At 40.5% G+C, this 62,149-nt stretch overlaps 3 protein-coding genes across 3 annotated transcripts; 2 read left to right on the forward strand and 1 right to left on the reverse strand.

Moving 5' to 3' along the window:
• The first annotated feature begins 770 nt into the window (after positions 1-770).
• On the forward strand, positions 771-50,247 carry LOC126563996 (protein naked cuticle homolog). The gene is made up of 6 exons (XM_050220889.1): positions 771-894; positions 41,764-42,179; positions 47,325-47,429; positions 47,516-48,663; positions 48,762-49,169; positions 49,246-50,247. Exons 1-6 carry the CDS (start codon positions 831-833, stop codon positions 50,117-50,119), a joined length of 3,015 nt encoding a protein of 1,004 aa, XP_050076846.1. The 5' UTR covers positions 771-830; the 3' UTR covers positions 50,120-50,247.
• A 4,049-nt stretch (positions 50,248-54,296) lies between these two features.
• Positions 54,297-55,525, forward strand: LOC126560625 (acyl-coenzyme A diphosphatase NUDT19-like). The gene is made up of 3 exons (XM_050216581.1): positions 54,297-54,408; positions 54,464-55,021; positions 55,103-55,525. Exons 1-3 carry the CDS (start codon positions 54,310-54,312, stop codon positions 55,523-55,525), a joined length of 1,080 nt encoding a protein of 359 aa, XP_050072538.1. The 5' UTR covers positions 54,297-54,309.
• A 512-nt stretch (positions 55,526-56,037) lies between these two features.
• On the reverse strand, positions 56,038-57,238 carry LOC126564929 (acyl-coenzyme A diphosphatase NUDT19-like). The gene is made up of 3 exons (XM_050222055.1): positions 57,135-57,238; positions 56,529-57,077; positions 56,038-56,465 (listed from the first exon to the last, which is right to left on the reverse strand). Exons 1-3 carry the CDS (start codon positions 57,231-57,233, stop codon positions 56,040-56,042), a joined length of 1,074 nt encoding a protein of 357 aa, XP_050078012.1. The 5' UTR covers positions 57,234-57,238; the 3' UTR covers positions 56,038-56,039.
• Between the last annotated feature and the right edge of the window lie 4,911 nt (positions 57,239-62,149).

The raw sequence follows: 62,149 nt of genomic DNA on the forward strand, positions 1-62,149 counted from the left end.
TTTCAATTCCCGCTCAATTTCAAAGAAAAGATCTTTAATGTTGTGTTTCGTTGATGGATTTTTGGAGCAAAACTAGAATACATATGCCTAATGCGCAACTGGATTGGTGGACAAAATAATTTTACTTTTAAACTGTTTTAACTGTTTTCATAAATCTTTCTTCACTTAAAAACGATCATTAGTCCGCAAACAACAAACATGGAACTTGCAACTGCAAAGTTTCCTACCGATCTACTATGAAACAATTTCCGAATGGTGGAGTAAAACATCGGTTTTTAATTTTCTTCCAGCAAACGCAACAGCGCATAGTCTACCACCTGTCAAACAAATAAGTGATAGATCAAATAGGTGATCGTAGTGATCGTACGATCCAAAGTAGTGGCCGCGTTTGGTTTGAAAGTAAATGTTGCCGTTGGTCTACTGAAAAGTGACGGCGACAATCCAAGTGTGCGTGGTATAATGGTGCACACGTAAATGGTACGAAAGTGCAATCCAAGTAAACGCCCAAATGTTACTTGCGCCGCCAAGTGAGGGTTGTGTAGTGTGCGGAATCTAGTGAAAAATGGGAAAATAATTAAACGCGGTGCGTTTACGCAAAAGTTTTGTGTGTGGTGTCGGTGTGCATTGGCCGGTCGTGGAGGTGAAGGCATCGGTTGAAGTTAGAGCATGTTATGGGGCGTGGAAAACCGTTTAAAAACCCCACCTTTAGTGTAGTGTAAGCATAAGTGAAGTCGAAGCAGTTGATTTGCCAACTTGCAGTGTTCGTAAATTCTAAACAGAAAAGCAAAACGCTTCGTTCTTGAACGTGGCATCTCGCGACATCCGGCGTAATGGCAGGAAATATTGTTAAATGGTGGAAACACAAAATACTCGGCGGCTACAAACAGTTTACAGGTATGTTGTATTACCGATTTGATCTGATTCATATTGTCTTTTACTATAAATCTCAACACCATAATCCCTTCCAAGAATGGTACTTAATCTATTGCACTGCCAGGAAATGGGGCCGATGTTGAAAATGTGTCCCAGATGGTGGTGGTGCTCAATTTCACCCGCTGACGGCCATTATCATGTTCCCAAATGTCAAGCCTAGCTCAAAGATCACCGAACGATGGTGGTGACCCTTCGAAGAACACACCCTCTGCCAAGCGTCCATTAACGCTGCGAGATTATTCAGGACACTCTTCAAAAGAGGAAGGGAACGAAAATGTAGCTGCAGATGTCTTGGGAAATAAGCTTTCGACACATACTGGGTAATTTATTCTTCATCACAAAATGTTGCTATTTCCAGTTTTGCCGTCATCTCACAGTTTGGTTTTGGGAAAAGTTTTTTCGGAAATAATCCTCCCAGCTTAGGGCAGGCAAGCCCTTTAACCTCCTCGTTCGTCTGCCATGAAATGGCTTAAACGATTCCGAAGGGCCCGTACCCGTAGAGTGGTAGGAGGGATGACGTGTCAAACCGTTGAGGCAAAGAATTTGCCACATAAAATGAATAAAGGCGAAAGAGAGCGCGGCAAGAAGAGAGTACCCTCAGTCACGCTAAAACTGTGCTTATGTTGAACAATACGAAAAGTAATTTTTTTTTACTTACCATTTTCAAATGCAGACATTTTCCATCGCGAAGAAGTATCTTTTGGCACAGTTAGTTAAAAGCGCCACGAATCTAATTAGGAGTTTCTGCAGAAAAAAAAAAACAAAAACAAGTTAACCGTGGGACTAAAATAAGATCGAAAGAGGAAAAACGCTTTGTACCTTGGTGTCAATTGGGAGATACACACGTACGCACGCAAGCTACTTTCCGGCCCATTCTGGTATCGGTTGTTTGAAAAAGAAAAGTAAAAAACAACCCCATTCATCAAAGATGGCGCGTGTGTACGTACGTACGGTTGCGTAGCAGCAGCAGCAGCAGCAGTAGCGGCGGCAACAGCAGTACCATCTGGCTCTTACTGTTCTGTAGCTCTGCGGCTAATTTTCACACCTCACACACTCGCAGCGTCGTTCACGGAGGAGCCATTCTTGTACTGCAGGCCATTTTCTCCGTTACGTGCCTGGCTCCCTGATGTTTTGGCAGATGGTTTTGACCTAGTTATATGTTGGATTGGAAAAAAGGGGTTGGGGGTTAAAGGGCGGTAGTTCAGTGTTCGACTCCTAAAACAATTCTCTTAGTTCAAGTTGAAACCAGGATTACCATATTTTGATCAGCATTCTAAAGAAAGATATAAAAAAAATGCAAGTAATGCGCTAGATTTTTGCAACGGAATGCATTACACCTTACAATGGAAGGTTTTACACCATCCAAGTAAATACTCTTGGTAGTCTTTTAATCTGAAACGCTCAAGCCAGACGACGAATTAAGCCTGTAAAATTAAGTAATTTTGTCTAAATCTTTGGAAACTTGGAAACATTGGAATTCACGGATATCTGCTTATATTTTTAATGTTTCTTTGCGGATCGCTCGACACTTTCGGATTACATAGTTTAACTTAACATACAATTAAAATCTTTAAACTCATCTTTCACGGGATCCCAATAAGATAGAGAACTATAGGAATAGGTGTTCGATCTGGCTGTATGAATTCCAAAGGTGCTGGAGAAAATACAATATTTTTTACGATACCTTCCCAGCATCCGATGTGTAAGCAACAAGGGCGCATGGACTGTAATGATACATTAAATTTGCATATGGGTTTAACTTGTTAAAAAGTTTACCAGCAATTGAGTTTTACTGTTATAACAGAATTCAATTGCTGTCGCAAAATATCTCATCGTTTTTATGTTTTGATTGACCTGATTGTGAGACGCAAACGTCTTCTCAAACGTCACATAATTGTCACTTTGGTATTATGAATTTCCGTTTGGCTATATCAGACGTTTAAAAGTCGATGACAGATCTTTCTCAAACGGAACGTAAAAAATTTGCATTGCCTAAGTCAAACGGAAACACGCGTTAGACCAAAAGTTTTCCGTCAGTCAAGTGCAACGGAAAGCTTAGTTTGCAATCATAAAAACCATTTTTAAGCGTAAATCTATAGAAAAGTGTATATATTTCACGTGGATATGTTATGACAATCATTTTGAAGTCGTTTTAGTGATTTTATTTGGTGGTTTGCAGGAATAACTCTGAAGCAAGAACCACGAAAATCCGCCACGAAAAAATGTCCACCAAAAAGTATATTATTAAACCAAACTAATTCATTAGTTACTGATTCTAGTGAAAATTACCAATTAAAGATAGGTATGAACTGAGCAACCTGTGCCTGTATGAATGTATGCAAAAAGTCGACGAAACATTCGTCGACTCTAACGGGAGACCATAATACAAATTTGCTTTCCGTTTGGTTAGAGTCTTTCCAATCAGGCCTATTGATGACACACGGTCTCTGAAGAGATGTGACAATTTTGAAAACAAAAAAATAATCATTTTACTAGATTAACCACCAACCAACTAACCTAGCCTAGATGGGTATAGAAGCGGTGTGATATCATTTTCAGCCCTTTCGGTAAACCTTTTTCAAGGGAAAGAACCGATTGTGGTAAAGTGAAGCAAATCACGCTTGAACCGAGCCGTCATCCAACAAGTTGATTGCCAACGGAAACAAGGGCACGGAAAGCAGCGGCCAGTGGGAAGGTTGTTGCAGTTACCGCACCGTGCGTGCGACGAGCGAGCACGTATGTGTATGTGTGTGATGATCCTCAGCGTCATTATCATGCGTGTGCTGTTCATCCATCCACCCACCGTCGGTCGGTCGACGTCTCTCACGCATGGGGTTTCTTCTGTCTTGTGGTGCGTTGATCATGCTCTCGCAGTAGTTGAACGATCGTGCTTTTTCTCTTGCTCACACAAACACAACCCCCCCCGTAGAAAGACCACCACTTGCTACCACTAAGGGAAGTTATTTGCCTTTTCTAACTTTGTCTCTTTCACGCTTTCGGCGGGTGTTCGAATAGGCCGGTGCGCCGGGTTTCGATGCTTTTATATGATCTCTGTCGGCTTTTCTTTTTCTGTGAGTACGTACGTATCTATGTGTGTGTGCGTGGGTTTTTTTTCTTTCAAATTTCGATTTCTCTTTCTTTCTCGATCGTTTGGTCGTTTTATGAGTCGCGAGAGTGCGTGCATGCCTGTGGCTTCAGCATCCATCCCTGCCGCCGCTCATCCCTTTCGCCGGCAGTACAGTATATGGAACCAAACAACCCCGATACGTACCACCCATCCCCTGCATGCCGCTACCAGACCAGGCTCTTCTGCCATGTACGCGCGGCTTGAACCTGCGAGCGGTTTCGATTCTTTTTGACCGCCGCTCCGCTTTTCGTTCCGCTCGCTCACTTTGCCGCCGCCGACGCCGCGTCAACCATCATCCCAACCTTACCGACTGTTTCACTCGCCGTTTCCATGTTCACACACATGCTCGTTGCCGTTGACCAAACGACCGTCGTGCCATTCGGTGGCATTCCTATTTCGGTCGCGTTTTCGGAATTGTTCCACTCGGCCTCACCGCTACCCCAGTCCCACAGCCTATGGAGCATCCTTCCGCCTTCTCTTTTGTCTCCCGCTTGCCATCCCCTCATCCTTAATAGATAGTGCGCAGCCGCGCGGGATCCCTTTTCGGTTTCTTTCTACTTCCACCGTGCCCGTGCGTGTATGCGCGCGCGTGTGTGTGAAACTGATGTTGTGTTCTTTTTTTTTGCTTCTCTTCCATTGCCTTTATGCTTCGAATCGGTCTCGGCGGGTCGAGGCGGTGGTTCTTCTTTGCGTTCCCTTTTTTTTTCTTCACTTTTCTTTCCATCTTTTTTTCTTCGCCTCTTGTGTGCCTTTACCTTCTGATGTTTTTCGGTGCGCGCTTTGTGTTGTTTTCTTGTTCTTTTCGTCATTTGTGTCGAGTTTTTACACCTTCCTGCACGTCCCGTTGTCCGTTGTGCGTTTCACCCTCAAACTCATCATTCGTTGGCGTCCGAATATTAGGCCTCGCGTAGAAACCGAAGAGGAAATTGTTGGGACGGGAAAGATGGTGAAATGAAAAGTGGATGAAAGCAAGCATGCATGATAAAGAAGGCCCCCGGAGGCCGAGACACGGTAAAGATACGTGCGTTCTCGGGATTTTTTGTTGTTATGAATTCGTTCTTACCGCATCTTTGCCGCTAGGCGGGGAGGGATCGCTTTTATACCCTTCCGAAGGGCAGAGCAAAACGGCGTGCTTATTTTTCTGATCATTCTCCCTTCCTCTCTTACTAGTACATTTGATTTTCTAGTTTTTTTTTCTTCCAAAAGGATGATTCCTTTATGCTCTCTCTGCAGGTTGTGTTTCTATGTCATATTCATCGGTCATCGATAGCTTGCCATAGGTCGCTAGATGTGTGTGTGTGTGTGTGTGCTTTGATGCTTTGTGTTGTAAAATAGGACGGCAACCGACAAAAGCCGTTTCTTTCCCTATTTCCTAGCATATTCCGGACCCGATCTTGTTTGATGGTTAAGTTCCTTAACTTTTTTTTTCTCGTCTCGCTACACCTTTTACGTTTACGCATTCGTTTACGCATTTGAACACGCATGCGGACATGTTACGGGTACGAGTAAGGGAAGTGGAGGAAACAAAGTGATCAGGACGTCTTTTGAGGCGATCTTCGCACACTTTGAAAATATAGTTTTGAGAAAAGGTTTTCTGCCAACCCAGGCAGCGGGGGGACCGATGAAGAAAAAAGGTTGCCCGAATAGAATTATGATCGTTAAAATAGAAGGGAATGTGTACGGCAACGATACAAAAATGAGGACGTGAGCGTGGCATTCTTTCCAGCCTTCGTTTGAAACCATCTGTTCCGTAGGAACATCATTTTTAGGGGGCATTTTTTTCGATCATGATCGATCGGTGGCTGGAACTTTGCCATAGTGGGGTATAAAGGCAGGAGTGTTAAAATTGCAAGCTAAAACTCGACCATACATTCGATTAAAAAGTAAACAGATACATACTAATGTAACATATTTCAGCAACTGATCATTAGGTTTCATATTTTTATATGTTATTACTTAGACTTCTTATCTAGCAAATTTAATGCACACAACAATTTGAGTACAATTTTAATCCCCGAGCCGAGGCCGAGTTCGCAGATATGGATTTTCCTGCTTCGGAAGGTAGTGTCCTAATCATAGGACACTACTAGGCTCATTTCTAGGCTCATTAAACTAGGCTCATTTCTTCCTCGGTTGTGTTGGAATTGAATTGCTTATCAGATATGTTGATGGATTGTTGGATTCCTCGAAATGCTCTTCGACGCCCCCATTTACGGTTTATTAATTTTTTTTAATTATACAATTAGAGTAAAAGTATCGTAAAGATAATTCCGTCCTTCTCAAACTTGTGTTGGGGTCAGAGGTAGGACTTGTCATCATTTTTCATTTAAAAAAACTGCTGAAACACACATTTTTTTCCAATTTCCAATTCTAAACAATTACCAAACGTACGTATACTTTCACACCGAATATAATTACGATCAGAATGCATGGTTTTCTTTAAAAATGTGAGCCAGAAATAAAATATTTGCAATACCTGTTCAAAATTTTAACTTTCGACAGAAAATGACAGAAGATGTTTCTGTTTACAATCACTGAATCGAGTTCTTGTAGCTGTTGTCATGGATATTTTTACCGCTTTCAAACGTGTACAAAGTACAAACTATATTAATGTTATTATTGAATGCATGTTATGTATGTAAATTACAAAAAATGTGTATTTCAACGGTTACTTTTGAAATATTTGCCAAGCGTTTCCGAAACGCTTGCAACCGTGTCACCAAACATTTCAAATATGACTGTACAATTCTTTTTGACGTTTGTCCACTTCAACCTAGCGGTTGTCTAGTTCCTATTGTCTAATTCCTAGTCAACCCTGAATTTTTGCCGTGTTTCTCCATAAATGAAGTCCGAATGTCCATTAACCTTCTAAAAAATATGAAGGCTCCCGGGTTCGATGGGATCTTCAACATATTGATCAATCATCTACAGGCCAAAGCTCTGCCTATCAACAATTCTATTTAAAGGATGTCTTGATTTAGGCTGCTTTTCCAGCTCATGGAAATGTGCCAGGGTTGTGCCTGTCCTTAAACCCGGGAAAGATCCTACGCTCCTGATAAGCTATCGCCCTATTAGCTTGCTCCCCTCTCTGGGAAAACTCTTTGAGAAATTTAATCTAATTCTGGGAAGAAATTAATACAAAACTGGGTGACAGAACTCAATATCCTACGACTTGAACAGTTCGGCTTCCGTTCTGGCCTTGGAATGTTCACCAACTTTTCTAAGACTTAGAAGCTGTTTCGAGCCAAACAAGATGGAATCAAAGTCCACTGCAATTGTTTTGCTAGATGTTGAGAAGACTTTCGACACTGTTTGGCACGATGCCCTCCTATATTATCCATAGCCTTATCCATAGGCACAATGGCTAACAATAGGGCTAGTTTAATGGACTAGGAAAAGTAACTAGTAAGTAGCATTAGTAGTAGTTTAGAATTATGAAGAAAAAAAGAATCTGCTGGAACGCATCATCAAAGTCCATGAGACCTCATATTAACGTCAATAAGGCCGCACTACTGAGGAGGCCCGGTGGTGCATGCGATAACGGCGCCTGGCTTTGAACACCTTCCACCATGTGAATATGAATGAATTCATTCCAAAGTTGCTGCACAAATTTAAATCATTATTCTTGGATGTCTTGAAACATCTTCTCAGGCTCAGGTTTGTGTTCAACAAGGACACTCTGTCCGTATTGTTACCTGTTGTGAATATCGTACTTGACAAGATTGACACAATATGCACCGTGCCCCATAGTTTTGTATGAGTTGACTGTAGATGCTGTATCCCTGCTTGTGGACCACTTGTTTTCTCTAGGGTATGTGACTGCATAAAATGAAGAGAAGAAAACAAAAAAAGGTGTGTGTTGCTTCAGTTCCATCCGCTCCAGTTGTACGAGCGAACATTGGCTCTACCTTGGTTTGCATTGGATGCAGTGTGCAGCGGGCAGAAAATTAGTGCAACTGTGGGGAAAATTAAGATAATGATAATGATGCCTGGTTACACCGGTGGAAAAGCAACCATTCCACCACCGGGCTCTGCTCTGCACCCCTTTTTCTCCAGTTTTTTTTCTGTGTGTGTGTGTTACATGCTCCCCAAAGGGAAGAGGAGAAATCTTTATCGCCTTTTTTTCAACCCAGTGATGAAACGTGGAAACGTTGCAAATTGTAGCCTTTTGTTGGGCTTTTGTGTTTTGTGCTGTGTGGTTTCGGTGTTTCAGTTTCAGGTGCATTTCGATTTGCACATACAGCACCACCACAACTGACGCGAACGATGTGTGTCGTGATGTTGTTGAAGGGGCTTTGGTGAAAAACAACAACCATCAACGCTTTTGTTGAATCCTGGGCTTGCTGGGAAGGTGGCTAATTTTTCCGAAACTCCAACGCAAAGGTAAAACCTCGCATATAAATTGGGTGAAGTAGCATAATTTCAGAATTGCGATCGTTGAGTTTGAAGTGGGCTCGTTTTTTTCATACTCTTGGCTTGTTTGAATTATATTCTTTATTGCATTTTGAGCATGCATATAGGCCTGATTATCTCTTACAAACGGAAAAGTCTCAAGACAAGTTTGTCAATACAAACGGAAAATAAACTTGCATTATGAAACCATTCTTGTGACAGACATGTTTCGTTAAGCAATTTTTTTCGTTAAGCAATTTTTTTCGTTAAATCATCAAGATCAACCTGTCAAAGTGATGAAACCAACACAAACAAAACCAAAAGTGTAAACAAGGCGTTCTTGTTGAGAAGATATTTTGCGTTGTAGTTGATATTTAGGATATCAAAATGTCTTTTATTCAAATCATGTGAGCGATGATAGCAGTAATGATGATGAAAGAACGGAAGATCTTACCAAACAACATCGGCTGCTTCGTAATATGTTCGATCCTTTTGGACTTCCTAATCAAGCGTGAGTTTAACCTGTGAATCTTTTGTGTAAAACCGAGAACCTAACAAAAAGGTTCTCGAGGTTGTTCTTTTCAGATTTAAGAAAAACTTTCGAGTATCGAAAGAAATTTTCTTCGATATTCTTAATAAGATTGAGCCAAAGTTTCCGCCTGTTAGGGCAAAAGAACTCACGCCAAAAGAAATGTTGGCTGCTACGCTGCGGTTTCTTGCGGAGGGGAGTTACCAAATCAAGCAGGGAAAGATTTCTAATATAGCAATTGCTTAGCCAACTTTCTCCGTAGCATTTACCAAGTGTTTGAATATTTTGGAAGAAACGTTTTCGCCCAAATACATTTCATTAGAAATGGAACCAAAAGACCAGCAAGATGCCCGACATTTCTTCGAAAATATCCTTTCTGAAGTAAAATACTCAAATTTGACAAATATGAGTCTCCGTTTGTGTTAGAGAATACAAATTCTTGACAGTGTACTTGTAAGATTGTCTTTCGTTAAGTTTTTTTTATTCCAAAAGACAACACAAACGGCTGTCATAATTCGAATTTCGTTCTTGACAACTTGTCTTGACAATTTGTATGAGATAATCAGGCCTTATGACACGGGCTTACTTGAGAGTGATTAAAAAATCGCAAGGAGTTTTATTTCCGGTTGCAATAGTGTTTAAAATATTCGTACCAAAAGGGAAGTCCGTCCTTCTTCTTGCGAAAATATTCTTCTTTACTTTTATTGTTTCATTTTGAATGAATTTTTGCCACACGATTATGCAACATTGTAGGTTCATAATCATTACGAACATTGTAGACAAAAAGTAAAACTTTGAATCCCTTGTAAAATTGCACTAATACAGCTGTCCAGGTGCAGTGCTTCGTTTGGCAAAACGTTCAACTGTTAGCAGGAGTGTAAGGTAGGCGCAACGATTTGTTCGTATGCAACAACAGCACCCCTACAATTAACCACGCAAAGCCGCACGCTGTTGGGGCGAAAGATTGTTTTTCTATAGGCCATCCTTTTACGTCCAGCGAGAAGGGAGCTACACAGTTGCATTCGAAGGAGAGAAGCTGCATTCATATTTAGGTGCACTGTAAAAGTTGTACTTCAGAACCGCCGCAGGAAATGATTAAAATTTTCCGTTTACCCCATGTTGAGGGTTGTGAAGAAAAAATGCACGAAGCAAAAAACGGAGACAGAGAAAGAGAGAAAAAACAGCACAATCCAATGGACCGGATGTGTTGAAAATGCTTGGTAAGGTAATCATTACGTGTGTGGGGTGTGACGGCAAGTATCAATGAAGAAATACAAAGAAAAAAGCTACCACCACAGTTGATTGAAGGTTCGTGGTGTCTTCAATGCGCCCGGAATCGGTTTCCGTTTGTGCTTTTGTCACTCAAGATATTGCTACGTCAAGGTGCATGCTCAACCGTTAATATGCATCACCATCGACACATCGACATTTCACGGACTCGGGATGGAAGCAGCGATCGTACATTTCCGCACACTCCCATATGGTTTGCTCCGTACGTTAACGCAGCGCTTTAGTTTTTCGCCGGAAAAATTTCGGCTCCATCTGCTATTTTGGAATTTGTGGTGGTTTTTTTCTTATTGGTCTTGTTGTGTACCTGCACACGTTTTTGCCGATGTATATTGCAACGCAATGCTTCGTCTCTCCAATTCCTTTTTTAGACGGATGATGCTGGATTCGATGTGGCGGCCGTTTCTGTTCGCTTTGTGTCTTCTGTATTGTTGTGGCAGTTGCGCGTGTAGTTTTACGACCCACTGCTGGATTCTGTGTATTTTTTCCCCCTGTATTGGAGTTGCAACGAACCGCAAAGCAATGGGGGTACGGTTGTTAAATTTGGTTTGCTTTGGCAGACGTTAACAAGATAACCTTCAAGTCATTTCTAAGGTAGATGAGATATCTTTCGATTAGCATTTTTATTTGAATACTCACCGTTATTTTATCGCGATATTTGCTTCTTTAATGCACTGTCGATTTTCCTTTGCATCGTCTCAAACGCTCAAACGCGGGGAAGTATTTCAAATTTTTGTTTTCAAAAAAGCTATTATTTCGCACATATTCGACTGGATTATCCTCAAACATGTGGTTTGGATTGATCGCTGCCATCCCTTCTGTCGCTTTTACAGGGAAATGCAAATTGATAGCGTGCGGCGGGTCAACTTTAGCGAATATCGCAAGCGCTTTTGAAATCCTCGACCACTGATATGTAGAATCCCCCAATACTTTAGCGAATCAGCAAAAATAGACACAAAATCCTCCAAAATAGTTACGGAAGTCGGTGCGATTGATATAGAAAATGTATACTAGCCGGTTGAAGAGTTGAAAATGTAAACACATTTTTTACATTACTATTTTATGAAATTACCTAGTTTCTGCGCGCGAAAATCAAATGAAAATTGTATTTTAATAGTGGTTAAACATACAGGGCTTGGTTTTTACCTTCAAATGACAAAAATAACAAACCGTATCCCAAAAACATATTAAAATTTGATTTCAAGATTTGAACCTGTACGTATATACAAATGCGTTCAAACATCGTTCTGTCATGCTAGGTAAAATCCGTTAAGATACAAAAAATATTTTATGTTGGTCTAGCAAGCGAAGTGTCTACAATTTATTTTTGTCATTTGAAGGTAAAAACCAAGCACTTTTCATTTGGTTTTCGCGCGCAAAAACTAAGTAATTTCATAAAATAGGAATGTAAAAAAGTTTGTTTTCATTTTCAACTCTTCAACCTAGCCGGTATACATTTTCCATATCAATCGCACCGACCGACTTCCGTATCTATTTGGTAAGATTTTGTGTCTATGTTTGCTGAATCGCTAAAGTATTGGGGATATTTATATCAGTGGTCGAGGATTTCATAAACGCTTGCGAAATTCGCCAAAGTTGACCCGCCTTTGGTATAAAATAGAAACAGATTTAATGTTTAACTTTAACAGAAGCATAGAACGTCCTGTTTCTTCATAAACGTAAGAACTTTATGAATAAGCTTACATATGTGAAAATATTTCGTGTATTACGTCTTCGAGTAAATCCCTTAAGCAGATAGATTATCTTGCTTTTTTGAAGTACCTGTCAACAACCGAACAAAGGACAAGTGCTCCGTGTACTTGAATTTCTATTACACCTTAGACGCGGATATTTTATGCGCTGTCCTTTAACTATGCGACTTAAATTCCAATTCAGTGGGTTACATTTTTGATATTGTAACCGCCCCACTTACCACTATCAAAAGCCAGTCTCTTTTTCATAAAATTCATTCCCTGCTTCGTTAAAAGCAAATAAATGTCCATGATGCAGCAACATAATACTTCCACCCGCAAAGTATAAAACAAATGAGCCGGGCTTGCGTGTAGGTCGCGTTGCTGCACTCGGTGCCTTTGAAGTGCTTTTACAAAGCATGGAATAGAGATATTGCTACAGTCGCGGAAGTATGTTTACTTTGCATAGGCAGCATCTTTGTGTATGTAATCGCTGGTTTTAGTGTTCATGGTACCTTTTTATTTTGCAGAATAAAGTACCATGAATCGTATAGCTTTTGAAATACTGTATTTAGTTCCTGAAAATTATCCAACAGGACTACAAACAGGTTAAAAAGGTAAAGTTATGTTTTTCTTGATATACTTCTACCATCACACTTTTCATTGAAGAATTGAAAGAAAAATACAATAATTTACGTTATATATTTCCACGCTTATTAAGAGCTTATGCTGAATAATAAAGCACTGGTTACTTTTTCACATAATTATGTGAACGCTATATTACGAGAGCATCAAACAAAATTGAAATAATATATGTAAACAATTTTCAAAGGTAGTAGATTACGTTGGTATAATGAGCCAGTATAAATAGAATACTCACATGGTTTATAAGCCAAAGTATATGAATCGAGAACTCGAACTGAAAACGAACTTAAATTTTTTTAAAACTTAAACATATGTTAAGGAGGTCGCAGTTCATCCTCCCGTGTTGTTTTAATATGATCATAAGTCATAGAGTTTTCAGTTGAAAGGGAGGCGGAAGAGAGAAACCACGTATGAATTATATTTACAGGTTTTTACAGGGTTTCTGAGTAGAACTAGACAAGTGCGAGTCATTTCTAGCCAACGCGAAAGATGAACTAGACTGCGGGTAGGATGAACTGGAGAAGGGCGACGCCCTTTCTCGACAGTGGCCACGTTGTACTGAACAAACACTAGGTTGAAGTGGACAAACGTCAAGTAGAACTGGACAGTCACATTTGAAATGGTTGATGAAACGGTTTGAAGCGTTTCGTAAACGCTTGACAAATTTTAAAATTAAAAAAATAACTGCTGAAACACGCATTTTTTCTAATATCCAATTCTCAATAATTCCCAAACGTGCGTATACTTTCACACCGAATACAACCAGATGGCATGGTTTTCTTTAAAAATGTGAGGTAGAAATAAAATATTTGCAATACCTGTTCAAAATTTTATCTTTTGACAGAAGTTCACTTCAAGGAATCACTGGAGTTCAAGGAATCACTGAGTTGAGTTCTTGCAGCTGTTGTCATGGATATTTTACAGAATCAAAAATATTAAATCAAACGTACAAAAAATCATAAAAATTTGCTTTACCGCTTTAAACCTAGTGTTTGCCCAATTCAACTTGACCACTGTCGAGAAAGGGCGACGTTTGTCCAGTTCAACCTACCCTCTGTCCAGTGCATCTTGAGCGTTGTCTAAGATATGCCTTGCACTTGTCTAGTTCTACTCAAAAACCCTGTGTTGAAATTAAAGTTTTTGAAAATGTAGTTTAGCTTATCGGATTGATGGTAGTATAATGCAGATTCCCTTAGTGTTTCTCTTGATGTCATGATCTCGATATAATGATGTAGAATGACTTTTTTTTTAATTGTTGGAGTTTTCTTTTGTTTTTCCGTCCAAAATTTCCAAATATGCACGACGACAATCTGTGCCATGAGCTGTATTTGGACTTGGACTTTGATGCGTGTTTGTTTACTTTTTCGGTAGGGAAACATGAAGCTCCAGACAGTAATACTGGTGATGACTTATTCAAATGGATTGTGTTTTCCAACATTGCACCACACTTCTCTCTACGTGTTTGAAGCTGTGGGCTACAATGGTGCCTACCAAACGTTCTCGCAAACAGTCGGGGTTTTCTTTCTTCGAAAAATGGTTAATGTTTGCTTTTCTCGGATCATCTTGCATTCGTTCAGTTACCAACTTATACTCGATAGTTGAGAAAAATTAAGAATTCTCCAGGACTCAAAAACAGGTGTATTCGATTCACGACATACGATTTAACGGGTTTTAAATGAAATCCTCGTATGTTACTCAACGCTTTTAGGTACATGTTGATATGTAAATTCTTCGTATGTGAATTAGCTAACTTTAAGGCTTCTCTGAGGTATGCAATTCATTCATTGCCTCAAAATTGTAGCTCATGTAACTGATACGATGTAAAAATAGCTAGCCACTAAAATAGCTTTTTTTTTTGTAACATTCTGTAAATCTAGTCAATCGATCTTAATCGGACCGTAACTGACGCCAACTCTCGCTGGACCAGGCGCCCTCCGACAGTCAACCAGGTCGTTGTTACAATATTAATTAAAAACAATTTCATACCGCGTCTAATAGCGTGGCTACTTCGGCTGCCCATAGCCAACCGCTTCGATGTTGGGTTGGGAACCCACCACCGGGTTGGTGGTCATTAAACTTGCCGCGAGAAACGAGCGGTAAAGCCAAAGTGTCGGCACGGAAAATGTAGACGCGCACGCGAGAGCTCTCTGTTTCGCTCGAGAGGTGCCTCCACATCAAAGACCTTTTGCGCCGACAGACAGACGCACAGACAACGGATGCAGCAGGGGAACCAGTGGCGGCGGCGCCAAGTTTGCAATCGCAATTCCGCCGTGTTGGCGCGATAATGCGCGCAATTTATAGTTATTGTTGTTTCAGGCGGCGAAATAGTGCCATTAGACGGTGGTTTAATTGATCGATTTTGTTTTTTTTCTCTTGCCCGGATTCGCTCTGCCGTTGGTTGCATCTCGCGGCATAACGGAGTTACTTTACCTGTGAGGTAGACAGTTCATACGCCGAACGAATTGGCACATTCTGGTGCATATGTGGACGGCCTAAAAAGACTTTCTGAGCTGAGGCGTCCGATGCCATGTGTATAACATGGTCAGCCCATCGGAGCCTGGTGAGGTCGTCATACAGTTCGTATAGCCCGTCGTTGTAGCGGCTTCTCCATTGTACTTCCACACACACGGGGGCAACGATCCTTCTGAGCATCTTCCTCTCGAACGCGACTAAGAAGGCTTCGTCTGTTTTGGACAGGGTCCATGTCTCAGAGGCGTATGTGAGTACTGCGACTATAAAGGTACGATACAGTCCCAGCTTCGACCGTCGCGTCAGGCTTTTTGAGGTGAGATGTTTCCTCAGGCTGTAGAATGACCGGAAATTCCGTCTCTATACTGTTTTTGGTGCCGACTTTTGACCCGAGATATGTGAAGTTTTGGACGACTTCAAATTTGCGGTCACCTATCCGTACATTACTCCCACGTAGTTCCGGATTTCTTAGTAGGATCGCTGATGTTGCTACCAAGAATTTGGTCTTTGCTTCGTTAAACTGCAATCCGAGGTTTTCTGCCGCAGGCTCGATCTTTTGGTAGGCCTCTGCTAACTGGGAGAGCCGCAGACCAATGATGTCCATATCATCAGCGTATGCCAGGATCTGGGTTGACTTATAGAAGATGGTTCCCGAAGTCTCCACATCCGAGTCACGGATGGCCCTCTCTAGCGCCAATCTCCCTGACGCAGGTCTTTGGTGGTGGCAAAGTACCCTGAGCGGAAAAATCAATTACTGGAATGATATTTACATGACAATATTTTGCATTGATCAAAAAATCTGAGGAACTTCTCAAAAGCATTTAGTTTCATCAACTCCTCGACAACTTACATATTTTTTCCATTTATCCAAATAGTTAGCAACATTGCATTGGCAGGTGCGAGAGCATAAGGCTGCTTTTTTTTCATTTCATTGTGGTTCAATGCCCGATTTGTATGGACGACGCAACGAACTCAGCTAACAGCTATGACACAGCGGTCATAAATACGGCGTAGGATGGATTAAAGCGACTTGATGGAGGGGGAGGGGGGGGAGTGGTGGGTCGAAACACATTAACGACCCCATTTACTGTATGTAAAAAAAAATGTAACCCGTCCCTGGGCACTCTAAGGCGCGCCGTGGTTCGAATTCATCAAAGCGGGAAGAATTCGAGATTAGTTGCGTTGCTTTCTGGCCGTTTCTTGCGGCACCTTGAACAAAAAAGGTTCGTACGATTGTGGCGGCATTCGCTGTGCTGCGATATATAAGTTAATGACGATTATTGTCGTTTAATGGACGCACAACTGTAGCTGTGCCGGACGTCTTCGTCTTTGGCGTCCGGCATTGGATAGTGATGCGGAGATGCTGGTGCCGTGAAGGCAGAAGAACTTGAGCCTCTCATCTGCAGCACCGTGTCCCATGCTTTGTCGATGGGGTGGCCATGGATGGTCGACGGCGGATGACTGTTTTATTATTATTATCTTGAATCGGGTTTTTGTTTCCCCTTTTTCTTCATTCCACCATTCTTCTGCTCACATTTTGATTCGTTTTGAAAGTTGCCAGGGAAGAAGGTTGGGACGAGATTCCATTTGTGGATATCAAAAACCTTGCACCGGCGCGTCAATCGATTCCATAGCCAAGTCCCGTGAAGTGATCGCGGGAAATTGAAGGGAATTTTAATTGATTACCGTTAATTAAAATCTCGTATACCCTAACCCGTCTTCCGTTCTAGGGACAGCAGTGTGTGGATGTAGCGATACAGTGGATGCATCCTTGCGATGCATACAACGTTTACGTCCTGAGGGGTCTCGATTACTACCGAGATGAGCACAGAATCGAATTATTCGGTTTGATTCTTGCCGCCCTCATATATGCCCCGTACACCTTGTATGTATAGCATATCTGTTGTGGGTCGTAAAAATGGTGAAGTTTATCTTTTTTTGAAGGCTTTAGTTGTCGGTTCTGGCTAGCCCCCACATCAAAGGTGAGGGCAACGTCGTTTGGTCGTTTACGGGGCTTCGTATGTTGTCTTTCCTAGGGATGTTCTATCATTCTGATATGAAATATCTAAAGAAAATAATTCTGTAGGAAATAGATGTGCAACAACGTTTTTTTTTTAATGGACAGCTCATAATCCAATGATACTTGGTTGCCGTATTAGCACCGGAGGTCCAATACGTCTTTCCAATGTTGTGTTAATTGTTTGATTTTTTTTTATATTATCAAGCGAATGAGACTTTCTCTAGCGGATTAACACTTACATATATTTAACTATTTTTGTAAAACTAGTTCGATTTACATTAACACATCTGAATCCAAAGACCATTTGCTAACCACAGTACTTGCTAACCACATCTTGCCTTCGTTCAATTTAACGGTCAATCGGTCAATCTCCTTGATCATCCAAAGCTTCTTTGGGTAGTCCGACATAGAAAACGAAGGGCTTACGGGTTGTAACAAGTGGAAAAAATGAATAAAATGAATCTCATGTTCGGCCTGTTGGTATGTAAACCGATTAATTTAAAGTTTTTTTTTTACACGTTACGTACTATAAACATTCAGAATCAGACCAAATCGGGATGACACCTTATGCCTTGACCGCATTTTGCGTGAAAATGTCCCAGAACATTCAAGGCGGTACACCAAAAAGAAAATTAAAGGCCGGTTTGTTTCGCAAAAGGTGATCTCTGTTAAAAAGTTTTCCATTTCCTTGTCAGAAAAACCCAGCCGAATACACTGAAACTCTCGTTTCAGAAAAATCAATGGAGGGTGCAACGCTATCGCACAGCGCCAACGGGATGAAACGTTGAATTCCTTTGCGGTGGTGTTCCGCTGTTTAACAATCCCCCCTTTTTCAGTGTCTAACTTCTTTGACGGTTTAGCCTTCCCATTCTCGTTTCCTTCCCATATTCTCCCTTGCGCCTATCGAACCGGTAAGATCTTATGCCTATCGTCGCTTGATCAATGCCATCATCTGCTCGGCAGCAGTACGTAGCAGTATAGCGGCAATAGAGCATCATCCACCACCATTGCCATCCCGTCAGATTCCCGCGTTTGAACTCTTTTCATGGCTGGCCCATTTCCCCCGAAGCGTTCCATGTTCCAGCCATTCGAAGCTTCAAAAGATTTGTGAGTGTGGGCCAGTGCCCGCATGAAAGCTAAGGGAGCGAAGGGGAGCTCCACGTCGATTACCGCTCGTTTCTGCTTTTTTTTTTTTTTCGAGGGCTCAAATAAACGTGCCTTTCTCGTTCACCCATTTAGCAAAAAATATGTTTCATCTCAGTTGTTTGAACTCTCGATCGCATCGATCCTCGCGGCTTATTGCTGCGATCCATGTGCGCGCTGTTGCGCTCGTAAGCCGAACTGTGCTCTTTAATGTCTTTTTGTGGCCGTGCCGCGTGAGGTCTGTGGTTTGGCGGTGCGGCTTTTAACTCGCGCAGTTGCGGTGGCCCCACGAACACATTCACACACACTTAATGAGAGAAAAACAAGGTATATTTTGCATGTTTACTCGATCGCTCGTTTGCGTATTTTGAGAATCAATTATACGTTCTCCGGCTAGAAAAACAATGTTTTTAGTATCTACGCATGAAGTTCAATTGTTATTTATAAGCATTTGAATATTTCTCTTCTGCGAATGTATCTGATTCGGAATTCAGTGTGTGTTTGGGGTATAGAAATTGTTCTCCAACTGTTTGTGTTTTATTTAATTATTAGCAAAATATTTCTAGAATGTTGTTCTGTCATTACGTGTATGCCAATTGCATACCTCCTATTACTAATCAAACGATGTCTTAGACAGTTCATTCGGTGTGCATGCATTTGTTAACGCGCAAAATTTCGCGACTGCCATATACATCTCTCCGTCACTCCCATCGCGTCATCGCAATTTTTGAATATCTTGTTTCTTCTCTCACAGACGATCGTATCTGAAAACAAGCTGTGGCTGTACTGCGGTCAGTTCGGTTTTGGCTCTTTTATCTTGAAGTATTTGACCGCCACTTCCACACCGCCGTTTTTTTATTTGTTGCTATCTACTGAAACGATATTTTTTTTTTTTGTGTCGGTTCCTTTTTCTTCCATGCGCGTGTTGTGGTCCCGTTCCGAAGCGCTTCGATCGACCAAAAGAGGCTTTTAATGTTTTCCGCCATTATGAGCCAACTGCACCCTTTGCGTGCGCTCTCCCCTGTTTTCATCATCCGATGGAGATTGTTCGTGTTTCACCGGTGGTGTGGTGCGCGCCGCAATATCTTCCGTTGCCGACATGCTGTGTGTGCCGCTGCTACACTTCAACCACTGTAATCCTTGGGTCGATTCACTCGGTGCTTCTACTACTGACATTCGGGTGTGTTGTGGTTGTGTTTAGTTTCTCGATACGTATTTTTGCACCTTTAAGATGGTGCAGAGATGGAAAAGTGCAGCTACAACTCTACACATTTTTGAAAGATGTGTAAAGAGCATGAAGCATGTGATCTCCTTGAGATGACAAGTCACCATGATCAACAGTGAATGCAAGTCTCATTTTTAATTTTTATTATTTTAAACTTTCTTATGCGAATAGGTAACAAACAATCATTTGCGAACGTGAGAAACATACTCTTTTCTAAATTTCTAATTATCTTTCAATGTCGGGAAAAAGCAGCTTCGCTTTCGGTTTGATCTTCGTCCGGATTGAGAAACGAATGATTAGCCACAGATGTTATTCTTGGTCAAGCGGAACAATTGAACGGCCGTGTCGTTAATTTCATCTCGACAGTGAAGCGAACCTTCTATTTTCCTTTGCCAGTGTAACGGACGTGTTGATGGAGTATATTCAAGGCGATAATGAAAAAAAAAAACTCTGTTGATTGGTTTTGGTTTGATATTAGTTTCGGATTCGGTTCTGGGCTTTGTTGGATGATTTTGATTGGATGAGAATCTAGCAAGTGTATAGCAAGGTGAACTGAAAAAAGCTTATGTTATTGGAACTGTGTTTTTTTTTTCATAATAAATTTGAAATCCTTTATAGCCTATTTAATCTAGTGGTGGTTGATACATTTTACTTACAGCGTACATTTATATTTTAAATTTATTTCTTGATAATTCCAAAGTAGAAAAACGACATGGCACGAATAAAAAAATAAATACCAAAACATTCTAATTCCACCCCACACATCTGCACCGGAAAAAGAGCATAAAGGTTCTCTATGCGTTTTTCTCACAGAAAAAATCGTGCTAGAATGCTGTAATGTCATTAGAAACAATGTTTGGATATTCCAGATCCCGGAAGTTTCTGGTTTTCATCAAAATGACTGAGCAGGGTTTCTTTACTGCAACAGTAACGACACTAAAAGTAGTGCCACAAGATCTGCAATGGATTAGATTTTGGAGTCTCCCGAATATTTCCCTGTTGGATGGTGTGGATGGTAAATCCAGAAATGGTGAACTTTATTGCTGCTCATGTAATGTATACAGTTTACTTAATAAGCTGTCAGATTTCTTTATTTCAACTGAACTTCAAATTTCTTTGTCGATTTTTAGCGTATCGGTCAAGTAACTCATCGTTATAGAGGTGGTCAGAGATCTTGAGGTTGATGAATGTTTATATTACAGGATTTCTGAGCAGAACTAGACAGACAAGTGCGAGGCATTTCTAGACAACGCTCCATCCATGAACTATCCATGACAATAGCTACAAGAACTCGATTCAGTGCTTATAATCAGAAACTTGTTCTGCCATCTTCTGTCAAAAGATAAAATTTTGAACAGGTATTTTTAATATTTTATTTCTATCTTACATTTTTTAAAGAAAACCATTCAGGTTGTAATTAAATTCGGTGTGAAAGTATACGTACGTTTGGGAATTATTGAGAATTGGAAATTAGAAAACAATGTGTATTTTAGCAGTTATTTGTGTAATTTTAAAATTTGTCAAGCGTTTCCTAAACGCTTCAAAACGTTTCATCAACCATTTCAAATATGACTGCTCCAGTTCTGCTTGACGTTTGTCCGCTTCAATCTACCGTTTGTCCAGTTCAACTTGACCACTGTCAAGAAAGGGCGACGGTTCTCCATTTCAACCTACCCGCTGTCCAGTTCAGTTCTTGAGCGTTGTCTAAGATATGCCTTGCACTTGTCTAGTTCTACTCAGAAACCCTGTATGATCTGATTTTTTAAATCAAATTAGCGATAAAAATGAATCTTATGAAAAATATTAAGTATGTAAATCTATAAATTATTTATAACGATGTGTGCTCCTGAAACAACGTAAATTACAAAAATGTATTTAAACTTATTGTTAGTACGTAGTTTTTAGTGAAAGCATCATGGGCAGGATATAAGAATAAAATTAATCATTGGGAGATATCTTCATGCAGCAAGTTGTAATTGGATCGGCCTCAGGTGATGCTAAAAGCAAACCGTTTCCAATCGTCATACCATCTTTCTTCATCATGTTGTTAATTATATCAATTTCACTCGTAATACCTTCGCAAACATCGGGCACAACATCTCAATTAGCCACACCTTAGCGAGCGCAGTGTTTCGTTGTACAAATTGTTTCTCCGTGGCAACCGTCTTCGTATACGCACGCCGGGCACTGTAAAACGCTGGATGAAAAATATCCGGTAGAATGTTGGACATCGGCAGACATCGGATATGCCATCGCACATAGTGCAGCGTGTGATGGGAAATGCACTAATGCCGCAACTATAGTCGTGAATGTCTGATACCGGATGCGTAGAGCAGCATCGTCTGTACATTGGTTTTGTATGCCGCTTATGATTGCTCGGTCGACTAACAAGCAAGCAAACCTGAAACTAAGCACCGTAGGGTTGGAGCTAGATGGAGTTGGACGCAGCAATCATCTTGCAGTGGAATGGGGTGATCCAGGACCCATAATTGATGCTACCACCATCATCACTTTTCTTGTCAGCAGCAACACCGGTATGTCTAGCAGACCTATCATTAAGAGGCTATGCGTGTCGGGTGGCCGGCGTATTTCTTAATTGTTAGAGATATTAGCTATCGAAGAAACAGTTGCGCGATCTGAAAGTTGCGATTGCAACATTCTTTCAACGGTAATGATGGACCAGTGTGTGCGCTTGTAGAGCGACCTGATACATGAAGATATGAGAGATCAAGGGACGGTGGCTCAAGTATCGCCAAGAAGGCGGTAAAGATCATTAGCTGCGGTGCTCGGGGCATCGGGGCAAGTTATAATTAAATTATTTGCATATATCTGTGCAAACCGTCAATGCCATGCTGGAAAATTTCCTGTAAACATAATGAATTGAACCATAACCAACACTATGTGGCACGAAGAGACGAATAAGGTTATAGCCCTAGTGATCAAGCTCTGATGTGCGCTGAACTGAGCGAAAAAAATTATATACAATTGGGAGGAATATTTCTTTTCATTGTATGAATTATCATTCTCAGAAATAGGACAAAAAAAATTTCTAGGCAGCTGCAAAATTTTCCCATTAGTTACTTGCACTTTATCGCTCTTGTATTTAGGAACCTTTGTTGTGCTGAGGTATGAGGTTTATCGTCGTCACTATAATCATCATAGTCATTAACACCATAACCAAACTAGAAGTTAGATATGTTTTATGGATAATATTTACTATTAACATCGAAATTTGGGTCGACATTCTATGGTCCTTAAAAGGGAAAAAAATAAAAAGGGACGGAGGCTCAACGGATCGGAACGGAGCTAGGGCTGTCGAGCCTAAACGTACTCGAAGCCACAATGCCGATTTACTCGATTTGTGATTAGAGAAGATCTGTTTGAGGGTTTGTAAGGTGCTTGGTTTGTCTGGTAGAGCACCAAAATCCCAACTTACATATATTTAAAGACACTCTTATTGGAATAGACTTTCGGTGCCACGCCGTACTAATCCTTGAATATGTGAAAGGTGAAGTCCGTTCAGTTTTATTCATGCAAACTTTCGACCTTCTGTTTGTCATATCAGAAAAAGATAGTTTTGTTACAATTTTCAACTTGTAGTTACTGTTGAAAAGTGGAACGTACTTTCGTGAATTTAAAATGCAAGACATGCACCAAACAACTTCATTTCTAGCATTTTCTATGCATCTGCTACTTGCTGCTTCTGGACTGCGTACTGTTCAAAACGTGAGTCGTACGTGATTTATATGCAAAGATGTCACATGGTGCGAAGTATCGACCATGGCAGGTTCCCTACATCGCCAACCTGATACCTTGGCTTGGCTGCCAGATCCATTGACCGGTGGACGTACGGACGTGCTCGTAGATTATGTCTGCTGGTGGTCGTCATTGGTTGTCGTCTTTGTCAATGTTTCGTTTCCTCCATCATAGGCATTCAGCGTCATCGTAGGAAACTATCCAATAGAGTTTCCTTGGTTGGTTTCCCGTTATTGCTTTTCGCCTATCGAGACCGAACTCACAGGAGACCAACATGCAACAGAAAGTGTTGGTATTTCGTGTAAGGGATGGTTTCTCTGTCCCTCTGTACGTGTCCACCTTGTTGGAAAGTTCCACAGAAAACGCTTCCGGCGGGGTTTCTTCTGTTGCTAGATGAAACTCTTCACTTGTCTGTGGACCTGTTCCATCAACGGTGTTTCTGTATTTTCGTTGGGGATTTGTGTTTCGTTTCTTTTTTCTTCTTTTGTTTTTGGTTCGTTTTCGCTGTGTCTGCATTCGGTCTTTGGCGGTTCGTTCACATAGCTGTGCATTTTTTTTTTCTACGGCACAGTGATGGAAATGTAATTACGACTTCCAAACGGTAAATAAACTCCAACCTTACCGCTGGGAGAGAAAACCGACTATCCTGATCGCTCTGTGCCGGTAATTGTTGGTCAGGTCTTTGTAGAGCCGTATAGATCTTCCCTACTGGTTGGGGATTGCCGGGTGGCTCTGGAGCATTGCTGTTGATTGAGTTTCTTTTAATCCTGGCCATGGTTGTGATTGTTACACTATCGACTGTCGTTACTGTCGACGGTCTTCAAATATGCGATGACAGTGGAACACTTGATGGCTTTAGTGAAGCGATGACAACCAATTTTATACCCTTCTTTTCACTGTTTGCCTTTGTCAAGAGGAATGGACGGTGTCATGTACCATCGTTTTACTCTTCCTACCCAGTCTGTAGTACTGATTGTCTCGAAGAAGATACTCATCAACCTGATTTCTACACTGATGGTGAATTACGACCTGGAATCGATTGCTTTTAACAATACATAGTAGACGATGTCCAAATGTCGGAAAATGACTTGAATCCGATCATTGGCTGCAAGCAGATGATAAAACTTGCAGATACTATGAAATACTGACTTAAGGCACCGAACCTGTAGTATGAATGTAAGTGGTCAGGGGTGAAACGTATTCGACCCAAGTAAATCACCATCATAATACTGACCATGGAAATCATCGCCACTATTACTACGGTTTGTTCTGCAGGCAATAATCATCGTATAATTTGTTTAGTTTTGTCGCAAAAACTTTATAAATATTCGATTGCATTTTATATATTAGGTCCGCAAATAAATAACAGCTGTTTTGAAATCGATGGTGCCACTGTGGACTGTGGCGCGATCATGACGTTTAAAAACGTCATAAATCAAGTTCGGGAATGACATAATCAAACTATGTAAACAGATTAGTGATTATTTCGTGCGAGTAAAAGTTCTTAGTTGTTGAAAATTTCTTTAAAGTTGAGCCGGATGAGCGCCATATGCGGGAGATTTTCGCCATATGCATCGAGAGCATTCGTTTGTTGACGGCGATGCTGCTCTAAGCGAAACAAGGTGTCGGGATTGGTTTCGACGCTTTCGAAGCGGTGATTTCGCCGTGGAGAATGCTCAACGTGAATACCACACGAGTTGAATCCGCGGGACATTGAACGCAGACTCTTCATGTGTGAATTGCTGGTCCAGCGGCACAACAGAAAGTGGTTCCTGCACATAATCGTGACGGGAAACGAGAAGTGGATTTTGTTCAGCAATCTTTAGCGCAAAAAATCATGGTTATCCATAGTATTTGGTGGGACCAGCTCGGCGTCATCTACTACGAACTTCTGAAACCGGTAGAAAAAAACACTAGTGAACGCTACCGGAAACAATTGATGAGTTTAAGCCGAGCACTGCTTGAAAAACGGCCAGAAAAACGCTACGACAAAGTTATTCTGCTGCATGACAATACTCGGGCGCATGCGCATTGCGCAACCTGTGAAAAACTACCTTGATACCCTCAGGTGGGATGCTTTACCGCACCCTCCGTACTCACCGGATCTGGCACCATCGGATATCCATCTGTTCCGATCCACGGCACATGGATTGGCTGACCAGCAGTTCTCCTCCTATGAACAGATCCAGAATTGGTTGGGTACCTGGATTGCCTTGAAAAACGTATCACTTTTCCGAAAAGGAATCCGCGATTTACCCGAAAGGTAAAGGTGTAAGAAATTAATAAATAAAGATGGCCAATACTTTGATTGACCCAATTTCTACAAATAAAAATGCCACGAGTAAAAATAAGCTTATGCAAAAACGGCTGTTATTTATTTGCGCACCTAATAGCTTTAAAGTTAACAAGTACACAAATCTAAACCGGATAATCATTAAGCGAGCTTTTTTTTCATACGCTTGTGTTTTTCGTAACACTCATTTCCTACTTGAATACTCATATCCAACGACAACGGCGATGTCGAACCTATGCTGTGAAATTAATAGCTTTCAAAGGGATGGAACAATAGTTAACGCACCTACAGGAGCTCATTTCCGCCACGGTTGTCTTTTTAGGTCACCGGTATAGTATTAGGATGCTTTTGGACTGCTACAATTCTCTGTTTGTGGTTCCATGGTTTGATCCTTTCGATTGCTTGTTCGTACTTTCGTTTCTTTTTACTTGTCAAACGCATTGGTATCCCGCAGGCACGAGCGCATTAGTATTCACATTAGCCCTGCCTGACGTGAACGTTTTTTGGAGAGTACTTTAGCAACCGTAGCTGTCCTTAGTTCACCCGGGGGTCTCGCTTCTTAGGACGAGTTTTTTTTTCTACGTCCCTTGAAACGTCCCTGTTGATTTTCGTGCTTTTGTGGCAGAGAGGTAAGGTGATGCATAGCGACAGGCACAACGGCAGTTCCTTAGACATGGCAGTCATTTTCTTGCTGTGCGTCTGTTGCTACATCAAAATTTCGTATGCTAAGCGCATTCATGCTGAAGGGACGTTTTTACATAATTCGTTTTGACCATTCTCTGCATGTTTTGCCTTCCTAAGGACTGTTTGGAAGTTGTTGCTTGATCTGTTTTCTTTCGATAAGATTATGTAGTAATGCAGTCATTTTTGCAGATATACTTTATTATCAGTATCTTGAAAGTAGTAGCTAAAAGACAAGTTTATCAATAGTTTTCATGGATTTGAACCTTTATTTTATTTCAATGTTTTGTGTAATTTGTGAGCATTTGAATAATAATGTCTTTTTTTTTGTTTTATTTGCAGGTATGTTAAAACCCTTGTACACATCATTCGAAAAAACAAATAGGGCAATGGTAAGCTAACATAAAAAGGTCGACCAGTTTACATGCGATTGTACAAGCAATTACCAGTACAGATTGTATGTTCTTTGTAAGAGGTAAATAGACTGTCGACATTATAGATTGATCCGTAATTGCACAAGCTATCGGAGCAATTTTTAGTTGAATTTTATGAAACAATTTTACTGCAAATTGATCATCGGGGCTACAACTGTAGTTTACGTAGTCTGAAAAAAATTATTGTTAATCAATAATACCGATAAATCATAACGATTGTTCATATCATGTGCACTCTAGAACGTTAGAAGAATGAAAAAATAAAATAAAATTTATCGTTCACATACAAACAGGCTTTGTTTTACATGCTTTGCCTATTACAATGATATTGATGTTTTTAGGTATTGTATAATATCGATGAATTTAGGGTGTAATATATCCTGTTTATGCTTTTGTAGAAAATATTGAAATCAATAATTCAAATAAACGAACAATGAACTGAAAAGATTGTTACTTACATAATCCAAGGCCTGCTGATTTTTTAAATTATAATTTATTTTGTTTTGAAATAAAGATCAATACATTTCACTAAAAAAAATCATTAAAAAACCAAGGATCAAATGTTTTTCTGGCATATCCATTTTTCTAATGGTACGAGCGAGTAAGATTGAATTACTTTTCATTTTATTTTCTTTTACCTTGAATGGAAGCATTGTTCATTCATATCAACAAGAGAAATTCCATTTCGTTATCACGAGCAAAATAAAATGACGCTTTTCAATTTGCTTCCCATCGGTAGAGTCGAACAGAAAATCAATTTTCCATTCTTCACCATACGTTTCCTATCTCTTGGGAAATGCAGCTGTCAAAGATATCTTTTCAATTTATGTTTCCGTCTGACTTGTGGTATCTACAGTCGAAGCATGTATGTATAAAAGTCACACCAGGTTTTGTATTTGTAGGCCTAGTTTCACTGAAACGGAACAGAGAGTTGTCTATGTCAATATTAATTAATTCCTTTATACCGGTACGAATACAGCACAATGTTTCGGCCATGAAAAGCACATGAATGCGTATAGGAACGACTTTCTGTAGCTAGTAAAATGTTTTCCAGGTGATCAAGTTTAACAATCAATGGAGCAATTTTGTAGCGATGGTATAAGAAGTCAATGATGTATATTTTCCGAGAATTTGTATTAATATTACTACAAACGCTTTGCGTATTATTTGAGCTGAGCGTGTAAAGTAACACAATTGTATAAAGTATGTTGCCACGATGTGGTATTTAAGTCTTTAAATCCAGCACCAAAAGTACGATCTGATATTTGTTACTCAAAGTTTCCATTAAACAATCTCTAGGTATTGTTTGCTTCTTCCGTTCCTACTTCCGGTGTCAAAATGCTGTTCTACGTCGACCGCTGAGACCCGTGTCATTAAAGTGCGAACATTAAGAAACCGCTGAGACTTGGAAAGAGACTGTCTATCGAAATAGAAAAGACAGAAAAATGATTGATGATGATTTCGTTTAATCACTGTCTGGAGACGGAATACCGATAGCCGAGCATGCTAAACGCACAACATGAAAAGAAAAACTGAAACCCACCCAGCATGTGGCACTCCACGTCACTTCTCATGGTCCCATGGTTTTGTTTTTAACTTGCTGTGTTAAGACTTGAGTATTTTTCCGTTTCCGGTGTCAAGGTTTGATGATACTATTTACAATTTAATTGTATTGCCGGAGCATAATAGAAATAGATCGGGTAATACTGATGTTGGTAAATTATTGTAGTAAATAGTTTAAGGTTATACCTTAAAACGCATATAAGAAAGTGCTTTGAGCAACCGTGGCCATATTTCTAAGGTTTAGTTCGTGTACCTCTTGTAGGTTTTTGGTCCTCCAATGCCGACGACAACGGCATCGGACTCCACCTTTATACCTTAAAACGCATATAAGAAAGTGCTTTGAGCAACCGTGGCCATATTTCTAAGGTTTAGTTCGTGTACCTCTTGTAGGTTTTTGGTCCTCCAATGCCGACGACAACGGCATCGGACTCCACACTGCAGATCCGGGGTTCAACTCCCATTCGGGCCGTGGTCAATAACTCTTGTAAGCTTTTAGATAGCCGGCGTGGCATACGTTGGACATTATACCAAGAAGAAGACGGCATAAGGCCTGATTGTCAAAGCCAAACGGAAAACTTTCCGACGGAAAGACTCTAACCAAACGGACAGCAAATTTGTATTATGGTCACCCATTAGAGTCGACGAATGTTTCGTCGACTTTTTCCATACTTTCATACCTTTCATACCGATTGCTTTGATCATACATTCACAGATGATTTCATTCGAATTAAACCTATCCTTAAATGCTAATTTTGACTAGAATCATTAACTAATGAATCAGTTTGGTTTAATAATATACTTTTTGTGGTGGATTTTTTTTTGTGGTGGACTCTCTTGGTTCTTGCTTCAGAATAATTCCTGCAAACCAACAAATAAAATTACTAAAATGACTTCAAAATGATTGTCATTACATATCTACGTAAAATATATACACTTTTCTATAGATTTACGCTTAAAAATGGTTTTTTTGAATGCAAACTAAACTTTCCGTTGCACTTGACTGATGGAAAACATTTGGACTAACGCGTGTTTCCGTTTGGCTTAGGCAATGCAAAATTTTTACTTTCCGTTTGACAAAGATCTGTCATTGACTTTTAAACGTCTGATTTAGCCAAACGGAAAGTCATAATACCAAAGTGACAATTATGTTACGTTTGAGAAGACGTTTGCGTTCCACAATCAGGCCTATAGTGTTACAACAAAGAGAAGACATGTTGCTCTCAATATTCAATGAAACACATGTTTTAGTGAAGTTAGTGAATTTAAACACTCTATCCGTATATTGTACAGGTTCAAGGTTTTGGAATTGATTGTAATGTGGATACCTGATCAATATCTATCTTGTCCGAACCCTTTGAAATAAATTTAAAATGTCCTTTTCGGTTGGTATCGACGAATGTTACCGATATATTGAAATGAAATTTAAATTGAAATCGTTGAAGACGAAAGAAAACAAAATATCGGCCCTTTGTCATTTTTGTGCAAAGAAGATTGTAAAATGACGCACGATGTGCTAGCAAAAGGGTCCTAATATCCCTTACAGTATGATAGAATAAGGTGAACAGATTGTTTGACCCTTTGGTTTTAAAATATATTCATCTTCGTATTCGCTCATGCGTTTTCAACTTCTGGAATTTTCATTCTCTTTGTCTCATGCGCTTACTCGACACCCTCGCATAATATTAACTTCACTGACGTTTTATGATCCAAACAAAAAAAAAAGAAGGATGCATTTTATTTGTCCCTAGCCTTCGTTACTGTTCTGTAACGGTTAGGAAGACCACCAAGGCGCACAATCTTGCAAAACGATCGGCATAGCTGAGACTTTTTTTCTGTGTGCCAACCTTTTACCAAAAAAGCCATTTGGATTCCTTTTCAACTTCGACTGTTCGACAGCCGACGAAAGTAATCGTAAATTTTACTCAACGGATGACGGATGACAGAGACTTTACTTCAACGTTTTTCGGATAAGAGCTCGTCGAGCTTCAAGGACCTGAAAATTAAACAAAACGTTATTAGAATCAAGCATTGGATGTAGAATGTGAACGCGAAACACGTTTTAATGAACATGAGCTTTGTTTAATGAATTAGATATATTTGAAATCCTAGTGTAGAAAAATGTGTGTTATAAAGAAAGTCTATTCTATGTAAATTATATCATTGATAATATTCCACGCACAGCTCTCATTTGCTAGTCAAGAGCAAACGATAATCATTTTCTGCTTTTGGCTTTTGGCATTCTACTAATAAAACCAACAAATTTCATCATAAAATCAGCGTTAACAAGTGTTACCGTCCATAACACACTTGCCTAATGTACATGTGTGTGCGCATAGGTTGTTTGGAAAGCATCATTCAACCGAAAAAACGAAATCGTTTTCCGCGGTGCCATCTCTATGCGACAGAGATAAAAGCACCAAATTATTTTACATTTATGACATGGTGTTTCGCTGCTGTTGCTTGCCATCGGCAATGGACCGTATTTTTATGGGGCTTTTTATTAATTCGGCATCCAAGTTTGAACGGAGCAATCAAAGCCATGAGATTTGGGTGGTCGAAGTCGGAGTGAGGATCTTCTCTAAAGTCTCAATTCCCCGTATGAAAAGGCTACGGCGTCACCTAAATGACGCTTTGCGCTTTGTCATAATGGTCATATTAATCCCGGCGTCGATTTCTGTTCCCCGCAAGCTTTACCTTCAGTTCAACTGGTTGCTGCAAAAGAAACTTAAAATACGAATAAATAATCCCACCGATGGAGCAAATCCGTCGAAACAGCAAGCCGCTAAAAGAATGTCGTTGGCCGAAGACGTACCTTCACGACGGTTTGGATCCTTTGCCAGGTATTCGCTTGATGCTCTTTTCCTCGATACCGTATTGGTGGTGGTCTTGTACACAGAGTGGTCATTTTTTTATTGCCACTTATAAGAGAGACGCCTTTAAAAATCACCGACACGTTGTGACGACAGTCGATTTTTAAGGCACGATTATGATTCGCGTCTTGGTGGGTGATGTATTTTTTGTATGTTCTCGGAAAAATGTGTAGTCGTGAACAGGCACAGTGTCATTTTTAAATATTGGACCGATGATCGTAAAAAACCAGTTCAGTAAAGTGTCATTAAAAATTGAATGTTAGCACAACAAAAAATCATTGCGTTATGATAAAAATATGTGAGGCAATATACTTAAACTTTAAAAAAATCCCCGCATAACTAAATTTGAGCAAGATTAAATTTAGATACTTTGGAATTTTTAAGTACGACGATAATTTCACTAAGTCAGAAGTATTTTTTACTGGCTGGCTGACTCTTTAATGGCTTACTAGACTTGCCGACTAGACCACGTAGTTGAACAGTCAGTCCTCACTACCTCGGTTCTGCCGTTTGAAGACCGGCGCCGATGTCGCCTTCACCGCTGAGCTGCCCCTTGTTTTTATTTATGTATTTACAAATTTATTATATTTAACAACAATATTTTCTTTGTTCCCTGTGTGACACTACCGCTTTTGTAAAAATGTTTTTGAATGCATTTTCTATCACTGTACTGCGATTGAATTCGCTTTCGTTCAAATCAAATCTCACCAACATCAAAGGAACCTTTGTCGGCAATCGAAATTTCCCTTGTCACCGCCATTGAAGAGGGAGCGAATGACGGTTATATTTGAAGTACGTTGTATAGAGAGTCTTGAGAGCGTGACTGGAGCACGACGCAAAGGAAGAGTTTTGTCGGCATCTTGTAGACGCAGTCCAGGAATTACCGTGCACCATGAGGAGACGGGGCCCTTTTGAATGGGCAGGTGTTTTGTGCCATTCTGCTGCATCAAACCAGTTCCGCCGGACATTCACCCGCTCTGCACCCGCTCGTACTCTAGCGAGAAGTGGTCGTAGCGCTTGGTCAAAAGCCTCAGCCGCGTTTGCCGGCATGATATTAATTAATGATTTATGAACCCACCATCACAAACACCATCGCGAAGATGGAATACACGCAGCGATGCCACTTGAAAGTGCAATACCCAGCAGCCGCGTAACAAGCTCCTCCCTTGCACCTCCTCCGACGTGGCCTTCTGCAGGTTGTCAACGCGTGTACCGCTGTCGTTCGTCGTTCGTCTTGATGATTCTGATTGTGCAGTCATTTCAAGGATCATCTATCAAGCCGGCGAAAAAGCCCTGTCTTTTGTTGTTGCTTGCTGTAGCCTTGTGGCGCCGTTGTTTGTCTCATGGCCCCATCACGACACAGGATGTGTCGACGAGTTTGGAGTCTAGATGAGCCCTTGAACTGTGTTATTTGTATTAAGATTTTTTGAAATCATTTTTAGAAGTGCATTTTGTTATAGTTCATTGGTTGGCTAGTTTTATTCGACAAGATTCAATTTACATACAGTGATTTGCATCTAAAATGGAAGGCTCTAAAATGAGAGGCATTTTCTGCATTGATGGTACTTTACTGGTAGATTGGTTGAGTAAAATGAAATTTTTTAGGTAGTTGAAGTTATAATTTTTTAAGTCAATGGCAAAATACCGATGGCTTACGAAGGTTTACGCCTTATGAACATACTCATACGTGAAATAAAATCAAACTGTAAAGGTCGAAATGAGATAAACTACTAAGCACAGCATTAAGCATTAGTTGAAGTTAAAACAGTATATTTTACATGTTCACTCTGTGATGAGATGATTTTAAGCTAACGTCTGTTCTGATCAAAGAAGGTTTATTCGCAAATGACAGACATGAGCAGAAGAATAGCTTTTAATGGAGTCGCTTGTACACTGGGAAATGAATACCATGTCTGTCTGTAAGTATGTTTCATAAATCATCACTGGTCAGGATTGTCGGTAGACAAAAAAAAGTAAGGGTAATGGCCAGAAACTGTCAGTAAAAATCAACCATTGTGTGGCCAGACCGCAAGACAAAGTCTCACTCACGAAAGTACTTTTAAGCGTTCTCATTAGCTCTCTACTTTGTGTTTTTTCCTTGGCTTCGTTATTTACGCCTTTGGGCAAAAGTGTGAAAGATTATCTGTTCCTTGTTCCTGTATCTGTTCCTGTACAGTAAACTTGAAAGAAGATATGTATTGTTTTCTTTTTTAATGTGTCTACACTATTAATGTTTTTGTAACATAGCTTTACAGCCGACAAGTAATTGTTAGTTGGAAAATTACGAACTTCCTTTTACTAAGTAACCAAATGGACATAAGACCGATTCAAATAAGATTCCAAACCTCTTAACATACGATCATGACATTAGGCCTGATTATCTCTTACAAACGGAAAAGTCTCAAGACATGTTTGTATTGACAAACGGAAAATAAACTTGCATTATGAAACCATTCTTGTGACAGACATGTTTCGTTAAGCATTTTTTTTTTTTCGTTAAATCAACCTGTCAAAGTGATGAAACCAACAAAAACAAAACCAAAAGTGTAAACAAGGCGTTCTTGTTGAGAAGATAGTTTGTGTTGTAGTTGATATTTAGGATATCAAAATGTCTTTTATTCAAATCATGTGAGCGATGATAGCAGTACTGATGATGAAAGAACGGAAGATCTTACCAAACAACATCGGCTGCTTCATAATATGTTCGATCCTTTTGGACTTCCTAATCAAGCGTGGAACCAAATGAGCAGCAAGATGCCCGACATTTCTTCGAAAATATCCTTCCTGAAGTAAAATACTCAAATTTGACAAATATGAGTCTCCGTTTGTGTTAGAGAATACAAATTCTTGGCAGTGTATTTGTAAGTTTGCCTTTCGTTAAGTTTGTTTTTTTTTCCAACAGACCACACAAACGGCTGTCATAATTCGAATCTTCCGTTTTTGACAACTAGTCTTGACAATTTGTATGAGATAATCAGGCCTATTGCGCTCTTTTCCCTTCATAAAGCAATAGTTTGTGTTTTCATATATAATTCTCATTTTGTGCTAAACCCCAAAACGTCCTCGAACAAAGCATCAACATCTCCGAAGCATTGTCTCCGAAGTTTTATAATTGTTTTTTTTATTTCTCAAAGTGTTGACAAAACTCTTACGCTGAACGTTTTTATTTACGACGCCGCTGACAGGGTGCACTTCATCTGTCTTTCCAACTTTCAACTTTGGCGTCCGATTTCATCGTAATGTGACAGTAATTAGTACAGCCAGGCGCCGACAAGATGAAGGGGCGAGAGTTTTTTTCTTCGCAAAAATAAAAGCGATAATGAACCAGGGTTCATAAAATACAACCGAAGGAAGGACAGGGCAGGGGCGCTACTCAGGTGTCCTTTTGGGGCGGACAAACACCGCAGCGTGCGGTAGAATCAATTTAAACTCAATCTCGCTTGGTGCCATTATCATTTATCGTTCTGGTCCCATTAACCTCCAACCCATCGTTTCGGGCGTGCGTTGAGTGCACTTGTACTGTCGAATGTGCGTCTCATATTTCATGTACAGTTAAAATTAAATACTTTCTTTTTTCCTTGCTCCATGCACTCTTCCGTACATGTGTGTGTGTTTTTTTTTTTTTGCCGAAGAGATGATGAAGATGCAGTGCTGTGAAATGTTTCATTAACCTTGTTATGGATGCACCGTATTTATTATTTGTTGAGAAATGTTTTAAATAATGTTCCAATAATGCAAGCGCAGCGAGATTTTATGACGCACATCAATCGTGAATGAAAACGTCGGTACAACGAATTGGGCAAAAGGGATTTTTTTGTACTGTAATAATATGTACTGTATAGTTCCAAAAAGTTGACGACAGCTAACACAAAATTTTAAGGATTTTTTATTTACATTTTCTGTTTGTTGTAATGCGTGATCTCGTTTTCTTATCACTACTGTTCTGTCTCACTTTCTCTCTCTCTCTCTGCGTATAGACTGACATTTTATTTTTATTGCCTACTCACGACTAAACCACCACCATTACCACCACTATTGTCTGTTAGAAATGACATTTTCGTGGCGATAACGATGCACGCCAATGCCTGGATAGGCATATTACACCTTTGTGGCGTTTGGACGGGATTCTTTCCTAAGATTCAGCTGCACCACAGCATGGTTAAACGCTTTGATAGAAGAGTATGGTGCACGAGCGAAGCAATACGATGATGAAACGTTACGGTGAAATTCCATCACGATCGGCCAATAAAGAAAGGCTAAAACAGGCGCAGAAATACGGCCGCACTCTGATGGTGCACACACACCATATCAAGCGTGTAAAACCCAAACTGCCATGCTGTAAACTATCCTTACCGGGCGGGGCCACACAATCAGCCGGCTGCCCTGAATCTGCAGCGCGATGTGGCTTGATTCAATCTGGCAAGCCACGGAGTGACACAAACTGACAACACCCCAACCCCGACATCATCATCAACCTCATCACCATCGTGATGATGGCCATCGTGAGAGTCGTGAGGATAACATTTCGCTTCGATCAGCCCCATAAAAACACACTTCCGCTTAACGTTCGGCGTCGGGTGTAGTCGTTTGGACAAACACACAGTGGCCAAACTATGCGTGGCGCCTTGTGTTCCTTCACTTCTCTTTTTTTTTTATTTCTGTCCGGTGGAAATGTATCGAGATATTGCACATAGTACTGTAGTACAAAAAATTTTATACGGGTACAATAAACATATCTTGGAAAAACTTACAAACGATTGGTAAAACAATTGCACATTGCGATCATTCACATTTCACCTTTAATATTGAAAAATGGTTTTGGTAACTTTTTTTTTCAATACAGGAATTTTATTTCGATAAAATGTTTTCAAACATTTTACATAAAGTTTTTAATAAATCACTTTCGTCGCTAATCCTAAACAACAGCTGACAATACGGGGTGGAGCCGTCATACTAAAATAAATAGATAAAGATAAATAATCCTAAACATCAGCTTATCAACATCAACAGAAAATCAACTCAATGTGCAAAGAAGCGCTTTATTTTATTCCTAGTGAGGCTGGTGTTATTGCTTGGTGGCGTGCCACTAGTAACAAGGGAAATGTATGGGATTTGACAGATGAGGTTGAACGTCAAACGTCAAACGTCAAATTCCATACATTTCCCTTGCAACTAGTAGCATGCCACCGAGCAACGACACCAGCCTCAGACAAGATAATCCAGTCCCAGTCCATGCAACCCAGATTGGAAAGGAATGTGGATGAATGTTTCCATAGTGCCATTGTTGAAGTACGTTTTAGCCTGTCAAGTGTTCCTACCCAACATGCCTTGTTGTAAGTAGCTGCAACAACGTCTCTTGCACTTGTGTATTCGTGGCATAATTGAGTTATAGAATAATATTGGTGCACCGGTAAATGCGTACCAGGTATACCACGTGGGAAACGGAATGCATTAGTTTCTTAAAAATAAAACGTTCTGTTTACACGCTTATTGAAACACCCGACTGAATTTAAACAGACATAATGTTTCGGTTAAAAAATCTTTCACGAGTTCATCGTGGAACAACTCTTTTCTGGTCGCTTAAAACCAAACCACTTAAAATCTCTACAGCAGTCAAGCTCAAAACACTTGAAATATAGCCAGTAGTGCTGCTGTGTTTCGTAATGGTTTTGCTTTCACTTCTTGTTGTCCCACATCCCAAACAGTCAGCACAGCATTGTGCATCTGGCAGTTACGATCGTTTGGTGTGTCTCATTCAGTAGTCGATCTCTATCCGATCCGCCTGTCACATGTCGTGAAGACGTCACGCCACACCAAGGGGCCAAGGAATTTCTGTTTTATTTTATTTTTTCACCGGGAGCTACTTGAGCGAGTAACGAGTAACAAAAAAAAACCAGGGGCACGACATCACCATTAACGAATGTGCGCAATACAACTATCGCTAGCGGTAATGTAAAGAGAGCTATTGGAAGCTAAACTATGTTGTAGAACTTTTGTTACATTGTTCTTTTAATTACACCGTATGGGATCGAAACAGTACAGTACTGGACAAAATAAATCATACGCGCAAAGTAAAAATACTATTTGGGGAGTATTTTCTTTATTTTTCAGATATATGCCATGATTTATTTGGAAGAATTCGGAAGCAAGAGAAAAATACTAAAAATAGCTTTATATGCATACAAGAAGATGTTATAGCCAACAGTTGGTTTTTAAGCATGGACAAAATAAATCATACAACCGAGTATGCCCAGGATAAGGCAAAGAATAAGGAGGAAATGCCTTATCAATATGATTATAGGATCTGTTCAACACAAGCGGTGTGAACAATACGGGACTGCACCGTCATAATTAATAATAAATAAAAAAAATTAAAAGAAGATAAATCATACACTGAAAAAACTTTTTTTTTGCCGTGATAATTAACTAACGTTCTGGCAGCTCTGGAAATGTAAAACTAGCAGCCCTGTGGCTTATTTGACAGTACTCTTACTGGAAAGCTAGTGGATCAAAATATTGCGTCATATAAAATGTGTAAAATGTCAGGAAAACAAATCTCGCTCGATGTGAGAAATCTGGTTATAAGCGATCGCAAAAAAACGAATTGCTTTCCGGAAAATAGCTGAAAAGTATTCGATTTCTATTGGAGCTGTGCAGCACATCTGGAAAAAAAACACGAAACCTTTGGAATAGTGCGCAACTTATCTGGACAAGGACGTCATCGCGTAATGACCCGTCGTGATGATGCGAGAATAATTCGATGGCGAAGCAAAACCCTAAGATGTCCATGGAAATTGAGAAAAAGATGAATCTGGATGTCGATCGCCGTAACGCACGCCGGCGCCTCAACCAGAGTGGTTTGAAAAGTTGTTTGGCATCGAAGCGCCCTTTCATAAGCATGCAAAACAAACAGAAGAGATTCGAATTTGCAAAAAAGTACGCCGGAATGTTCATAGAATTTTTGGAAAAGCGTTTTGTGGAGCGATGAGATCAAGGATGAGGTGTTCGGTAAAGCATGGAGGGGGGAACGTTATGGTTTGGGGATCGTGTTCGTGGTCTGGAGTCGGAAGTTTGGTGAATATCAACGAGATTATGACTGCAGATGTATATATACAATTGTTGAATGAAAATGTGGAGGTTTCACTATTGAAAACTAGCCTACAAATTACATGTTTCAACAAGACAATGACTCCAAACATACGGCAAAAAAAAAAACAACTGCGTTCTTCAAATCTAACCGAATTAAGGTGCTCGATTGGCCACCCCAATCTCCCGACTTGAATCCGATAGAAAATTTGTGGTGTTATTTGGACGATAAAGTGGACAAAACATCGATCTCCAACCAAGACGACTATTTTGATGCGTGAAAACAGCGTGGGAAAAAATTGATCCAGAATATCTACGGAATCTCGTTAAAAGTATGCCTCTTCGGTTGGAAGCGTTACTTAAGGCAAAGGGTGGTCATACCAAATATTACGGGTTTCAAAAATAAAGAAGATATTTGATATAAGCTTAACTTGTGAGTAAGAAATCTGGTGTATGATTTATTTTGCCCATTCCGATCCTCATCCTTTCCTGAAAGATAGGATATATTTAGAAAGTAATGCATTATACTAAAAACTTCACTTCTACAACATTATTGCCTGATAATAGGTCAACAATTTTCCTAAAGATAGCATTGTTGTAACTATTACGTTGCAGGAAATATTGAGCCTGTGGTAAGAATAGTTAAAGCGTATGAATTATTTTGTCCTGTACTGTATAAAAGATGTCGTTCTGATCGAATGGCATCTGTAATAAGTTCTGATATTTTGTTTTAATATATTAAATCATAATATTGAAACTAGTCACGCTCATAAGAATTGTTGTCAAATTCACATTTTTTTTACTTTACCGATATTTAACGCATAATAAATGAAACTTCTTTCTGGAATTTAATGGTAATTGTGTTCGTCCCACTGTTGCATTTCCAACCATGTTTCTTGTTTCGTCGGCATTCTTCAAAGGCTAGTGGTGCACGTTGTTAATTTAGTTAGTCTTGCCGTTAGGATACGACCCTCTACGGTGGTCTGTTTGTATGGGGTGCAAACAAACCAACGAGAAAAAAAAAACCCATTTCGCAAACGACATTTATCGAACCGTGAATGACACGAACGAATGGCGCTGAAACGACGATGCGCTTCATAGAAACGGAGCTGCCTGGTGCTGACATGCTATTAGGTTTTTCTTCATTTGGCTTTTGTTGGCAGTTCCCTGTAGGGTTAGTGATTGAAGTATGCTGTTGTAGGCATGCTGTTTCGTGGTTGGTTTCGGTAATTCATAACTCACACATTTTGAGCAGATCAAGAAAAATTGGATAAAGATGAATAGAATTTATTTGTTTTGATTCGATTGATTGTGATTAATTTATTTGCCAAAAAGTACTATCAGAAAAGGTATTTGATACCTTTTCGAAAGTGTAGACAGTTGGGATGAGTTTGTCCATTAAACACCACCCACTCTGACTACACGATCTGTCTGTCTGTCAACGGAGCATTTTTCGCTCTGGTGAACTACCGGATGAAAATCGGATTTAGTCCTAGAAAATGAAAGAAGTGTGTTGTTGAAGCTTGCATGAATTTCTGTCTGTTATATGTGTTCTCTTGTAGGTGTGTATGGGTGTTTATATGTAACACTTTCTACCAACAAAAAAAAAAAACAAACTGTCGAAAATGGCTTCAACTAGTGGTAGCTACCTTCAGCGATCAGCACGAAAAACAGAGAAAATTGCTTCTAATCCGTATCGTTAGGCACACCCATCACGTACTTCCAATCATGCACACACATACATACGTGATCCAGGAGCAATCCGACTACAGCCACTGAAATCCTGTTCCGGTAGTTTAGCATAACTCTTTTCCTACCTTTTTCCCACCCACAATACGGCTAAAAACCATCCATTTTCGGGGCATCTACCATATGCAGATCGTTTTTTTTTTCTTCTTCTTTGGCTGGTTCCGATACGGTTTGCATCCATCCGTTTTGCAGTGATTTTCAGAAAGTGATTTAAATATCAATTTAATGGATGTTTTTTTTTTAATTTTCCACTCCCTTTCATCCGCGCAAATTCCTGTTTCATTACCAATTTATTGGTTCAATTTATTATCCGCCGTTTGATTTGGCTGGGAGCGTTGACTGGGTTGGGTGTTGTACAGCAACTTCAGTAGCGTTGTCCTGTGCGCCTATATGTTGAATTTTCCAATCGATATGTTCACACCAGTGTAGTTGACTTTTGGATGTAGTTTGAGGCTGACCATCTATTTGGATGGTAATGGGGTAACGGGTTTCGAAAATGGCATTTTAAAACAAATAGTTGCTTGTCCATTTAGTAAGCAACCCGATGGATAATGCGTTTTCACGCGGAAATGAAAATGTTTGGATTCGTAGATCATCAATTCTTTTTTCACATAAAAATGTTTAAATGCTTAAATTTGATCGAAAGAAAGTTCTTTTGTACTTAAGCATGAAAAAAGTACTAATTAAACTCTGCGGCCATTTTAAACGCTTTGTCAAGCAAAGCGAGACCCCACATGTTAGGACACAAACCAGTAATATATTCGCTTATTGAATGTTTGTTTTGAATCTTTTAGAATTTCAAAAACAGACAAAAAATTACGTTATTTTAAATTTCAATTGCAATCGGATCAATTGTGCATCGCTACATGTTCAAAGCGCATTTCCATATCGATACGACTCATACGATCGTACTCATAAATCGAAAAAAGAAATTCCCAACACCATTAGTGCGTTGCATCAAAGGAGGGTAAAAAAAACCTCACTCGTAAATGCCGTAAAGGAATCCACCCCTGCCTGGCATCTAACGACAGCTGTCGCTACAACGTTTCAGCCGCTTCGTGCACAAAATGGGCCATGCCTCCGGGAAAGCAGTATCGAAACAACCACTCTCTAAACAGTGCCCAAGTGTCGAGTTTTGGTGCTGTGAAACAACACACGAAATAGAAGCGGCCCATTAACGCGCGTTTAGCAGACGACAACTCTTTTGCTGGGAAGGAAGGCGAAATACATCGTCCATCACCTGAATGATGATGATCACCATCGTCAGCCTAGTTTTCGTACCGCTCGGGTCTTGGAACAAGAGCGGAATGAACATTTCACACGTGTGCATGTGTCCGTGTGTGTGTGTGTGTGTGTGTGTGTGTGTGTGTGTGTGTGTGTGTGTGTGTGTGTGTGTGTGTGTGTGTGTGTGTGTGTGTGTGTGGCATCTTTTTGAATAAGATCAAAGCAGAAGTGCTTTAAGTGTGAAGACATTCCAATCGCACTGCCCCTTCCTGTTCTGGTTTCCCCCGGGGAGGTAGACTTGAAAGGTGTACAAAAATAGGAAACAAATATCCAAATCCGTTCACTTCAAAGTGTGTGCTTTTGAAATCTCCTTTTCGTCTAACGAGCTCCTACAAACGGAGTGAAGATGACTGAGCGTGTGCGTGTGCTGTATGGTGAAATGGATGGACCCTGCAGTCTCTAATGGTACGAGTGGGATGTTTTCCCATCCCTCTTCCACGACGGTCTGCTCTATTTCCGCATCTTTTTACGTGGACACATGGTCTATACTATTTTTTTTTCTTTGAAAAAAAGTTAAATGTATTGTTATGCACTTTAATGTACGGCATTATATTTTAATTTTATTTATCTCCCTCTATCTTTGCAGTACTTCAAGAATGCGCCACCGACTCAGAGGAATTGATTTATCCGGGGCGAGCTCCGTCGGCCTGTAGTGCACCGCCAGATCTACTCTTAACGAGCGATCGTGAACAAATGTTGAAAGTAAAATCCTCCTCCAGTACTGGTGCTGCCCCGGGTCAGACGAAGTCGTCCGTCCATCATCATCATCATCATCACGGCCACCAGCAACAATCACCCTCCGCAAATGGACATAATCATTCAAGCGCATCCCAGCCACAGCAACATCATCACAAATCACAAAAAGAAGCCTTCCGCAAGAGCGGTTCAGGGAAAATGGGTAGCGGAGGAGGAGCGGCCGGTGCCTTAGGTGGAGGAGCTACCAATACAATCAACACCACTGCCGCCACTATTCGGAGCGATCCAGATCGTGTTCGATTAGAGGTAAGTTACGTTTTATGCAAAACATTACAACGCGTTGTGAAGAAGCGAAAGTGCACATGGGCATTATCCCTCATTTCATGATTTCCATATCATAGCGTACTGCCTGGAATTCTCCTGCAGAAGAACCTTTGGCAGTAGCAATCGTTTGGGAGGTTTTTTTTTTTACAAAAAGTTTAACCTGATTCAGTTTCGTTTGTTGATACGCCAATAGAAAAGTTGCGATAAAAAAAAGCATACATCACAAAACCCTAGCAAGCAAGAAGTGCACCGTGAAACTCCGTCAGTTCAGCGATAAGACACAAACAAAACGGCGGATCACTGTTTGATGTTTGCCGATTTATTGTACTATATTTTACGCGATTCGCGATTACATTCATTCATCGCGAGGAGTGATTGGAAATGTATGAAATTAGGTCCACGAACGTCTCTATGAAGACAAGGAGAGACAGCTTTTACATTGATAAGTTTGATGAAAAAATCCGCTTGGCAGATTGAATCGATGATGTATCGATAAAAATGAAATAAAAATCAACAGTTTAAGTTTTTACTTTGGATATTATTCGCTTGACGGTAAAAATTCGGTGGTAAATATTATTTGATAATAAAATCCAAACCAATTTTTGTATATCTGTGGTCAATTTACCTATCCACATGGATAAGTTAATCCTTGTTTGAAACTTTTCAATTGCTCAACCACGATAAACGATTCCACAAAAAACACAGCGGTTGGAACCTACGGAAGAATCCAAATGCTAAGAGAAGTCAGCAAGCAATTCATCTGTCGTACAACTGGCCCGCTTATGCGTTCATCATCACGACTGCATGACCGAACAAGCGGTCGAAGGCTGGCCGCATTTGACAACGGCGGTGCTTTAGAAGCATATGACAACGGCGGCTGTTATCAGGACCGCTGTGTCTGTGAAAGTTGCCGCCCCGACACTCGGCTCGTAATGCTGACTGATAATACTAGGGTGGCTACATTTGGCTGAGACGCGACGTACTTCGCGGCGTTGTGGAAGTTGGATCGAATGCGACGAACGATCCGGTTTTGGTTGAAATGCTTGATGTCGCCGATCGAAACGTGAACGAGCCGAGACTGAAGGTTGTAACGACAGTGCAGATGCAGAAGGGGAGGCATATTAGAAGCATATTCGAAGTGGCGTGGCGCGAGGAACAAAAGGAAACCGCCGATGATGACGACGATTCAATATCACTCGATTTTCTCCGTTTCTTTCGACTTGTGGAAAAACATTTCGGGGTGAGCTAATCGGTCCAAAGCTGTTGAAGCTTTGATTTATTTATTTTCGTTTCGTGGATGCTTATGAATTATTATTAAAAGAATAATATTTTTTTTCTCAGCTTACAAATAACGCTTGTTACATGTTACACATTTGAATGCTTTCCACTTGGTTGATTATCCTAATCTTTGATCCATTTTATTCCTTCTAATACCTTGTTGATACGTGAAATCTTGTGTCTACAAATCACTGGAATGAGAAAAAAGAAGTAAACTCTAAGCGTTTGGCGCAAACGCTCGTTCCCGCCTGTCTTGCAAACCCACTCGAATCTCTCTAATGCTACTCTAAGTTTGCTTAACGAGGCAAAACGCAGAGGGGTTGACGACGCCAGTGGTGGTTTGTTCATTGATAAATACAAACAACTGAACGATCTTGGCATAGGGCAACGCTGAGTACAACGCTGCCGCCGTCGAGGAATGTTTAACTTTCTTAACGTGCATGTGAATAATCCAATCCGTCAACGAGCAGTCCGATAGGGGCGGCGGCACACTTTGAGGATTTATTATTGTTATTACTATCATTCTTTTTTCGCTTGATTCGCTTCTCGCTCGATCGTGACCAGAGCCAACAGCGCTATAAATGGATTGGGCAAAGAATAAAACTAGGAGATTTGTTTTTTTTTATTCATAAATCTGCAAATGTTTTCTAAGAGTTTTAATCGAAAACATGGTTGACCTAAAACGTTCTCAATCATAATGATGCGGAAGAAAAAGGAAGCATTATTGTTAGTGAAAGTTAAATCTTTATAGAATTGTTTCATATTTTTATGTTGCTTAAAAAGCGAGTAAATATATTTTTCAGTACGTTAGCAGTTAGGGCGTCCTTACATAATAAGGAAATTACATTTTTATGTATGTAAATTTGTTTTGCGTTTGTGTGTGAATAACTACATCTTCTTCTTCCTCTTCTTGGCTTAACCACGTGCTAAGTCATGGGGACCATCTAATGCATTACTAGATCTATCCTTGATAATACGTAGTTGAAAACTCAGCACTCACTGCGGAAGATCGATCCGGTTAGGATTTGAACCTCGATCCTGTAACTGAGTCCTGAACCTTGGCGCTGTTTGCCTATGAAGTCATCAAAGTTTTGAAGAGCTGGATATACCCAAATAAAAATGGAAGCAAAATAAAAATAAATCTCAAAACGCGTTTGAAACAGCCAAAACGACCTCCCAAATGAGGTAAAACAATGTACGATGGTGATGATATTTGGCCGTCTGCTGTTAAGCGATTACTAATGTTGATCAGCACAGCCCTTTAACGTGTGTGTGTGTGTGTGTGTGTGTGTGTTGAATAAGAAAAAGGAGCACGCATAATAATGAAGCAAATACTCATCCACCTAACCGGCATATACTGCCGGTTATATGCTGGATGACTATGAAAGTTCATAGAGCGCCACGCACTTATTGAAGGCTTTCGAGACGGTGTGCACCATACTTCTGCCAATGAAATTCGTTCCCATCGAGGTACCGAGTACGCAAAGAAGGATATTTGAAACACGAAGATCGTCCAGTACGTATTATACGAAGCAACTCAAGACACCAGACATCACCAGAAATGGTGTTGTGCTCGCCTAATGAACACGGTTAAGATGGTTATGCGTCATGAACCATGACGTATGTATGGACCAACAATATTTTTTGACGCTTATCATTATCGCCCTTGGTGTGATGTTTTCCTTCCTACCTACTCAAAAGCCATGCAAACCGAGCCAAGAAAAAGTTTTTTTTTTATAAAAAATATAAATCATTTTCGATCAATCCCATTTTTTGGTGAAAGTTTATTTAGATATTCCAGTTAGCGTTCCTAAAAGGAACATGATCTTCTTCTTGGCTGAACGTCCTTCTAGGTCACGCCGGCCATCGAATGGATTACTAGACTCTTCCCGATACCATGTAGTTGCATAGTCAAGTCCTCACTACGGATTTGAATCAAGGTGCTGATGTGTTAAGACCGGTGCCGCTGCCGCCTATACCACCGGGGCGCTTCAAGGACAATCTTCTTCTTCTTCTTGACCTGCTCAGGATTGAGCACATCGTGTTTGACATGGCCAGGTCTCCAATCAGTTTCCGGGAAACACGGTCCAGGGCTGCAGTCCTCCATCCACGGAGGATTGCATCCGAACTCCGACAGATTAGACTCCACTTGATCTAGCCAACGAGCTCACTGTGCTCCTCTACGCCTCGTGCCGAACGGGTCGCTGACGAGTACCTTCTTAGTGGGGCATGAGTCCGGCATCCTCATCACGTGCTCCAGCCAACGGCTTTGACTACCGTCAGGATATCAGCACCGCAAAACAGCTCAGCTAGCTCGTGGTTCATTCTCCTTCGCCACTCCGCCAAAGATAGTCCTTAGCACCCGCCGTTCGAAAATGGCGCGTTCATTGGCATCCTCTGTCAGCATAGTCCAAGACTCGTTCTCGTAGAGGACTACCGGACGTACGTAAGCAGGTATTTTGTCTTCGTCGCATTGATGCTCAATACAATTCTATAGGCCTCGCGTTTCAGTCGGGTGTGCGCCTCGCACACCGCCTCAGTTGTCCGTCCGATGATGTCGATGTCATCCGCGAAGCCAAAGAATTGGAGAGATCGTTTGAACGATTCGATTAGAACGATTCCGATAGCATGCTCGAAACTCTTACCTTGCACTGCACCCCGTCCATAGCGGCCTTTAGCAGCCGTACCAGCTTCCCCGGGAATCCGTACTGCTGCATGGTGTTCCATAGTTTGGTTCGATCTATGGTATTGTAGGCCGCCTTGATGTCAATGAACAGGTGGTGCGTAGGGATCTGGTGCTCCCGGCATTTTTGGAGGATCTGCCGTAGAGTGAAGATTTAGTCGGTTGTCGATTTGCCTACAACAAATCCAGCTTGGTAGTTTCCGACGAAATCTGTAGCAAAAGGCTCCCAAGTCTGCAGAAGAGTATTCGGGACAGGATCTTTTAGGCAGCATTCAGGACTGTGATGGCCCGGAAATTAAGCAGCTGGAAGTTAGCCTCAAGGAACATAAACGCACTTAATTAACTAAAGTACTAATGGTAGGGGAATGCTTAATGACCATGTATGTCATACTTGTATCGCTGTGGCCAAATCGAACGATTGTTATTTTGTTTATCATCTATTGACCTCATATCTTAGGCGCACGGTGATAATTAACAGGTCGATACATTGCGAGTGAATACAACAAACAATCAAACAGCCTGGACTATATCTCCCGTGACCGCCGTCGTAATCATCATACGTATTGGTCACATACACAAATATAGTCGTGCTTTTGTTATGCTATCTACATGGTCCCATGTAATATAGTCTTGTCAAACACAGACTAAAGTCTCTCTTATCTTATCTAACATCCAGACAATTCAAAACCGTAACAAGTGGATGGAGAAAAACACCACGCGGTTTTTGCCGATGCTGATAGAATACCAGCATGGCGCTTAAATGTAACGAAACGAAATGCAAAAAAAAACATGCACACACATACAAAATAACATCCTAATGACCTTGCCCTACCGCATTTCTGAATCTGCAAAAAATGAGAATAGCATTTCACTCATTCCGATTCGGATCATTTCACATACAATCAGAACTACTGTGGCACATCGGTTCATCTGATAGACAGCTTGCGGGCAGCTTTGGCCCTTGAAGTGTGTGGTCTGGTAAGGGTTATGAACTTTTCAATCAATATGGTGTGGCGCCTTGTTGATTAAATCGTTTCTCAATACTTATAAATGATGTTTGATGTAATTTTAGTACAAGTATGGCTATTGGGAAATATGGGTTACTTAGAAATCTGCCAGAACAGCTAACATTACTAACTGTTATTTATCAATGTTTTGTCTTGCAGGAGTTCACTTGCGATGTATCACTGGAAGATGGTAAGAAGCCCCAACCGCTACAGTTTTCCTTTACTCTCTACGATTTGGACGGTCATGGCAAAATAACCAAAGATGTAAGTGTATAAGAAAGCATATCTATACTGGTTGTGAAAATGCACAAACTAATTGTTGTTTTTTTTTCTTTCGTTTTGCTGGACAGGACATTGCTGGAATAGTGTCGACAATTTATGAATCTATAGGCAAATCGGTAGTAGTTCCTCACTATGGTAGCAAAACCATTAATGTTCGCCTAACTGTGTCTCCTGATGGCAAAACGGCTGCCGCAAAACCAGCATCGGCCGCAGTGAAAAAAGCAATAATCACGCCCCGCCGGCGATATCGTTCGCGGAAACTTATCTCCGATGATGATGGTAGTGACACGTCCGAAAACTGTCCCCGACTGTTACGCAATCGAACAGCTGCTGCGGCCGCTAGCGTGAGCCATGGTGAGACGACAAACAACAATCAAACTGCTCTGCCAAACCAGCAGCATCAGCAGCAACAGCATCACCATCATCATCACCACCATCCAAACGGAAGCACGGGAAAGCTCAAAGAGTCGAATCTGTCGAAGGCAAACGCATTAGCTGACGATTGCCAGGTTAACTGCACAATTGGGCAGAGCAACAGCTCCGAAAGCTCTGCAGCAGCTGGCCAACTACTGGTGGATGCATATCATAACAATCTTAGCTCGGTAACCACTGGAGCAGGAGTCGAAGCGGGGAAGAGCAGCATCCTGAACAATACTTTCAATGCAACGAAGAACAAGGCGGTTGATAATATTTACGAAAGCATTAACAATCTAAAGTGTTGCAATCTTCGGCAGCAACAACAAAATCATTATCAAACAGCATCTCACAATACAAGCATAGCACAGACGACGGTTGCTTCCCTTCCTGTAGGATCTGCATTAAATCAATCGAACGCCTCCACGGCAGCACTCATTTGTCGCGATTGTATTGATGGTCCAACGACGACGCTGCTACCAACGCTGGCTTCGCTGGATACGGTCGTTATTCCTACACCACCGTCCGCGGCGGTTGTCGGACGTGCCAAACGGAAGCTTGTGCGAAAAACGCGATCCTCTCGGAAAACTGCAGTCGCAGCCAAGATGATGGCGGAAGACTTTCAGAGACGCCCGAGGGCTCGCAGTTTGTCGGTGGGAAACGAAAATTGCTACGAGAATGTAATTGGACGTATGGCGGCCGCCCAAGAGGAGTGCTGGAAGAGCTCGTTGTGCCGAAGGGAGCTAATCGAGATCATACGCGAAAGTATGGTGAAAAATAGTCTCTGTTTTCAACCAAATCGGTAAGTACCCGGGTAGGATTGATAAACTTTTGTGTGGTGCCTTTGTTGCGGTGCCGGTATTGCTTTAACGAGTACGTTTCGCTTTCATTCCCTCGCAGGAAAGCGATAGAAAGTTCACCGAAACATCGCCACCGTTCGCACACGATTGCTTCCCGCGTTGGGGATCAGGTGTTCTTCAACTATCACCATCCGACGGCGGCAGCGCTGGTTGCAGCCAATAACGGTGTGACTGCTGCAGCAGCCGAACTCGGTGGAGCACAAGCCGCCACCACAAGCACAACCACGACGGCACTGTTTGCCATTGCTGGGCACGAAGCAAACCTGTGCGGGTACGATTCGTACCTTCACAAAACGATCTGTGCCGCGGCCAATGGTGGCGGTGCGGCAAACATGCAGTTGGCAGCAGCTCATACGACAGCGACTATTAACGGCGGTGTTCAAGCACTTGCCAGCAGCACACCAAACCGGTTGCTTCAACAGCACTTCCATCATGCGAAATTGAAGAGGTATGTGTTTTTATTGATGTTTTAATTGTTTGTGTAGATTTTTGTACAATACTTGGGATCTTGATTGTCATTTTAGGAAGGAACATCATCGATTGGCGGCAGCTGTCGGTGCGGTTCGTTCTGCCCATCCTACGCCCGTAAAGCTAAGCACCGCCCTGCTCAATCAGCAGTACCCGAATCTCTCGGCCGAGCAGAAGCTAACGCGCTCGATCAATCAGGTTGAACAGTGGCTCGATCATCGTAGTCCCAAGATCCTTCCAAAGGTCAAACTAACGGACGAAGTGCAACCGCAACGTACAACAGCCGTCGGGCGACCGTTGAAACGTTCCAAGAGCAAAGAAGAGCTAACACCGAGCAACCTTTTGCTGCTGGAAAATCTGAAAATCAGCGAGGACATTGCGGAAATAGCGGTGGTAACACCGAAAAAGGTGTTCAACAAAGAATCGCTGATTGCTTCCGCGACTAAAAAGAACATTAAAACGCAACATCAGCATCAACATCAGCACAGTTCACCGCGGCCACCGACTTCACCGACCGTTGAAGCGAGCGTTGAGAAATCTGTTTCGGTAACCAAACAATCGATACCAAATGGAGACGCCCAGCTAATCCAGCTGCAGTACGGTTCGGTACCAGTGAATGCTGAACCAAGTGAATGTGAAAATCTTATCCGCATGTCAGACGATGGTGAAGACGAGTCACAGCCGCAGCTAGCTACAGCAAAGCAACAATTTCGCCATCATCCGCAGTCACGCTCACAGCCACAATCTCCACAGCATCATCAGCATCACCATCAGCAGCAACGTCCGAAGGAACCACGTTACTGTGGCAGTGGTGGAGCACATTCAGTTTCGTCTGCATCGGCCGCTTCGACAACGGCTGTCCACAGGTACGTGCACGAGCACATTCACCATCACTATCATCATTTCGAAAATGATCCAGACGAATCTTGATGCTGGTGGTATGGACGCCTACGACCGGAACCGCCATCTTTAGCGCCAGTTCCCGCCGAGATGGCAAAAGTTGGTGGTGGCCATTGGTTATCACTCGAAGAACCTCCACCGCCGCCGTGATCGATGCGAAACACTACCGTCGTCTTAGCTGCTTCATCGGTTAACCAGTGGTATGGCCACCGCACTTCGGTGGGTTGGTTCTGTTGCTTCTAACGTTGCTCCAGTCCGTCTTTATCTCTCTCTCTCTCTTTTCTCTCTTGTGTTTTGTACTTACGAATCTCACAAAGTTGAAGTTTTACACGAATCATGAAGCTGTCGAAAGAAAGCATTCGAAAAACAAACTAAATAAGATAGTATCAAGTCCTTTCCATGCTGTGTAAATAATATTTGGAAGAAAAAAACGTAACCAAACATTTTTACCTTATGATGTGTATAAAGTTTGTATTATTTGTGTAGTAGTGCGCGATAGCAAAACTTCTTCGCGGTTGGTACGATTTTGTAAAAGCGATAGCAGCGCACCGATGAACAGAGTTTTGCTAGTTGAAAGTTATACTAAATCACTCAATATTGCATGCAAATATTGACGAAGGGAAAATGTACAGGAAGGTACATTTGTTACAAAATTCGATAAATCGATAAAGCGGGATGAAATTAAAATGATCCAGTAGTCTCTGAACGATTCAGCTCAATGGGTGGGAAAAGAATAAGTATTAAGCTACTAAATATTTGCTAGCGTTAGTAACTATTTATTTTGTTAGTTGGAACCAAATCATCGAACCCCTGCCGTAGACAGAGACAGCTGTAGAAGGAGCAAAGAAAAGGAGCAAACAACATACTTTACAATGCATTGCAAAGCTATATACGTAGGTAACAACACTAAAGCAAATCGCTCTGATACCACAACATTCATTATATGCTAGAAGATCCTTTCATGATACATATGCAACATGCAATCTTCCCAACTTACACCGATTCTCCTTCAGATTACCTGTTCATTTAAAAGCAAACGTATTATGTCTTGTTAACGTCTCATAGTACTAATACTTTGCCCTTTTGTTTCTCATTCATAAAATCATTCGGTATCATTTATATGCGTGTGTGTCCCTGTCCCCCGTTTTAGCATTTCTCAACAAAATTTCATTGAACAAAAGTGTACATAAATAATAGCTCACAGCGTGGATCCTAACCCAAACGTCGCAGGAAACGATTGCATGTTAACACACGCAACGGAAAAAAAAGAACACGAAACTTACAAGACTGATTTCATGTTATTAAATCGTAATAATGAATGTTTTTTTTTTGTGTATGTGTGTATCGCGATACGTTTGTTCGATACTTTATCTCCTTTAAGTTGTTAAATGTTAAAACACGTAAATATTTAATGTGGATATAGAAGGAGTTGTAAACGTGTACTGAGACAAAAAATGTGCGACAGTCCACTGTTGCTAAAACTACATGGCCATTTTTTTAAACTTTTATTCGACGGTTGGTTTCCAACGAAAGCAAAAATTATTAGCTTTGTTTTTCATTTATTTCTTTCTTTACTGTATGGCATTAATATTAAGAGAAATTAATTTTGTTCGTAGCGTTAAACACAAAATTATTATTGGCAGGTTTCGGTTACATATAATGCAGGTGTATAGTTGATAGTGAAAGATGGTATTAAAGCGCAAAATTATCAGTAAAATACATAGGATCTTTTTATGAAGTAAAAAAAAACGACCAGTACAATTTAAGCCTTTTAACGTTATTGCCTTACATGTTTCTAAATTGACTCAATATTTTTAGGTTTATTTTAGAATTGTGTTTTATTGCTTTCAAAATTATGCAGCAAAATTCAATAGAAGAAAAAAAAAGCTCTTACTAACCAAGCATTTCTATTTCTAAAACATCAAATTCAATAAGTTGGGTACGATAAAATAATCACTGAAATCTTTGGACCAATCTTTTGGAATGAGAAAAGAAACGCCAATGCATACGATGGAAGTCATTTTACTTTGTAAAGATTATGAATTGATGCAGCCCGTTTTTCTGCTTGCAAGAGCTTTTCGTGTGTTTTTCGATAAGTATATAATATTATGCAGCCAATGTATGGAGAGCTTCATGCTATACAAAAACAAAAACAAGTGCTTTCGGATTGGTTACAAAAGCTGGGTACATGTTTAATCAAAAGTATTCTTTAAAGGCGTACAGTCGTAAGATACAAGTACAAGTACGAATTTACACGGTCAAACAAAACAAAAACCATACCTTCAAATCCTAACTTAATCGTTCCTGGTTCAGCAAAACGGCTGCAGGCCTAAACGTTTTTCAGCGCAATGTCCAGTCAGAAATGAGTGAGAATGAATGTATATGCGTTTGTATGATTATTAAGTGCTAAGGTTTATTTATTATGACAATTTTCGCGAACAATGGCGACTGGCGAATGTGTTTGATGCTCGTTTCATTTATGTCTCGAAAGTTCTTCAAGCTAATTTGCTTCAGAAAAGTATGAAGATGTAAACGGAAACTCAATTCCAATGTATCATTCATACCGCAGACGTATGGTAATATTCAAAATAATATAACGTGAATACAGTTAAATAATTATGGGCAAACGACTTATTTACGTACAACATATCACACATATTGTTTCAGAGCAGCATGGATAAGTATTTCAAGTTGCAAGTATAATATGCTTCCTCTTGTTTTAAATACATCATTTCATTCGTCGGTCTGGGACATCTTTTGTACTTAAATATGAAGTTGAATATCTCAGCAAAAATTCAAGATATGATCCAATACGTTATGCATTTAAATACAAACTATCAGCACAGAGGATGGCGATCGACACAAGAACAGTTTCTGCTTTCGCTTGCTTTGAAAAACCATAAAAAAGAACAATTGAATAAAGACTACCCGTTGTATTGCAACCTCAAAGATTAAGAGCATTTACAGGATTATGATCAAAGCATTAGGCTTGTTACTGTGAAAAGTTATTTTATTTCTTATTTTATTACGGAAAAGCAATTGCATTGAATTTTACTGAATTCAATCAGTTGTTTTGTGTTATATTGACGAATATTACAGTTAACCAGAACAACATTTGGAGTTATTCTTCCCATGAAGTCCTCAATTCCTCCACCGTACCAGTAAATGTTATTTCATAAGAATGATCAGAACCACCTGGCAGCTGCCTCCTTAAAGATATTTTTCTCCCCGAGGCACCACGTGCTTCGCCAACACAATTGTAGCCCATCACAGGAACATCACCAGGTACTACGCTTCGCTCTATAAAACACAACATCACTGAAGACTCCATTTTGGTATGAGCGTAACTTTGAAATTCTATTGTTAAGCAGCAAATAATTCTTGGCAAACGTGTCTAGTACAGGCTTCACATACTCCAACGATCCATAAGACTACAGCAGCATATGAATTACCTAAAATGCCATGCAATGATACGTCCGGTAGTCCTCTCCGGGTACAAATCTTGGACTGGTAGAAGACGTCTATGCTTTCTTCATTTTCGGGTGCTGCGTAAGACTATATTTAACGAAATATGCGAGCAGCTCACTTGAGGAGGCGAATGAACCACTAGTTAGTTGAGCTGTTTGGTGGATCATACGATGGTTGAGAATTGTAAAGATACCGTATTCATGTTCGTTCATGGATACCGAGTTCGTTGGCAGGATCAAGTAAAGTCGATCTTGTAGAAGATCATATGTATGATCATATGATATCATATGTATATGTCATACCATACGTTGTGGAAACAAGGATACTGGCTGTAGGCTCAATCTTAACCACGGTCCACGGTGTGCTGTGCCTTTGAACACCCGAAGCATCCAAATCGTTATATAAGTATTTAAAATCATAAATTATTTACAACATTATTCGAACGGAAGCTCATTCAAGCACAGAAGTACAATTTTACTTGACAAAATAAATGTGCGATAAATGTATTTTTCGAGCAGAGAATTCAAATCCGAATTGTACAGGAATCAAAATTCTACAACAAGAAAAACACAATCCTAGCAGCTCGCAAACGTAAACAATCTTCTGTCAGCTGATCCGTGACGTAATGTGTGTTTTGTTGTTGTGTTCATTTGTAAAAAAAAAGTGTAAACAAACGTCACATTGCGGATCCACTGTCAGTCATTCAACCATATGGTCTGTGTTGTGTTCGGCGTAAAACGTGCGGAAAGAAAATGATCCGCAAGTTTGCGAAATATTGGCGCGATTCGGCATCTCTTCTCGTAGTAGCTAGGGACCGTCCGACCGTACACCGAGAAACGTACAATTACAAGGTTTGTTAATTACGTGTGCATGTGAAGACAAATGAAAAAAATTCTTCCTTTCCAGGTGCTCGTGTTCAAACGCACCGCCAAGACGTCCTTTATGCCCAACAGTGTAGTTTTTCCCGGCGGTGGTTTTGACAAACAGGACTCGTCTCTAGATTGGGAAGCGTTCTTTCACGATAGATCCGTATCTAGCGGCGCATTAAAGAAGCTTACTGAGGTGGACGGTTCGAGACCACCCATATTTCACACGGAGCGCACGGGTTTGCTTGATCGTAACCTATCGCTACGGCTGTGTGCATTACGTGAAGCATTCGAAGAGCTCGGTGTACTGCTTGTAATGGATGAGCAGAAGCAGAAACGAGCTTCTTATTATAGCAACTATCTGCCCTCGTTTGATGTTAGTAGGTGGCAACAACGAATACACGACGGAGAAACCTCCTTCCAGGAGCTACATACCACGCTCGGCACTGTACCTGATTTGTTCAATCTATACGAATGGTCATGCTGGTTAACTCCGGCTATGTTTCGTAAAAGGCGCTTCGAAACCGCATTCTATCTTGCAGTACTGAATGAAGTACCGAACATACATCCGGAACCGCACGAAGTACAGGAATATTATGTAAGCCTTTTAAATAGGAGCATTTCAGCAAACGATATCCCAACTAAGTTTTAAAATGTTGTCTTGCTTATTGTGTTCCAGTGGGATACACCTGCCTCATTGTTGGAAGCACATCGAGAGGAAAAAATATGGCTGGCACCACCACAAACATACGAACTAACCAGACTAAGCTACATATACGATATTGACCAGTTGGCACGTTTTGCCGCCCTACGCAACCGGAAAGGTTCCACTTTGCTCTGTCCGGTTCAATATAATGCTGCAGATGGCGTGATATTCGTGTTGCCTGGGGACGATTTGTATCCAGCCGGATACGACTACATCTCCGATAATCCCGACCTAAACATGTACGGTGAGCTGCCACAGGAGGTGATACGAAAACAGTCGAAAAAACTTCACCGTGTGGAGCACAAGGATTTGCATCATCAAGCATTCTTTCTAAATCACCAACCGCTAGACGGTCACTTACACATACAGGGACAAAATGATTTTGCAAATAATTAACCCTATTGTTAATGATCGCCAACCTGGGTAAGTGTTGCACTTAAATTTCTTAATATTTTTTGATAGGGAAGGCGTATACGGTTGTAATTTATAGAATACCCAAAACAATTTGTTTTTCATCATTTCGTGCAAAAAAATGCATTTACGACCGTCTACCCGAATAGGCCACGCGTATAGTATGGGAGTTAGCAAGTTTTTTGGGATATAAAGCTTGTGTATTTCGATTTACTCGTCATAGTTGCATGCATTTTTCAAGAAAGATAACGCAGATCAAAATATTTTAACTTTACAACTCGGAAAAAATTAAGTTCAAACAAAATGGCCTACACGGGTAGGCGGTCGTAGAACAACGGGGGTTTTTTTTTGGTTCTATATACTACGGTTAAATAGACGAAATACTTACACGTCGTGTACGTAGAGACAAACTATAATAGCTATAAAAAGGTTATAATGTAGTTAAAATAAAACAAAACCATTCCCATACATTTTATTCCCATTAACCGTACATAAAATATCACAGCTTCGAAAGTTCCCTATTGTCACCCAGCACGTGCAAATGGCGATCTACAGAAGGGCCATTGTGTAGGTAGATTTGGCGATGCAGTCCATGATGCTCTACGCGATGAACATTACGTGCCATGTCGGCTAGTTCCTTCATGGTTCGATCTCCGTACTTGTTCATCTCCTCATTGTCGGTGATAAAATCGAAATGTGTAGGATAAAGGTCATCTCCCGGAAGCACACCGATAAATCCATCGGAAGCATTATACGCCACGGGGCAGAATGAGGTAGATCCTAAGCGATTTCTTACTTTAGCAAAATGTACCAGCACGTCAATATCATGCACGTGGCTCAAACGGTGCAATTCGTACGCTTGTGGCGGTGCTAGCCAAAGATTTTCGTCCGAATGCGCTATAAGTAATTGCTTCGGTGACTGCCACTAAATGAACACGATGTGCGTTAGTTACAAGAATGTGCAAGAAATGTAATAATCGCTCCTTACCATATATTCATCCACCTCGTGCTTCTCGGGGAATACGGGTGGAATTTCGTTCAGTGCAGCCAGGAAGAATGCCGTTTCGAAACGCTTGCGTCGAAAATGTGTCGGTGTTATCCAAGTGGACCACTCGTAGAGACACCAAAGATCCGGTGTTTCCTGGAGTTGCTCGTACAGTTCGCGAAACTGTTTCCTACCATCATGCACATCCGTCTGCCAAGTGCGCACATTAAACTCATGCCTGGCAGTGCTGTATCCGTCGGAGGTTTCCCTGTTTGCCACCAACAGTACGCCCAGCTCTTCGAAACATTCTCTTAAGGCACACAAACGGATGGATATGTTACGGTCGAGCAAATCGTCATCGGTTGTGTAGAAAATGTAGGGTCGTGGACCGGATACAGCACTCACTATTTTGAGGGCTTCCGGTGGAATGTTTTGTTTGGCGAACAGTGTTAACCAGTCTAAAGAATCGTCCTGTGCATCGAATGAACCACCGGGAAATACGATGTGGTTCGGAAGGAAGCTCGTGTTCTCTGTTCGCTTGAATACAAGTACCTGGAACACAGTATTAAATTAGCAAAAGTCTTCCGGTGTAGATATTTGGGCTCTTACCTTGTAATTGTACCCATGCTCATCTAACTCATTATTCACGTTACGGGCCACGACAATCACAGATGCCGAGTCACGCCAGTGTTTCGCGTACATACGCATTGTGCTCCAGAGAAAGATTGTGCCTCGCTATAAAATATGCTTTTTATTAATTTTTTTACCAAAAACGCACAGTTCGTACTTCTTCTTCTTCTTCTTCTTCTTTGCGAGGATATATCCCGGTTCGGTACCAGAGTCCAGCTTCCTGGGCCCTCCGGTACTAGTCCGTGATTGTGAAACACGATCCCCTTAAGGTTATCAGGACCGGCTACTTATGGCCATATGTCCTTATCTTTACTGGTAAACTTAAACTATATGTATTGCTCATCTGTAGTCAACTTCTAGCTACCCTAGATACAGATAATTTCTTGCTTTTGATTTTTCTCTAGCGTTGTGCTGTCTGTGTATACCTTGTAGTTGTAAGCTTTGTTTATGTTTTTGTTTTGATTTGGCCGTTGTATTTTTTTTTTTCTTTGGGTTTTTTTGTGCGCGTTTTGTGTTCTTCGTTTTTTTTTTTGTGGCTTTGATGTTGCTTTTATTTTGAGTAATTAAAGTTATCAATCTTTTTTTTTTATCTTTTTTTTTTAGAATGTTATTCGATTTTCCTTTATGACCTTGATTATTTTTTTTATGCCATCTTTTTTTCTCCTTTTCCAGCATTTAATAAATTGCTCCTCTGTTGGTAGTTTGTCTATGCTCCTTTCTGTTTGGTATTTGTGGCAGTGGAAGATTTTATGTCTGGCGGTATCTGGCTTGTTGCAAATTCTACAATTTCCGTTATCGACTAATTTCATTTTGTGTAACCAGTAATTACTATAATCATGTCCAGCTATTAATCTATTTAATATTTTTATATCTTTAGGGACTAGATTCATCTTGTGATGCCACATTTTTTTTTCAAATTTGTCCTGGTATTGTTTGAATTTTTGCCCTTTCTCAACGCACGTTTGCGTATACCATTGGTTGGCAGCCTCTTTGGTTTTTTCTTCAATTAATCCCATGGCATCTTTTAATCGGATTGCGTTATTTATGACTAGAGTAGATATTGTGCCCTCCTTTGCTAGATTATCGGCTATCTCATTACCATCAATATTTACGTGGCTGGGGATCCATTGAATTTTAGCCTCTAGGTACTCACAATTGCTTAAAATTCCGATAATGAGCTCATCTACGAATTTTTCTTTTGTGCCTTGTTGTAAAATTGTGCAGGCCGATCTGCTGGCTGTAAAAATCGTTGGGTGTTTTATATTGTTTATTCGAGCAAACTCTAGGGCTTTTTTGATCGCATATATCTCTGTGGTGCATACCGATACCGTGTGTTTAAGCTTGAAGGAGAATCTGTGTTCTCCTTTTTTATCATGGATGATGAAAATACCTATCCCACAGCCATTACTGTTTTTACTTCCATCTGTAAATATTTTTAGCTCCGACTTATTTGCATTTATAAGTTCCAAACATAGTTGTCTGGCTGTAACGGGATTTATATCCTTTTTACTGCAGCACAGACCTGGGACCTCCGTTTTTATGTCTATGTTATGGAAGTTGTTTATGGCCCAATTAAAATTTGCCCTTGCAATTAGATTGAACATGTCAGCGTTTTCTTGATAAATAGTTTCTATGGCGGAGAGTTTATGCCTAGCATCTATGTTTTGCACTTTAGCTAAAGTTTGAGCTATCACAGGTGTGTATACGATTGTTTTGGCAAGGTGTTTAGCTACTAAGCTTTTGCTTCTGATGGGAAAAGGAAATTCTGAGGCAATTGCGTAGAGCGTGTTTATAGGTGTCGTTTTGGTGCATCCTGTCACTCTTCGCAGCGATTGATTTAAAATCGTTTCAACGGTTTTTTGCTTTGTTTTTGTAGCATTTAGACTAAACCCGATGCCATATTCCATACTCCCGCGGATAATAGCCCTGTGCACCAGAATGCCTTTTTCGGGGTCTATATGATTTCTCTGATTGCATACAGTTTTAATGGCATTGAGTCTTTTGATGGCTTTGCTTTTTTGGTTTTCTAGGTGTTGGTTAAATTTTAATTTATTATCTATAGTTATGCCTAGAAATTTATGTTCTTTGGTTTGGTCTATTTTTGTTCCTGCTATTGAGACTCTTAATTTAAACTTATTATTAGGAAAGGACATACAGATACATTTTTGCTTGTTGACTTCTAGGTTTAGTTCGTTAAGTGTTTTGACTAGCCAATCAGTGGAGCGTTGCAGTGAGGTTTCAGCGGCCTTAGGAGTAAGACCAGATTCTATAACGACAAAGTCGTCTGCGTATTGGATGATTTTAGGTTTTCTGCTGTTTAAAGCGTGGCATCCACTGGTGTAAATGTTAAAAAGAGTTGGGGAGAGTACATCTCCTTGTGGTAGGCCATTTGATATTCTTCTTTTGATGACTTCCTTGTTAACATTTATTTCCAGGCTACGGTTGTTAAGGAAGCTACCTATCCAGCAGATATCCTCCTGGGATATCAGTTGAGCCTGCATGATGTCTATTAAACTGTTAGTGAGTACACTATTGTAGGCATTTTTAACGTCTATAAAAACTATCGCAGTGTACTTTTTCTTTCTGGTGTTGTTGTTAATTATGTTAACAAGTAAGTCCACTGTACCTATTGTGGACTTGTGCTTTCTAAAGCCAAAACTAGTCCATGGCAGCAGAAAATGTTTTTCAATATGATTAGTTATCTTATCTAACACTGCCGAGTTTGCTATTTTTAACAGTGTTGTAAGCAGTGAGATAGGTCTGAAATTGCGAACGTCGTTTAAATCCTTTCCTATTTTTCCAATAGCAATAATTTTAATTCTTTTAAGTTTGGTTGGAACTTTACCTGTCTTATACATGCCGTTAATCTCTTCGATGATTTTGAACACCACCTTGTCATTTATCATTTTTAGTATTTCGTACGATAAGCCATCTACCCCCGGTGCAGAGTTCTTTTTTGTTTGAAGAATTTGGTGCCATTTGTCAATGTTTAAAAGTTCTGTGTCGTGCTCATATCTTATAGTAGGATTCTTAACTCTATTCTTAGAAGTAGGGAAGTTTAATTTAAGGAATTCTTTGGCATTTTGTACATTAGAGTCAATAAAATTAGAGATTTGACTAGTGCGGTGTTTGCCGTGGCATTTGTATATAATATTCCACAGTTCGTGGGTCGAGGTATCGATATTAATTTTTTCTAGCCACTTTTCGAAATTTTTCCTCTTTTCCGTTTTTTTTTAAGAATTTGAATTTAGCTAAATCTTTTTTAAATTGGATTTCGTTCTCTAATGTTCTGTTTTGGTTGAAGCGTTTCCTCGATATATTTTTGTTCTTCCACGCTACTTGCAGTTCGTTGGTCCACCACGACTTTGGGGTATGGTTAATGGCTCTCGTGTTATTTTTGATTATATTTTTTATGTCTTTGGTAATGCTTGCGATATTTGTTTGGTTCGAACATTTTAAGGATTTAAGTTGTCTAGCCATTTGCACCTTATTAATGGTTATACATTGTGATGGTATGTGGAGTCCTAAAATATGTAAATAAATTATTTTATGTCCACTATTTCCAATGTGCTCTTTAGCCACTGTTCTATTGGCGCATTGGGCTAGGTCCGGCGAGATTAGGGTGAGGTCGATTGCCGTACTTTTTTTTTTTGGATCACTGTTAATAAAGGTGCATTCTTTTTTATGGAGAAGGATCATGTCTGATCCAGTTACTTCTTGCAAGGTTGATGCTCCTTTGGTATCAGTGTAATGGTTTCCCCATTCTTTGTGGTGGGCATTGAAATCTCCCGTGATTATTAATTTTCTAAAGTTATTTGAGATGCTAAGTATTTTTTTGAGGATAGTGGCATATAGAAACTTTGATGTTGTGGGTTTTACGTATGTAGAAATTACTGCAAGATTGATATTTTTAATATTAATGCCGACAGATTGAATAAAATTGCTATACTGATGAATGTGTATTTTTTCATATTTAAATTTTTTGTGAATTAAGATGCTGCTTCCTCCATATCCATCTTCTCTTGTTTCGTAGATATGATTGTAATTCGGTATCTTAAAATTCTTTGCAGAATCCTCATTTAACCACGTTTCCTGAATGCATACAACATCTATATTCTTGTCCAGTATTATTTTGAAAAGTTCGTCGCGATTGTTGAACATGCTTTGGATGTTAACTTGCATTACTCTTAGCTCTGCGACTGGGAGACTGGAAAGATGTTGACTGGATTCTTTTTATTTTTTTTTTTTCAATAGATAAGTATTTTAGCGTTGTGGGTTGTGGAGTGCGATTATTTAAAAAAATCGCTTATTTCGTTGTCGGTGAGTGTCTGTCTGTTTAATTGTTTTTTTATAGGTGTTGAGTTAGAGGAACCATCGGTAACCTCTATATAGATTGATTCCTCAGAATCATATGAACCTGCGGAGAGATTGTCGATCTCGATAGTCTTAATTATTGTCTTTGTTTGGGGTTTTGTGGTATTCAGGTTATCGATTATGTTGGTCTGAGCGTTCTGTGTAGTTATGATTGTGTCTGCGTGCTTATTTTTTTCTGTGTCGGTCTTTTTATTTTCTGTGTTGGGCGCTACTGGTGTGTCAAGCTGTATGTTGGGTGAGTTCTTGGTCTGTTGTGCATAAGTATGAGAGTCCGTTGTTAGTTTTTTAGGGACAGCGGGGCATTGCTTCCTTCTTATGCGTCTGGCTTCACTGTATGTTGTTCTGTTTTCTGTTTTGATTTTACTAATTTCCAATTCATCTATGAAAACTGGGCAGTTTCTGTCTAAGGTGTGATGACCTTCTCCACATGATACGCATTTAATTTTTTTACATGTGTCAGTGTGTACTGGCTCACTACAATTGGCGCACGTTTTGACTCCTCGGCACCATTTTTTTGTATGACCCAGCTTCATGCAGTTCATACATCGCATGGGCTTGGGGACATATAGCTCCACCTTTACTGGGTACAGCCCAAAGTCCACCATCCTTGGCACTTTAGT

This window comes from Anopheles maculipalpis, chromosome 3RL (genome assembly GCF_943734695.1).
Source record: "Anopheles maculipalpis chromosome 3RL, idAnoMacuDA_375_x, whole genome shotgun sequence".
NCBI lineage: Eukaryota > Metazoa > Arthropoda > Insecta > Diptera > Culicidae > Anopheles > Anopheles maculipalpis.

Bases quoted from the DNA above. Each gene is read 5' to 3' on its own strand.
- LOC126563996 (XM_050220889.1), top strand. From the start codon at position 831: ATGGCAGGAAATATTGTTAAATGGTGGAAACACAAAATACTCGGCGGC. The intron at 47,430-47,515 runs GTAAGTGTATAA...TTTGCTGGACAG, and splicing joins ATGGCAAAATAACCAAAGAT to GACATTGCTGGAATAGTGTC. The intron at 49,170-49,245 runs GTATGTGTTTTT...TTGTCATTTTAG, and splicing joins CATCATGCGAAATTGAAGAG to GAAGGAACATCATCGATTGG.
- LOC126560625 (XM_050216581.1), top strand. From the start codon at position 54,310: ATGATCCGCAAGTTTGCGAAATATTGGCGCGATTCGGCATCTCTTCTC. The intron at 54,409-54,463 runs GTTTGTTAATTA...CTTCCTTTCCAG, and splicing joins GAGAAACGTACAATTACAAG to GTGCTCGTGTTCAAACGCAC. The intron at 55,022-55,102 runs GTAAGCCTTTTA...ATTGTGTTCCAG, and splicing joins ACGAAGTACAGGAATATTAT to TGGGATACACCTGCCTCATT.
- LOC126564929 (XM_050222055.1), bottom strand. From the start codon at position 57,233: ATGCGTATGTACGCGAAACACTGGCGTGACTCGGCATCTGTGATTGTC. The intron at 57,078-57,134 runs GTAAGAGCCCAA...ACTGTGTTCCAG, and splicing joins AGCATGGGTACAATTACAAG to GTACTTGTATTCAAGCGAAC. The intron at 56,466-56,528 runs GTAAGGAGCGAT...GTGTTCATTTAG, and splicing joins ACGAGGTGGATGAATATATG to TGGCAGTCACCGAAGCAATT.